Below are 71755 nucleotides of genomic sequence, written 5' to 3'. Positions count from 1 at the left end.
TGTTGAAAATAGTCTTGTGTAGGCCCGACATCCCAGTTTGGTTTCGCAGTTCCACGGGTCAAATCGCTGTACTATCCAGTTTTGGGTCTTTGGTATCTAAACAAAAAGCAGTTTGAGTGTGTCGCTCACTGTTCAGCCGCAAATTTCTCTATTTAAAAAAGTGTGGTATACCCCAGTAAACAATAACTGTGGTTTTGCCATCCCACGGTAAAAAATCTCTATTATTCAGCTTTTGGTAGTTTTTTCCGTAAAGAAAAACAGTAGTGTCTCCTGACTGTTGTGACACCAAAATATATCTGTTGAAAATAGTCTTGTGTAGCCCCGACATCCTAGTGTGGTTTCGCAGTTCCACCAGTCAAATCGCTGTACTTTCCAGATTTGGGCCTTTGGTATCTAAGAAAAAAGCAGTTTGAGTGTGTCGCTCACTGTTCAGCTGCAAATATCTCTATTTAAAAAAGTGTGGTATACCCCAGTAAACAATAACTGTGGTTTTGCCACCCCACGGTAAAAAATCTCTATTATTCAGGTTTTGGTATATTTTCCGTAAAGAAAAACAGTAGTGTCTCCTGACTGTTGTGACACAAAAATATATCTGTTGAAAATAGTCTTGTGTAGGCCCGACATCCCAGTTTGGTTTCGCAGTACCACGGGTCAAATCGCTGTACTATCCAGTTTTGGGCCTTTGGTATCTAAAAAAAAAGCAGTTTGAGTGTGTCACTCACTGTTCAGCCACAAATATCTCTATTTAAAAAAGTGTGGTATACCCCAGTAAACAATAACTGTGGTTTTGCCATCCCACAGTAAAAAATCTCTATTATTCAGCTTTTGGTAGTTTTTTCCGTAAAGAAAAACAGTAGTGTCTCCTGACTGTTGTGACACAAAAATATATCTGTTGAAAATAGTCTTGTGTAGCCCCGACATCCCAGTGTGGTTTCGCAGCTCCACCGGTCAAATCGCTGTACTATCCAGTTTTGGGCCTTTGGTATCTAAAAAAAAAGCAGTTTGAGTGTGTCGCTCACTGTTCAGCCGCAAATATCTCTATTTAAAAAAGTGTGGTATACCCCAGTAAACAATAACTGTGGTTTTGCCATCCCACGGTAAAAAATCTCTATTATACAGGTTTTCGTATATTTTCCGTAAAGAAAAACAGTAGTGTCTCCTGACTGTTGTGACACAAAAATATATCTGTTGAAAATAGTCTTGTGTAGGCCCGACATCCCAGTGTGGTTTCGCAGTTCCATGGGTCAAATCACTGTACTATCCAGATTTGGGCCTTTGGTATCTAAGAAAAAAGCAGTTTGAGTGTGTCGCTCACTGTTCAGCCGCAAATATCTCTATTTAAAAAAGTGTGGTATACCCCAGTAAACAATAACTGTGGTTTTGCCATCCCACGGTAAAAAATCTCTATTATTCAGGTTTTGGTGTATTTTCCGTAAAGAAAAACAGTAGTGTCTCCTGACTGTTGTGACACAAAAATATATCTGTTGAAAATAGTCTTGTGTAGGCTCGACATCCCAGTTTGGTTTCGCAGTACCATGGGTCAAATCACTGTACTATCCAGTTTTGGGCCTTTGGTATCTAAAAAAAAAGCAGTTTGAGTGTGTCGCTCACTGTTCAGCCACAAATATCTCTATTTAAAAAAGTGTGGTATACCCCAGTAAACAATAACTGTGGTTTTGCCATCCCACGGTAAAAAATCTCTATTATTCAGCTTTTGGTAGTTTTTTCCGTAAAGAAAAACAGTAGTGTCTCCTGACTGTTGTGACACCAAAATATATCTGTTGAAAATAGTCTTGTGTAGCCCCGACATCCCAGTGTGGTTTCGCAGTTCCACCGGTCAAATCGCTGTACTATCCAGTTTTGGGCCTTTGGTATCTAAAAAAAAAGCAGTTTGAGTGTGTCGCTCACTGTTCAGCCGCAAATATCTCTATTTAAAAAAGTGTGGTATACCCCAGTAAACAATAACTGTGGTTTTCCAATCCCACGTTAAAAAATCTCTATTCTTCAGCTTTTGGTAGTTTTTTCCGTAAAGAAAAACAGTAGTGTCTCCTGACTGTTGTGACACAAAAATATATCTGTTGAAAATAGTCTTGTGTATGCCCGACATCCCAGTGTGGTTTCGCAGTTCCATGGGTCAAATCGCTGTACTATCCAGTTTTGGGCCTTTGGTATCTAAAAAAAATGCAGTTTGAGTGTGTCATTCACTGTTCAGCCGCAAATATCTCTATTTAAAAAAGTGTGGTATACCCCAGTAAACAATAACTGTGGTTTTGCCATCCCACAGTAAAAAATCTCTATTATTCAGCTTTTGGTAGTTTTTTCCGTAAAGAAAAACAGTAGTGTCTCCTGACTGTTGTGACACAAAAATATATCTGTTGAAAATAGTCTTGTGTAGCCCCGACATCCCAGTGTGGTTTCGCAGCTCCACCGGTCAAATCGCTGTACTATCCAGTTTTGGGCCTTTGGTATCTAAAAAAAAAGCAGTTTGAGTGTGTCGCTCACTGTTCAGCCGCAAATATCTCTATTTAAAAAAGTGTGGTATACCCCAGTAAACAATAACTGTGGTTTTGCCATCCCACGGTAAAAAATCTCTATTATACAGGTTTTCGTATATTTTCCGTAAAGAAAAACAGTAGTGTCTCCTGACTGTTGTGACACAAAAATATATCTGTTGAAAATAGTCTTGTGTAGGCCCGACATCCCAGTGTGGTTTCGCAGTTCCATGGGTCAAATCACTGTACTATCCAGATTTGGGCCTTTGGTATCTAAGAAAAAAGCAGTTTGAGTGTGTCGCTCACTGTTCAGCCGCAAATATCTCTATTTAAAAAAGTGTGGTATACCCCAGTAAACAATAACTGTGGTTTTGCCATCCCACGGTAAAAAATCTCTATTATTCAGGTTTTGGTGTATTTTCCGTAAAGAAAAACAGTAGTGTCTCCTGACTGTTGTGACACAAAAATATATCTGTTGAAAATAGTCTTGTGTAGGCTCGACATCCCAGTTTGGTTTCGCAGTACCATGGGTCAAATCACTGTACTATCCAGTTTTGGGCCTTTGGTATCTAAAAAAAAAGCAGTTTGAGTGTGTCGCTCACTGTTCAGCCACAAATATCTCTATTTAAAAAAGTGTGGTATACCCCAGTAAACAATAACTGTGGTTTTGCCATCCCACGGTAAAAAATCTCTATTATTCAGCTTTTGGTAGTTTTTTCCGTAAAGAAAAACAGTAGTGTCTCCTGACTGTTGTGACACCAAAATATATCTGTTGAAAATAGTCTTGTGTAGCCCCGACATCCCAGTGTGGTTTCGCAGTTCCACCGGTCAAATCGCTGTACTATCCAGTTTTGGGCCTTTGGTATCTAAAAAAAAAGCAGTTTGAGTGTGTCGCTCACTGTTCAGCCGCAAATATCTCTATTTAAAAAAGTGTGGTATACCCCAGTAAACAATAACTGTGGTTTTCCAATCCCACGTTAAAAAATCTCTATTCTTCAGCTTTTGGTAGTTTTTTCCGTAAAGAAAAACAGTAGTGTCTCCTGACTGTTGTGACACAAAAATATATCTGTTGAAAATAGTCTTGTGTATGCCCGACATCCCAGTGTGGTTTCGCAGTTCCATGGGTCAAATCGCTGTACTATCCAGTTTTGGGCCTTTGGTATCTAAAAAAAATGCAGTTTGAGTGTGTCATTCACTGTTCAGCCGCAAATATCTCTATTTAAAAAAGTGTGGTATACCCCAGTAAAAAATAACTGTGGTTTTGCCATCCCATGGTAAAAAATCTCTATTCTTCAGCTTTTGGTAGTTTTTTCCGTAAAGAAAAACAGTAGTGTCTCCTGACTGTTGTGACACAAAAATATATCTGTTGAAAACAGTCTTGTGTAGCCCCAACATCCCAGTGTGGTTTCGCAGTTCCACCGGTCAAATCGCTGTACTATCCAGTTTTGGGCCTTTGGTATCTAAGAAAAAAGCAGTTTGAGTGTGTCGCTCACTGTTCAGCCGCAAATATCTCTATTTAAAAAAGTGTGGTATACCCCAGTAAACAATATCTGTGGTTGTGCCATCCCACGGTAAAAAATCTCTATTATTCAGGTTTTGGTATATTTTCTGTAAAGAAAAACAGTAGTGTCTCCTGACTGTTGTGACACAAAAATATATCTGTCGAAAATAGTCTTGTGTAGGCCCGACATCCCAGTGTGGTTTCGCAGTTCCATGGGTCAAATCACTGTACTATCCAGATTTGGGCCTTTGGTATCTAAGAAAAAAGCAGTTTGAGTGTGTCGCTCACTGTTCAGCCGCAAATATCTCTATTTAAAAAAGTGTGGTATACCCCAGTAAACAATAACTGTGGTTTTGCCATCCCACGGTAAAAAATCTCTATTATTCAGGTTTTGGTATATTTTCCGTAAAGAAAAACTGTAGTGTCTCCTGACTGTTGTGACATAAAAATATATCTGTTGAAAATAGTCTTGTGTAGGCCCGACATCCCAGTTTGGTTTCGCAGTTCCACGGGTCAAATCGCTGTACTATCCAGTTTTGGGTCTTTGGTATCTAAACAAAAAGCAGTTTGAGTGTGTCGCTCACTGTTCAGCCGCAAATTTCTCTATTTAAAAAAGTGTGGTATACCCCAGTAAACAATAACTGTGGTTTTGCCATCCCACGGTAAAAAATCTCTATTATTCAGCTTTTGGTAGTTTTTTCCGTAAAGAAAAACAGTAGTGTCTCCTGACTGTTGTGACACCAAAATATATCTGTTGAAAATAGTCTTGTGTAGCCCCGACATCCTAGTGTGGTTTCGCAGTTCCACCAGTCAAATCGCTGTACTTTCCAGATTTGGGCCTTTGGTATCTAAGAAAAAAGCAGTTTGAGTGTGTCGCTCACTGTTCAGCCGCAAATATCTCTATTTAAAAAAGTGTGGTATACCCCAGTAAACAATAACTGTGGTTTTGCCACCCCACGGTAAAAAATCTCTATTATTCAGGTTTTGATATATTTTCCGTAAAGAAAAACAGTAGTGTCTCCTGACTGTTGTGACACAAAAATATATCTGTTGAAAATAGTCTTGTGTAGGCCCGACATCCCAGTTTGGTTTCGCAGTACCACGGGTCAAATCGCTGTACTATCCAGTTTTGGGCCTTTGGTATCTAAAAAAAAAGCAGTTTGAGTGTGTCACTCACTGTTCAGCCACAAATATCTCTATTTAAAAAAGTGTGGTATACCCCAGTAAACAATAACTGTGGTTTTGCCATCCCACAGTAAAAAATCTCTATTATTCAGCTTTTGGTAGTTTTTTCCGTAAAGAAAAACAGTAGTGTCTCCTGACTGTTGTGACACAAAAATATATCTGTTGAAAATAGTCTTGTGTAGCCCCGACATCCCAGTGTGGTTTCGCAGCTCCACCGGTCAAATCGCTGTACTATCCAGTTTTGGGCCTTTGGTATCTAAAAAAAAAGCAGTTTGAGTGTGTCGCTCACTGTTCAGCCGCAAATATCTCTATTTAAAAAAGTGTGGTATACCCCAGTAAACAATAACTGTGGTTTTGCCATCCCACGGTAAAAAATCTCTATTATACAGGTTTTCGTATATTTTCCGTAAAGAAAAACAGTAGTGTCTCCTGACTGTTGTGACACAAAAATATATCTGTTGAAAATAGTCTTGTGTAGGCCCCACATCCCAGTGTGGTTTCGCAGTTCCATGGGTCAAATCACTGTACTATCCAGATTTGGGCCTTTGGTATCTAAGAAAAAAGCAGTTTGAGTGTGTCGCTCACTGTTCAGCCGCAAATATCTCTATTTAAAAAAGTGTGGTATACCCCAGTAAACAATAACTGTGGTTTTGCCATCCCACGGTAAAAAATCTCTATTATTCAGGTTTTGGTGTATTTTCCGTAAAGAAAAACAGTAGTGTCTCCTGACTGTTGTGACACAAAAATATATCTGTTGAAAATAGTCTTGTGTAGGCTCGACATCCCAGTTTGGTTTCGCAGTACCATGGGTCAAATCACTGTACTATCCAGTTTTGGGCCTTTGGTATCTAAAAAAAAAGCAGTTTGAGTGTGTCGCTCACTGTTCAGCCACAAATATCTCTATTTAAAAAAGTGTGGTATACCCCAGTAAACAATAACTGTGGTTTTGCCATCCCACGGTAAAAAATCTCTATTATTCAGCTTTTGGTAGTTTTTTCCGTAAAGAAAAACAGTAGTGTCTCCTGACTGTTGTGACACCAAAATATATCTGTTGAAAATAGTCTTGTGTAGCCCCGACATCCCAGTGTGGTTTCGCAGTTCCACCGGTCAAATCGCTGTACTATCCAGTTTTGGGCCTTTGGTATCTAAAAAAAAAGCAGTTTGAGTGTGTCGCTCACTGTTCAGCCGCAAATATCTCTATTTAAAAAAGTGTGGTATACCCCAGTAAACAATAACTGTGGTTTTCCAATCCCACGTTAAAAAATCTCTATTCTTCAGCTTTTGGTAGTTTTTTCCGTAAAGAAAAACAGTAGTGTCTCCTGACTGTTGTGACACAAAAATATATCTGTTGAAAATAGTCTTGTGTATGCCCGACATCCCAGTGTGGTTTCGCAGTTCCATGGGTCAAATCGCTGTACTATCCAGTTTTGGGCCTTTGGTATCTAAAAAAAATGCAGTTTGAGTGTGTCATTCACTGTTCAGCCGCAAATATCTCTATTTAAAAAAGTGTGGTATACCCCAGTAAAAAATAACTGTGGTTTTGCCATCCCATGGTAAAAAATCTCTATTCTTCAGCTTTTGGTAGTTTTTTCCGTAAAGAAAAACAGTAGTGTCTCCTGACTGTTGTGACACAAAAATATATCTGTTGAAAATAGTCTTGTGTAGCCCCAACATCCCAGTGTGGTTTCGCAGTTCCACCGGTCAAATCGCTGTACTATCCAGTTTTGGGCCTTTGGTATCTAAGAAAAAAGCAGTTTGAGTGTGTCGCTCACTGTTCAGCCGCAAATATCTCTATTTAAAAAAGTGTGGTATACCCCAGTAAACAATATCTGTGGTTGTGCCATCCCACGGTAAAAAATCTCTATTATTCAGGTTTTGGTATATTTTCTGTAAAGAAAAACAGTAGTGTCTCCTGACTGTTGTGACACAAAAATATATCTGTTGAAAATAGTCTTGTGTAGGCCCGACATCCCAGTGTGGTTTCGCAGTTCCACGGGTCAAATCGCTGTACTATCCAGTTTTGGGCCTTTGGTATCTAAAAAAAAAGCAGTTTGAGTGTGTCGCTCACTGTTCAGCCGCAAATATCTCTATTTAAAAAAGTGTGGTATACCCCAGTAAACAATAACTGTGGTTTTGCCATCCCACGGTAAAAAATCTCTATTATTCAGCTTTTGGTAGTTTTTTCTGTAAAGAAAAACCGTAGTGTCTCCAGACTGTTGTGACACAAAAATATACCTGTTGAAAATAGTCTTGTGTAGGCCCCACATCCCAGTGTGGTTTCGCAGTTCCATGGGTCAAATCACTGTACTATCCAGATTTGGGCCTTTGGTATCTAAGAAAAAAGCAGTTTGAGTGTGTCGCTCACTGTTCAGCCGCAAATATCTCTATTTAAAAAAGTGTGGTATACCCCAGTAAACAATAACTGTGGTTTTGCCATCCCACGGTAAAAAATCTCTATTATTCAGGTTTTGGTATATTTTCCGTAAAGAAAAACTGTAGTGTCTCCTGACTGTTGTGACATAAAAATATATCTGTTGAAAATAGTCTTGTGTAGGCCCGACATCCCAGTTTGGTTTCGCAGTTCCACGGGTCAAATCGCTGTACTATCCAGTTTTGGGTCTTTGGTATCTAAACAAAAAGCAGTTTGAGTGTGTCGCTCACTGTTCAGCCGCAAATTTCTCTATTTAAAAAAGTGTGGTATACCCCAGTAAACAATAACTGTGGTTTTGCCATCCCACGGTAAAAAATCTCTATTATTCAGCTTTTGGTAGTTTTTTCCGTAAAGAAAAACAGTAGTGTCTCCTGACTGTTGTGACACCAAAATATATCTGTTGAAAATAGTCTTGTGTAGCCCCGACATCCTAGTGTGGTTTCGCAGTTCCACCAGTCAAATCGCTGTACTTTCCAGATTTGGGCCTTTGGTATCTAAGAAAAAAGCAGTTTGAGTGTGTCGCTCACTGTTCAGCCGCAAATATCTCTATTTAAAAAAGTGTGGTATACCCCAGTAAACAATAACTGTGGTTTTGCCACCCCACGGTAAAAAATCTCAATTATTCAGGTTTTGATATATTTTCCGTAAAGAAAAACAGTAGTGTCTCCTGACTGTTGTGACACAAAAATATATCTGTTGAACATAGTCTTGTGTAGGCCCGACATCCCAGTTTGGTTTCGCAGTACCACGGGTCAAATCGCTGTACTATCCAGTTTTGGGCCTTTGGTATCTAAAAAAAAAGCAGTTTGAGTGTGTCACTCACTGTTCAGCCACAAATATCTCTATTTAAAAAAGTGTGGTATACCCCAGTAAACAATAACTGTGGTTTTGCCATCCCACAGTAAAAAATCTCTATTATTCAGCTTTTGGTAGTTTTTTCCGTAAAGAAAAACAGTAGTGTCTCCTGACTGTTGTGACACAAAAATATATCTGTTGAAAATAGTCTTGTGTAGCCCCGACATCCCAGTGTGGTTTCGCAGCTCCACCGGTCAAATCGCTGTACTATCCAGTTTTGGGCCTTTGGTATCTAAAAAAAAAGCAGTTTGAGTGTGTCGCTCACTGTTCAGCCGCAAATATCTCTATTTAAAAAAGTGTGGTATACCCCAGTAAACAATAACTGTGGTTTTGCCATCCCACGGTAAAAAATCTCTATTATACAGGTTTTCGTATATTTTCCGTAAAGAAAAACAGTAGTGTCTCCTGACTGTTGTGACACAAAAATATATCTGTTGAAAATAGTCTTGTGTAGGCCCCACATCCCAGTGTGGTTTCGCAGTTCCATGGGTCAAATCACTGTACTATCCAGATTTGGGCCTTTGGTATCTAAGAAAAAAGCAGTTTGAGTGTGTCGCTCACTGTTCAGCCGCAAATATCTCTATTTAAAAAAGTGTGGTATACCCCAGTAAACAATAACTGTGGTTTTGCCATCCCACGGTAAAAAATCTCTATTATTCAGGTTTTGGTGTATTTTCCGTAAAGAAAAACAGTAGTGTCTCCTGACTGTTGTGACACAAAAATATATCTGTTGAAAATAGTCTTGTGTAGGCTCGACATCCCAGTTTGGTTTCGCAGTACCATGGGTCAAATCACTGTACTATCCAGTTTTGGGCCTTTGGTATCTAAAAAAAAAGCAGTTTGAGTGTGTCGCTCACTGTTCAGCCACAAATATCTCTATTTAAAAAAGTGTGGTATACCCCAGTAAACAATAACTGTGGTTTTGCCATCCCACGGTAAAAAATCTCTATTATTCAGGTTTTGGTATATTTTCCGTAAAGAAAAACTGTAGTGTCTCCTGACTGTTGTGACATAAAAATATATCTGTTGAAAATAGTCTTGTGTAGGCCCGACATCCCAGTTTGGTTTCGCAGTTCCACGGGTCAAATCGCTGTACTATCCAGTTTTGGGTCTTTGGTATCTAAACAAAAAGCAGTTTGAGTGTGTCGCTCACTGTTCAGCCGCAAATTTCTCTATTTAAAAAAGTGTGGTATACCCCAGTAAACAATAACTGTGGTTTTGCCATCCCACGGTAAAAAATCTCTATTATTCAGCTTTTGGTAGTTTTTTCCGTAAAGAAAAACAGTAGTGTCTCCTGACTGTTGTGACACCAAAATATATCTGTTGAAAATAGTCTTGTGTAGCCCCGACATCCTAGTGTGGTTTCGCAGTTCCACCAGTCAAATCGCTGTACTTTCCAGATTTGGGCCTTTGGTATCTAAGAAAAAAGCAGTTTGAGTGTGTCGCTCACTGTTCAGCCGCAAATATCTCTATTTAAAAAAGTGTGGTATACCCCAGTAAACAATAACTGTGGTTTTGCCACCCCACGGTAAAAAATCTCTATTATTCAGGTTTTGATATATTTTCCGTAAAGAAAAACAGTAGTGTCTCCTGACTGTTGTGACACAAAAATATATCTGTTGAAAATAGTCTTGTGTAGGCCCGACATCCCAGTTTGGTTTCGCAGTACCACGGGTCAAATCGCTGTACTATCCAGTTTTGGGCCTTTGGTATCTAAAAAAAAAGCAGTTTGAGTGTGTCACTCACTGTTCAGCCACAAATATCTCTATTTAAAAAAGTGTGGTATACCCCAGTAAACAATAACTGTGGTTTTGCCATCCCACAGTAAAAAATCTCTATTATTCAGCTTTTGGTAGTTTTTTCCGTAAAGAAAAACAGTAGTGTCTCCTGACTGTTGTGACACAAAAATATATCTGTTGAAAATAGTCTTGTGTAGCCCCGACATCCCAGTGTGGTTTCGCAGCTCCACCGGTCAAATCGCTGTACTATCCAGTTTTGGGCCTTTGGTATCTAAAAAAAAAGCAGTTTGAGTGTGTCGCTCACTGTTCAGCCGCAAATATCTCTATTTAAAAAAGTGTGGTATACCCCAGTAAACAATAACTGTGGTTTTGCCATCCCACGGTAAAAAATCTCTATTATACAGGTTTTCGTATATTTTCCGTAAAGAAAAACAGTAGTGTCTCCTGACTGTTGTGACACAAAAATATATCTGTTGAAAATAGTCTTGTGTAGGCCCCACATCCCAGTGTGGTTTCGCAGTTCCATGGGTCAAATCACTGTACTATCCAGATTTGGGCCTTTGGTATCTAAGAAAAAAGCAGTTTGAGTGTGTCGCTCACTGTTCAGCCGCAAATATCTCTATTTAAAAAAGTGTGGTATACCCCAGTAAACAATAACTGTGGTTTTGCCATCCCACGGTAAAAAATCTCTATTATTCAGGTTTTGGTGTATTTTCCGTAAAGAAAAACAGTAGTGTCTCCTGACTGTTGTGACACAAAAATATATCTGTTGAAAATAGTCTTGTGTAGGCTCGACATCCCAGTTTGGTTTCGCAGTACCATGGGTCAAATCACTGTACTATCCAGTTTTGGGCCTTTGGTATCTAAAAAAAAAGCAGTTTGAGTGTGTCGCTCACTGTTCAGCCACAAATATCTCTATTTAAAAAAGTGTGGTATACCCCAGTAAACAATAACTGTGGTTTTGCCATCCCACGGTAAAAAATCTCTATTATTCAGCTTTTGGTAGTTTTTTCCGTAAAGAAAAACAGTAGTGTCTCCTGACTGTTGTGACACCAAAATATATCTGTTGAAAATAGTCTTGTGTAGCCCCGACATCCCAGTGTGGTTTCGCAGTTCCACCGGTCAAATCGCTGTACTATCCAGTTTTGGGCCTTTGGTATCTAAAAAAAAAGCAGTTTGAGTGTGTCGCTCACTGTTCAGCCGCAAATATCTCTATTTAAAAAAGTGTGGTATACCCCAGTAAACAATAACTGTGGTTTTCCAATCCCACGTTAAAAAATCTCTATTCTTCAGCTTTTGGTAGTTTTTTCCGTAAAGAAAAACAGTAGTGTCTCCTGACTGTTGTGACACAAAAATATATCTGTTGAAAATAGTCTTGTGCATGCCCGACATCCCAGTGTGGTTTCGCAGTTCCATGGGTAAAATCGCTGTACTATCCAGTTTTGGGCCTTTGGTATCTAAAAAAAATGCAGTTTGAGTGTGTCATTCACTGTTCAGCCGCAAATATCTCTATTTAAAAAAGTGTGGTATACCCCAGTAAAAAATAACTGTGGTTTTGCCATCCCATGGTAAAAAATCTCTATTCTTCAGCTTTTGGTAGTTTTTTCCGTAAAGAAAAACAGTAGTGTCTCCTGACTGTTGTGACACAAAAATATATCTGTTGAAAATAGTCTTGTGTAGCCCCAACATCCCAGTGTGGTTTCGCAGTTCCACCGGTCAAATCGCTGTACTATCCAGTTTTGGGCCTTTGGTATCTAAGAAAAAAGCAGTTTGAGTGTGTCGCTCACTGTTCAGCCGCAAATATCTCTATTTAAAAAAGTGTGGTATACCCCAGTAAACAATATCTGTGGTTGTGCCATCCCACGGTAAAAAATCTCTATTATTCAGGTTTTGGTATATTTTCTGTAAAGAAAAACAGTAGTGTCTCCTGACTGTTGTGACACAAAAATATATCTGTTGAAAATAGTCTTGTGTAGGCCCGACATCCCAGTGTGGTTTCGCAGTTCCACGGGTCAAATCGCTGTACTATCCAGTTTTGGGCCTTTGGTATCTAAAAAAAAAGCAGTTTGAGTGTGTCGCTCACTGTTCAGCCGCAAATATCTCTATTTAAAAAAGTGTGGTATACCCCAGTAAACAATAACTGTGGTTTTGCCATCCCACGGTAAAAAATCTCTATTATTCAGCTTTTGGTAGTTTTTTCTGTAAAGAAAAACCGTAGTGTCTCCAGACTGTTGTGACACAAAAATATACCTGTTGAAAATAGTCTTGTGTAGGCCCCACATCCCAGTGTGGTTTCGCAGTTCCATGGGTCAAATCACTGTACTATCCAGATTTGGGCCTTTGGTATCTAAGAAAAAAGCAGTTTGAGTGTGTCGCTCACTGTTCAGCCGCAAATATCTCTATTTAAAAAAGTGTGGTATACCCCAGTAAACAATAACTGTGGTTTTGCCATCCCACGGTAAAAAATCTCTATTATTCAGGTTTTGGTATATTTTCCGTAAAGAAAAACTGTAGTGTCTCCTGACTGTTGTGACATAAAAATATATCTGTTGAAAATAGTCTTGTGTAGGCCCGACATCCCAGTTTGGTTTCGCAGTTCCACGGGTCAAATCGCTGTACTATCCAGTTTTGGGTCTTTGGTATCTAAACAAAAAGCAGTTTGAGTGTGTCGCTCACTGTTCAGCCGCAAATTTCTCTATTTAAAAAAGTGTGGTATACCCCAGTAAACAATAACTGTGGTTTTGCCATCCCACGGTAAAAAATCTCTATTATTCAGCTTTTGGTAGTTTTTTCCGTAAAGAAAAACAGTAGTGTCTCCTGACTGTTGTGACACCAAAATATATCTGTTGAAAATAGTCCTGTGTAGCCCCGACATCCTAGTGTGGTTTCGCAGTTCCACCAGTCAAATCGCTGTACTTTCCAGATTTGGGCCTTTGGTATCTAAGAAAAAAGCAGTTTGAGTGTGTCGCTCACTGTTCAGCCGCAAATATCTCTATTTAAAAAAGTGTGGTATACCCCAGTAAACAATAACTGTGGTTTTGCCACCCCACGGTAAAAAATCTCTATTATTCAGGTTTTGATATATTTTCCGTAAAGAAAAACAGTAGTGTCTCCTGACTGTTGTGACACAAAAATATATCTGTTGAAAATAGTCTTGTGTAGGCCCGACATCCCAGTTTGGTTTCGCAGTACCACGGGTCAAATCGCTGTACTATCCAGTTTTGGGCCTTTGGTATCTAAAAAAAAAGCAGTTTGAGTGTGTCACTCACTGTTCAGCCACAAATATCTCTATTTAAAAAAGTGTGGTATACCCCAGTAAACAATAACTGTGGTTTTGCCATCCCACAGTAAAAAATCTCTATTATTCAGCTTTTGGTAGTTTTTTCCGTAAAGAAAAACAGTAGTGTCTCCTGACTGTTGTGACACAAAAATATATCTGTTGAAAATAGTCTTGTGTAGCCCCGACATCCCAGTGTGGTTTCGCAGCTCCACCGGTCAAATCGCTGTACTATCCAGTTTTGGGCCTTTGGTATCTAAAAAAAAAGCAGTTTGAGTGTGTCGCTCACTGTTCAGCCGCAAATATCTCTATTTAAAAAAGTGTGGTATACCCCAGTAAACAATAACTGTGGTTTTGCCATCCCACGGTAAAAAATCTCTAATATACAGGTTTTCGTATATTTTCCGTAAAGAAAAACAGTAGTGTCTCCTGACTGTTGTGACACAAAAATATATCTGTTGAAAATAGTCTTGTGTAGGCCCCACATCCCAGTGTGGTTTCGCAGTTCCATGGGTCAAATCACTGTACTATCCAGATTTGGGCCTTTGGTATCTAAGAAAAAAGCAGTTTGAGTGTGTCGCTCACTGTTCAGCCGCAAATATCTCTATTTAAAAAAGTGTGGTATACCCCAGTAAACAATAACTGTGGTTTTGCCATCCCACGGTAAAAAATCTCTATTATTCAGGTTTTGGTGTATTTTCCGTAAAGAAAAACAGTAGTGTCTCCTGACTGTTGTGACACAAAAATATATCTGTTGAAAATAGTCTTGTGTAGGCTCGACATCCCAGTTTGGTTTCGCAGTACCATGGGTCAAATCACTGTACTATCCAGTTTTGGGCCTTTGGTATCTAAAAAAAAAGCAGTTTGAGTGTGTCGCTCACTGTTCAGCCACAAATATCTCTATTTAAAAAAGTGTGGTATACCCCAGTAAACAATAACTGTGGTTTTGCCATCCCACGGTAAAAAATCTCTATTATTCAGCTTTTGGTAGTTTTTTCCGTAAAGAAAAACAGTAGTGTCTCCTGACTGTTGTGACACCAAAATATATCTGTTGAAAATAGTCTTGTGTAGCCCCGACATCCCAGTGTGGTTTCGCAGTTCCACCGGTCAAATCGCTGTACTATCCAGTTTTGGGCCTTTGGTATCTAAAAAAAAAGCAGTTTGAGTGTGTCGCTCACTGTTCAGCCGCAAATATCTCTATTTAAAAAAGTGTGGTATACCCCAGTAAACAATAACTGTGGTTTTCCAATCCCACGTTAAAAAATCTCTATTCTTCAGCTTTTGGTAGTTTTTTCCGTAAAGAAAAACAGTAGTGTCTCCTGACTGTTGTGACACAAAAATATATCTGTTGAAAATAGTCTTGTGTATGCCCGACATCCCAGTGTGGTTTCGCAGTTCCATGGGTCAAATCGCTGTACTATCCAGTTTTGGGCCTTTGGTATCTAAAAAAAATGCAGTTTGAGTGTGTCATTCACTGTTCAGCCGCAAATATCTCTATTTAAAAAAGTGTGGTATACCCCAGTAAAAAATAACTGTGATTTTGCCATCCCATGGTAAAAAATCTCTATTCTTCAGCTTTTGGTAGTTTTTTCCGTAAAGAAAAACAGTAGTGTCTCCTGACTGTTGTGACACAAAAATATATCTGTTGAAAATAGTCTTGTGTAGCCCCAACATCCCAGTGTGGTTTCGCAGTTCCACCGGTCAAATCGCTGTACTATCCAGTTTTGGGCCTTTGGTATCTAAGAAAAAAGCAGTTTGAGTGTGTCGCTCACTGTTCAGCCGCAAATATCTCTATTTAAAAAAGTGTGGTATACCCCAGTAAACAATATCTGTGGTTGTGCCATCCCACGGTAAAAAATCTCTATTATTCAGGTTTTGGTATATTTTCTGTAAAGAAAAACAGTAGTGTCTCCTGACTGTTGTGACACAAAAATATATCTGTTGAAAATAGTCTTGTGTAGGCCCGACATCCCAGTGTGGTTTCGCAGTTCCACGGGTCAAATCGCTGTACTATCCAGTTTTGGGCCTTTGGTATCTAAAAAAAAAGCAGTTTGAGTGTGTCGCTCACTGTTCAGCCGCAAATATCTCTATTTAAAAAAGTGTGGTATACCCCAGTAAACAATAACTGTGGTTTTGCCATCCCACGGTAAAAAATCTCTATTATTCAGCTTTTGGTAGTTTTTTCTGTAAAGAAAAACCGTAGTGTCTCCAGACTGTTGTGACACAAAAATATACCTGTTGAAAATAGTCTTGTGTAGGCCCCACATCCCAGTGTGGTTTCGCAGTTCCATGGGTCAAATCACTGTACTATCCAGATTTGGGCCTTTGGTATCTAAGAAAAAAGCAGTTTGAGTGTGTCGCTCACTGTTCAGCCGCAAATATCTCTATTTAAAAAAGTGTGGTATACCCCAGTAAACAATAACTGTGGTTTTGCCATCCCACGGTAAAAAATCTCTATTATTCAGGTTTTGGTGTATTTTCCGTAAAGAAAAACAGTAGTGTCTCCTGACTGTTGTGACACAAAAATATATCTGTTGAAAATAGTCTTGTGTAGGCTCGACATCCCAGTTTGGTTTCGCAGTACCATGGGTCAAATCACTGTACTATCCAGTTTTGGGCCTTTGGTATCTAAAAAAAAAGCAGTTTGAGTGTGTCGCTCACTGTTCAGCCACAAATATCTCTATTTAAAAAAGTGTGGTATACCCCAGTAAACAATAACTGTGGTTTTGCCATCCCACGGTAAAAAATCTCTATTATTCAGCTTTTGGTAGTTTTTTCCGTAAAGAAAAACAGTAGTGTCTCCTGACTGTTGTGACACCAAAATATATCTGTTGAAAATAGTCTTGTGTAGCCCCGACATCCCAGTGTGGTTTCGCAGTTCCACCGGTCAAATCGCTGTACTATCCAGTTTTGGGCCTTTGGTATCTAAAAAAAAAGCAGTTTGAGTGTGTCGCTCACTGTTCAGCCGCAAATATCTCTATTTAAAAAAGTGTGGTATACCCCAGTAAACAATAACTGTGGTTTTCCAATCCCACGTTAAAAAATCTCTATTCTTCAGCTTTTGGTAGTTTTTTCCGTAAAGAAAAACAGTAGTGTCTCCTGACTGTTGTGACACAAAAATATATCTGTTGAAAATAGTCTTGTGTATGCCCGACATCCCAGTGTGGTTTCGCAGTTCCATGGGTCAAATCGCTGTACTATCCAGTTTTGGGCCTTTGGTATCTAAAAAAAATGCAGTTTGAGTGTGTCATTCACTGTTCAGCCGCAAATATCTCTATTTAAAAAAGTGTGGTATACCCCAGTAAAAAATAACTGTGGTTTTGCCATCCCATGGTAAAAAATCTCTATTCTTCAGCTTTTGGTAGTTTTTTCCGTAAAGAAAAACAGTAGTGTCTCCTGACTGTTGTGACACAAAAATATATCTGTTGAAAATAGTCTTGTGTAGCCCCAACATCCCAGTGTGGTTTCGCAGTTCCACCGGTCAAATCGCTGTACTATCCAGTTTTGGGCCTTTGGTATCTAAGAAAAAAGCAGTTTGAGTGTGTCGCTCACTGTTCAGCCGCAAATATCTCTATTTAAAAAAGTGTGGTATACCCCAGTAAACAATATCTGTGGTTGTGCCATCCCACGGTAAAAAATCTCTATTATTCAGGTTTTGGTATATTTTCTGTAAAGAAAAACAGTAGTGTCTCCTGACTGTTGTGACACAAAAATATATCTGTTGAAAATAGTCTTGTGTAGGCCCGACATCCCAGTGTGGTTTCGCAGTTCCACGGGTCAAATCGCTGTACTATCCAGTTTTGGGCCTTTGGTATCTAAAAAAAAAGCAGTTTGAGTGTGTCGCTCACTGTTCAGCCGCAAATATCTCTATTTAAAAAAGTGTGGTATACCCCAGTAAACAATAACTGTGGTTTTGCCATCCCACGGTAAAAAATCTCTATTATTCAGCTTTTGGTAGTTTTTTCTGTAAAGAAAAACCGTAGTGTCTCCAGACTGTTGTGACACAAAAATATACCTGTTGAAAATAGTCTTGTGTAGGCCCGACTTCCCAGTGTGGTTTCGCAGTTCCACGGGTCAAATCGCTGTACTATCCAGTTTTGGGCCTTTGGTATCTAAAAAAAAGCAGTTTGAGTGTGTCGCTCACTGTTCAGCCGCAAATATCTCTATTTAAAAAAGTGTGGTATACCCCAGTAAACAATAACTGTGGTTTCGCCATCCCACGGTAAAAAATCTCTATTATTCAGGTTTTGGTATATTTTCCGTAAAGAAAAACAGGAGTGTCTCCTGACTGTTGTGACACAAAAATATATCTGTGGAAAATAGTCTTGTGTAGGCCCGACATCCCAGTGTGGTTTCGCAGTACCACGGGTCAAATCGCTGTACTATCCAGTTTTGGGCCTTTGGTATCTAAAAAAAAAGCAGTTTGAGTGTGTCGCTTACTGTTCAGCCGCAAATATCTCTATTTAAAAAAGTGTGGTATACCCCAGTAAGCAATAACTGTGGTTTTGCCATCCCACGGTAAAAAATCTCTATTATTCAGGTTTTGGTATATTTTCCGTAAAGAAAAACAGTAGTGTCTCCTGACTGTTGTGACACAAAAATATATCTGTGGAAAATAGTCTTGTGTAGGCCCGACATCCCAGTGTGGTTTCGCAGTACCACGGGTCAAATCGCTGTACTATCCAATTTTGGGCCTTTGGTATCTAAAAAAAAAGCAGTTTGAGTGTGTCGCTCACTGTTCAGCCGCAAATATCTCTATTTAAAAAAGTGTGGTATACCCCAGTAAACAATAACTGTGGTTTTGCCATCCCACGTTAAAAAATCTCTATTCTTCAGCTTTTGGTAGTTTTTTTCCGTAAAGAAAAACAGTAGTGTCTCCGGACTGTTGTGACACAAAAATATATCTGTTGAAAATAGTCTTGTGTAGGCCCGACATCCCAGTGTGGTTTCGCAGTTCCATGGGTCAAATCGCTGTACTATCCAGTTTTGGGCCTCTGGTATCTAAAAAAAAAGCAGTTTGAGTGTGTCGCTCACTGTTCAGCCGCAAATTTCTCTATTTAAACAAGTGTGGTATACCCCAGTAAACAATAACTGTGGTTTTGCCATCCCACGGTAAAAAATCTCTATTATTCAGCTTTTAGTAGTTTTTTCTGTAAAGAAAAACCGTAGTGTCTCCTGACTGTTGTGACACAAAAATATATCTGTTGAAAATAGTCTTGTGTAGGCCCGACATCCCAGTGTGGTTTCGCAGTTCCACGGGTCAAATCGCTGTACTATCCAGTTTTGGGCCTTTGGTGTCTAAACAAAAAGCAGTTTGAGTGTGTCGCTCACTGTTCAGCCGCAAATATCTCTATTTAAAAAAGTGTGGTATACCCCAGTAAACAATAACTGTGGTTTTGCCATCCCACGTTAAAAAATCTCTATTCTTCAGCTTTTGGTAGTTTTTTCCGTAAAGAAAAACAGTAGTGTCTCCGGACTGTTGTGACACAAAAATATATCTGTTGAAAATAGTCTTGTGTAGGCCCGACATCCCAGTGTGGTTTCGCAGTTCCATGGGTCAAATCGCTGTACTATCCAGTTTTGGGCCTCTGGTATCTAAAAAAAAAGCAGTTTGAGTGTGTCGCTCACTGTTCAGCCGCAAATTTCTCTATTTAAAAAAGTGTGGTATACCCCAGTAAACAATAACTGTGGTTTTGCCATCCCACGGTAAAAAATCTCTATTATTCAGCTTTTAGTAGTTTTTTCTGTAAAGAAAAACCGTAGTGTCTCCTGACTGTTGTGACACAAAAATATATCTGTTGAAAATAGTCTTGTGTAGGCCCGACATCCCAGTGTGTTTTCGCAGTTCCATGGGTCAAATCGCTGTACTATCCAGTTTTGGGCCTCTGGTATCTAAAAAAAAAGCAGTTTGAGTGTGTCGCTCACTGTTCAGCCGCAAATATCTCTATTTAAAAAAGTGTGGTATACCCCAGTAAACAATAACTGTGGTTTTGCCATCCCACGGTAAAAAATCTCTATTATTCAGGTTTTCGTATATTTTCCGTAAAGAAAAACAGTAGTGTCTCCTGACTGTTGTGACACAAAAATATACCTGTTGAAAATAGTCTTGTGTAGGCTCGACATCCCAGTGTGGTTTCGCAGTTCCACGTGTCAAATCGCTGTACTATCCAGTTTTGGGCCTTTGGTATCTAAAAAAAAAGCAGTTTTAGTGTGTCGCTCACTGTTCAGCCGCAAGTATCTCTATTTAAAAAAGTGTGGTATACCCCAGTAAACAATAACTGTGGTTTTGCCATCCCACGGTAAAAAATCTCTATTATTCAGCTTTTGGTAGTTTTTTCCGTAAAGAAAAACCGTAGTGTCTCCTGACTGTTGTGACTCAAAAATATATCTGTTGAAAGTAGTCTTGTGTAGGCCCAAGTTCCCAGTGTGGTTTCGCAGTTCCACGGGTCAAATAGCTGTACTATCCAGTTTTGGGCCTTTGGTATCTAAAAAAAAAGCAGTTTGAGTGTGTCGTTCACTGTTCAGCCGCAAATATTTCTATTTAAAAAAGTGTGGTATACCCCAGTAAACAATAACTGTGGTTTTGCCATCCCACGGTAAAAAATCTCTATTATTCAGGTTTTCGTATATTTTCCGTAAAGAAAAACAGTAGTGTCTCCTGACTGTTGTGACACAAAAATATATCTGTTGAAAATAGTCTTGTGTAGGCCCGACATCCCAGTGTGGTTTCGCAGTTCCACGGGTCAAATCGCTGTACTATCCAGTTTTGGGCCTTTGGTGTCTAAACAAAAAGCAGTTTGAGTGTGTCGCTCACTGTTCAGCCGCAAATATCTCTATTTAAAAAAGTGTGGTATACCCCAGTAAACAATAACTGTGGTTTTGCCATCCCACGGTAAAAAATCTCTATTCTTCAGCTTTTGGTAGTTTTTTCCGTAAACAAAAACAGTAGTGTCTTCGGACTGTTGTGACACAAAAATATATCTGTTGAAAATAGTCTTGTGTAGGCCCGACATCCCAGTGTGGTTTCGCAGTTCCATGGGTCAAATCGCTGTACTATCCAGTTTTGGGTCTTTGGTATCTAAAAAAAAAGCAGTTTGAGTGTGTCGCTCACTGTTCAGCCGCAAATATCTCTATTTAAAAAAGTGTGGTATACCCCAGTAAACAATAACTGTGGTTTTGCCATCCCACGGTAAAAAATCTCTATTATTCAGGTTTTCGTATATTTTCCATAAAGAAAAACAGTAGTGTCTCCTGACTGTTGTGACACAAAAATATATCTGTTGAAAATAGTCTTGTGTAGGCTCGACATCCCAGTGTGGTTTCGCAGTTCCACGCGTCAAATCGCTGTACTATCCAGTTTTGGGCCTTTGGTATCTAAAAAAAAAGCAGTTTGAATGTGTCGCTCACTGTTCAGCCGCAAATATCTCTATTTAAAAAAGTGTGGTATACCCCAGTAAACAATAACTGTGGTTTTGCCATCCCATGGTAAAAAATCTCTATTATTCAGCTTTTGGTAGTTTTTTCCGTAAAGAAAAACCGTAGTGTCTCCTGACTGTTGTGACACCAAAATATATCTGTTGAAAATAGTCTTGTGTAGGCACGACTTACCAGTGTGGTTTCGCAGTTCCACGGGTCAAATCGCTGTACTATCCAGTTTTGGGCCTTTGGTATCTAAAAAAAAAGCAGTTTGAGTGTGTCGCTCACTGTTCAGCCACAAATATCTCTATTTAAAAAAGAGTGGTACACCCCAGTAAACAATAACTGTGGTTTTGCCATCCCACGGTAAAAAATCTCTATTATTCAGGTTTTGGTATATTTTCCGTAAAGAAAAACAGTAGTGTCTCCTGACTGTTGTGACACAAAAATATATCTGTTGAAAATAGTCTTGTGTAGGCCCGACATCCCAGTGTGGTTTCGCAGTGCCACGGGTCAAATCGCTGCACTATCCAGTTTTGGGCCTTTGGTATCTAAAAAAAAAGCAGTTTGAGTGTGTCGCTCACTGTTCAGCTGCAAATATCTCTATTTAAAAAAGTGTGGTATACCCCAGTAAACAATAACTGTGGTTTTGCCATCCCACGGTAAAAAATCTCTATTATTCAGCTTTTGGTAGTTTTTTCCGTAAAGAAAAACCGTAGTGTCTCGTGACTATTGTGACACAAAAATATATCTGTTGAAAATAGTCTTGTGTAGGCCCAACTTCCCAGTGTGGTTTCGCAGTGCCACGGGTCAAATCGCTGTACTATCCAGTTTTGGGCCTTTGGTATCTAAAGAAAAAGCAGTTTGAGTGTGTCGCTCACTGTTCAGCTGCAAATATCTCTATTTAAAAAAGTGTGGTATACCCCAGTAAACAATAACTGTGGTTTTGCCATCCACGGTAAAAAATCTCTATTATTCAGCTTTTGGTAGTTTTTTCCGTAAAGAAAGATAGTAGTGTCTCCTGACTGTTGTGACACCAAAATATATCTGTTGAAAATAGTCTTGTGTAGGCCCAAGTTCCCAGTGTGGTTTCGCAGTTCCACGGGTCAAATCGCTGTACTATCCAGTTTTGGGCCTTTGGTATCTAAAAAAAAGCAGTTTGAGTGTGTCGTTCACTGTTCAGCCGCAAATATTTCTATTTAAAAACGTGTGGTATACCCCAGTAAACAATAACTGTGGTTTTGCCATCCCACGGTAAAAAATCTCTATTATTCAGGTTTTCGTATATTTTCTGTAAAGAAAAACAGTAGTGTCTCCTGACTGTTGTGACACAAAAATATATCTGTTGAAAATAGTCTTGTGTAGGCCCGACATCCCAGTGTGGTTTCGCAGTTCCACGGGTCAAATCGCTGTACTATCCAGTTTTGGGCCTTTGGTGTCTAAACAAAAAGCAGTTTGAGTGTGTCGCTCACTGTTCAGCCGCAAATATCTCTATTTAAAAAAGTGTGGTATACCCCAGTAAACAATAACTGTGGTTTTGCCATCCCACGGTAAAAAATCTCTATTCTTCAGCTTTTGGTAGTTTTTTCCGTAAAGAAAAACAGTAGTGTCTCCTGACTGTTGTGACACCAAAATATATCTGTTGAAAATAGTCTTGTGTAGGCCCGACATCCCAGTGTGGTTTCGCAGTTCCATTGGTCAAATCACTGTACTATCCAGATTTGGGCCTTTGGTATCTAAGAAAAAAAGCAGTTTGAGTGTGTCGCTCACTGTTCAGCCGCAAATATCTCTATTTACAGTTATATGAAAAAGTTTGGGCACCCCTATTAATCTTAAGCTTATTGTTTTATAAAAATTGGTGTTTTTGCAGCAGCTATTTCAGTTTGATATATGTAATAACTGTTGGACCCAGTAATGTTTCTGCCTTGAAATGAGGTTTATTGTACTAACAGAAAATGTGCAATCTGCATTCAAACAAAATTTGACAGGTGCATAAGTATGGGCACCTCACCAGAAAAGTGACATTAATATTTAGTAGATCCTCCTTTTGCAAAAATAACACCTTCTAGTCGCTTCCTGTAGCTTTTAATGAGTTCCTGGATCCTGGATGAAGGTGTTTTTGACCATTCCTCTTTACAAAACAATTCCAGTTCAGTTAAGTTTGATGGTCGCCGAGCATGGACAGCCCTCTTCAAATGATCCCACAGATGTTCAATGATATTCAGGTCTGGGGACTGGGATGGCCATTCCAGAACATTGTAATTGTTCCTCTGCATGAATGCCTGAGTAGATTTGGAGCGGTGTTTTGGATCATTGTCTTGCTGAAAGATCCATCCCCTGCGTAACTTCAACTTTGTCACTGATTCTTGAACATTATTGTCAAGAATCTGCTGATACTGAGTGGAATCCATGCGTCCCTCAACTTTAACAAGATTCCCGGTGCCGGCATTGGCCACACAGCCCCAAAGCATGATGGAACCTCCACCAAATTTTACTGTGGGTAGCAAGTGTTTTTCTTGGAATGTTGTGTTTTTTTGCCGCCATGCATAACGCCTTTTTGTGTGACCAAACAACTCAATCTAGGTTTCATCAGTCCACAGGACCTTCTTCCAAAAGGAAATTGGCTTCTCCAAATGTGCTTTTGCATACCTCAGCCGACTCTGTTTGTGGCGTGCTTGCAGAAACGGCTTCTTTCGCATCACTCTCCCATACAGCTTTTCCTTGTGCAAAGTGCGTTGTATAGTTGCCCGATGCACAGTGACACCATCTGCAGCAAGTTGATGCTGCAGCTCTCTGGAGTTGGTCTGAGGATTGTCCTTGACTGATCTCACCATTCTTCTTCTCTGCCTTTCTGAAGTTTTTCTTGGCCTGCCACTTCTGGCCTTAACAAGAACTGTCCCTGTGTTCTTCCATTTCCTTACTATGTTCCTCACAGTGGAAACTGACAGGTTAAATCTCTGAGACAGCTTTTTGTATCCTTCCCCTGAACAACTATGTTGAATAATCTTTGTTTTCAGATCATTTGACAGTTGTTTTGAGGAGCCCATGATGCCACTCTTCAGAGGAGATTCAAACAGGAGAACAACTTGCAAGTGGCCACTTTAAGTAGCTTTTCTCATGATTGCATACACCTGGCTATGAAGTTCAAAGCTCAATGAGGTTACAAAGCCAAAAAAAGTGCTTTAGTAAGTCAGTAAAAAGTAGGTAGGAGTATTTAAAACAAGAAAATGATAAGGGTGCCCAAACTTATGCACCTGTCAAATTTTGTTTGAATGCAGATTGCACATTTTCTGTTAGTACAATAAACCTCATTTCAAGGCAGAAACATTACTGTGTCCAACAGTTATTACATATATCAAACTGAAATAGCTGTTTAAAAACACCAATTTTTATAAAACATGAAGCTTAAGATTAATAGGGGTGCCCAAACTTTTTCATATGACTGTAAAAAAGTGTGGTATACCCCAGTAAACAATAACTGTGGTATTGCAATCCCACGGTAAAAAATCTCTATTATTCAGGTTTTGGTATATTTTCCGTAAAGAAAAACAGTGTTGTCTCCTGACTGTTGTGACACAAAAATATATCTGTTGAAAATAGTCTTGTGTAGGCCCGACATCCCAGTGTGGTTTCGCAGTTCCACGGGTAAAATCGCTGTACTATTCAGTTTTGGGCCTTTGGTATCTAAACAAAAAGCAGTTTGAGTGTGTCGCTCACTGTTCAGCCGCAAATATCTCTATTTAAAAAAGTGTGGTATACCCCAGTAAACAATAACTGTGGTTTTGCCATCCCACGGTAAAAAATCTCTATTATTCAGCTTTTGGTAGTTTTGTCCGTAAAGACCGTAGTGTCTCCTGACTGTTGTGACACAAAAATATATCTGTTGTAAATAGTCTTGTGTAGACCCAACTTCCCAGTGTGGTTTCGCAGTTCCACGGGTCAAATCGCTGTACTATCCAGTTTTGGGCCTTTGGTATCTAAAAAAAAAGCAGTTTGAGTGTGTCGCTCACTGTTCAGCCGCAAATATCTCTATTTAAAAAAGTGTGGTATACCCCAGTAAACAATAACTGTGGTTTTGCCATCCCACGGTAAAAAATCTCTATTATTCAGGTTTTCGTATATTTTCCGTAAAGAAAAACAGTAGTGTCTCCTGACTGTTGTGACACAAAAATATATCTGTTGAAAATAGTCTTGTGTAGGCCCAAGTTCGCAGTGTGGTTTCGCAGTTCCACGGGTCAAATCACTGTACTATCCAGTTTTGGGCCTTTGGTATCTAAAAAAAAAGCAGTTTGAGTGTGTCGCTCACTGTTCAGCCGCAAATATCTCTTTTTAAAAAAGTGTGGTATACCCCAATAAACAATAACTGTGGTTTTGCCATCCCACGGTAAAAAAAATCTCTATTATTCAGGTTTTCGTATATTTTCCGTAAAGAAAAACAGTAGTGTCTCCTGACTGTTGTGACACAAAAATATATCTGTTGAAAATAGTCTTGTGTAAGTAACGAGCCCCCTGGGCCTGTGCTGTGCAGGGGGATACCCGGAGCCGGATCGCTGGGGGTTGTAGTCTCAATGTGGCAGTGACCCGGTCCGTGCCCAGGGCGGTCAAACCAGTGGCAGTCTATAGGTAAGAACAATGTCCGACTACGCCACCTGTGGATTGCGGTCAGTGGGGACCGCCGCTGCGCTGCCGACCGCTGAGGCTGATGTTGTTTGCGCAGCCGAGTATGGGATAACTCCCCACGGGAGATGTATTGCCTCAGGGCAGCTAAGGTGGATGATGGGAGTGATGGTGTGAGCGTCCCAGTAGTAATGGTGCTGGTGCGGCAAGGAATCACAGAGACGTGTGGTGCAGTTCAGGGTCTTTACTGATGGTATAAAGCAGACCCTCCCGGGAGTACTGGTTAGCAGTAGGGGCCTGGTCAGTCTGTGAGCAAGCAGGATCTCCCCTGGCCAGGTGGAGTTGTAGGCCTCCCCGACTATCTGCACTCTTTCCTGGCTACCTTGCCCTATGCGGGTAGAAGTAGCCCACGTCCCTGATTATACCGTGTGGTGCTCACCCATATGGCCGGTGACTTGGGGACTTCCGTCAGCCTTCGCTTCACGATGGCGGTGCTGGTCCCTTGCTTGTGAACGTGCCTTCGGGTTTCTATGGCCAGAGGACATGGAATCCCCTGCCGGTTGGATTCTGCTGCTGGACCTTGATGTCCCCACAGCCTCGGACTCCGTGTCCGGTATTAGTGTCTTCAGCCAAGGCGAGCTCTCTAGCTTCCAGCCTCTGGCACTCGTTCCTACTCCTACAGAGCTCCAGTTGTCACTTTCCCTCTCCAGGCTCTGACTACCCTAATCCCGCCCCAGACCCAGTTTATAAGGCAGATTCCTCCCCTCCCAAGTCTGGGCGGGCAGTGTTGCATACTTAGGGCTCCTGACCAGAGAAACCTCCCACTTGCTCTCAGACATAATATCTCTATTACTGTGGCAACCAGACCCCTGGGGTGTCACATAAGCCTTACATCCCAGTGTGGTTTCGCAGTTCCACGGGTCAAATCGCTGTATTATCCAGTTTTAGGCCTTTGGTATCTAAAAAAAAAGGAGTTTGAGTGTGCCGCTCACTGTTCAGCCGCAAATATCTCTATTTAAAAAAGTGTGGTATACCCCAGTAAACAATAACTGTGGTTTTGCCATCCCATGTTAAAAAATCTATATTATTCAGCTTTTGGTAGTTTTTTCCGTAAAGAAAAACAGTAGTGTCTCCTGACTGTTGTGACACAAAAATATATCTGTTGAAAATAGTCTTGTGTAGGCCCGACATCCCAGTGTGGTTTCGCAGGTCCACGGGTCAAATCGCTGTACTATCCAGTTTTGGGCCTTTCGTATCTAAAAAAAAGCAGTTTGAGTGTGTCGCTCACTGTTCAGCCGCAAATATCTCTATTTAAAAAAGTGTGGTATACCCCAGTAAACAATAACTGTGGTTTTGCCATCCCACGGTAAAAAATCTCTATTATTCAGCTTTTGGTAGTTTTTTCCGTAAAGAAAAATATTAGTGTCTCCTGACTGTTGTGACACAAAAATATATCTGTTGAAAATAGTCTTGTGTAGGCCCGACATCCCAGTGTGGTTTCGCAGTTCCACGGGTCAAATCGCTGTACTATCCAGTTTTGGGCCTTTGGTATCTAAAAAAAAAGGAGTTTGAGTGTGTCGCTCACTGTTCAGCCGCAAATATCTCTATTTAAAAAAGTGTGGTATACCCCAGTAAACAATAACTGTGGTTTTGCCATCCCACGGTAAAAAATCTCTATTATTCAGCTTTTGGTATATTTTCCATAAAGAAAAACAGTAGTGTCTCCTGACTGTTGTGACACAAAAATATATCTGTTGAAAATAGTCTTGTGTAGGCCCGACATCCCAGTGTGGTTTCGCAGTTCCACGGGTCAAATCGCTGTACTATCCAGTTTTGGGCCTTTGGTATCTTAAAAAAAAGCAGTTTGAGTGTGTCGCTCACTGTTCAGCCGCAAATATCTCTATTTTAAAAAGTGTGGTATACCCCAGTAAACAATAACTGTGGTTTTGCCATCCCACGGTAAAAAATCTCTATTATTCAGCTTTTGGTAGTTTTTTCCGTAAAGAAAAACAGTAGTGTCTCCTGACTGTTGTGACACAAAAATATATCTGTTGAAAATAGTCTTGTGTAGGCCCGACATACCAGTGTGGTTTCGCAGTTCCACGGGTCAAATCGCTGTACTATCCAGTTTTTGGCCTTTGGCATCTAAAAAAAAGCAGTTTGAGTGTGTCGCTCACTGTTCAGCCGCAAATATCTCTATTTAAAAAAGTGTGGTATACCCCAGTAAACAATAACTGTGGTTTTGCCATCCCACGGTAAAAAATCTGTATTTTTCAGGTTTTGGTATATTTTCCGTAAAGAAAAACAGTAGTGTCTCCTGACTGTTGTGACACAAAAATATATCTGTTGAAAATAGTCTTGTGTAGGCCCGACATCCCAGTGTGGTTTCGCAGTTCCACGGGTCAAATTGCTGTACTATCCAGTTTTGGGCCTTTGGTATCTAAAAAAAAAGCAGTTTGAGTGTGTCGCTCACTGTTAAGCCGCAAATATCTCTATTTAAAAAAGTGTGGTATACCCCAGTAAAAAATAACTGTGGTTTTGCCATCCCACGGTAAAAAATCTCTATTATTCAGCTTTTGGTATTTTTTTCCGTAAAGAAAAACAGTAGTGTCTCCTGACTGTTGTGATACAGAAATATATCTGTTGAAAATAGTCGTGTGTAGGTCCGACATCCCAGTGTGGTTTCACTGTTCCATGGGTCAAATCGCTGTACTATCCAGTTTTGGGCCTTTGGTATCTAAAAAAAAAGCAGCTTGAGTGTGTCGCTCACTGTTCAGCCGCAAATATCTCTATTTAAAAAAGTGTGGTATACCCCAGTAAACAATAACTGTGGTTTTGCCATCCCACGGTAAAAAATCTCTATTATTCAGCTTTTGGTAGTTTTTTCCGTAAAGAAAAATATTAGTGTCTCCTGACTGTTGTGACACAAAAATATATCTGTTGAAAATAGTCTTGTGTAGGCCCGACATCCCAGTGTGGTTTCGCAGTTCCACGGGTCAAATCGCTGTACTATCCAGTTTTGGGCCTTTGGTATCTAAAAAAAAAGGAGTTTGAGTGTGTCGCTCACTGTTCAGCCGCAAATATCTCTATTTAAAAAAGTGTGGTATACCCCAGTAAACAATAACTGTGGTTTTGCCATCCCACGGTAAAAAATCTCTATTATTCAGCTTTTGGTATATTTTCCATAAAGAAAAACAGTAGTGTCTCCTGACTGTTGTGACACAAAAATATATCTGTTGAAAATAGTCTTGTGTAGGCCCGACATCCCAGTGTGGTTTCGCAGTTCCACGGGTCAAATCGCTGTACTATCCAGTTTTGGGCCTTTGGTATCTTAAAAAAAAGCAGTTTGAGTGTGTCGCTCACTGTTCAGCCGCAAATATCTCTATTTTAAAAAGTGTGGTATACCCCAGTAAACAATAACTGTGGTTTTGCCATCCCACGGTAAAAAATCTCTATTATTCAGCTTTTGGTAGTTTTTTCCGTAAAGAAAAACAGTAGTGTCTCCTGACTGTTGTGACACAAAAATATATCTGTTGAAAATAGTCTTGTGTAGGCCCGACATACCAGTGTGGTTTCGCAGTTCCACGGGTCAAATCGCTGTACTATCCAGTTTTTGGCCTTTGGCATCTAAAAAAAAGCAGTTTGAGTGTGTCGCTCACTGTTCAGCCGCAAATATCTCTATTTAAAAAAGTGTGGTATACCCCAGTAAACAATAACTGTGGTTTTGCCATCCCACGGTAAAAAATCTGTATTTTTCAGGTTTTGGTATATTTTCCGTAAAGAAAAACAGTAGTGTCTCCTGACTGTTGTGACACAAAAATATATCTGTTGAAAATAGTCTTGTGTAGGCCCGACATCCCAGTGTGGTTTCGCAGTTCCACGGGTCAAATTGCTGTACTATCCAGTTTTGGGCCTTTGGTATCTAAAAAAAAAGCAGTTTGAGTGTGTCGCTCACTGTTAAGCCGCAAATATCTCTATTTAAAAAAGTGTGGTATACCCCAGTAAAAAATAACTGTGGTTTTGCCATCCCACGGTAAAAAATCTCTATTATTCAGCTTTTGGTATTTTTTTCCGTAAAGAAAAACAGTAGTGTCTCCTGACTGTTGTGATACAGAAATATATCTGTTGAAAATAGTCGTGTGTAGGTCCGACATCCCAGTGTGGTTTCACTGTTCCATGGGTCAAATCGCTGTACTATCCAGTTTTGGGCCTTTGGTATCTAAAAAAAAAGCAGCTTGAGTGTGTCGCTCACTGTTCAGCCGCAAATATCTCTATTTTAAAAAGTGTGGTATACCCCAGTAAACAATAACTGTGGTTTTGCCATCCCACTTTAAAAAATCTCTATAATTCAGGTTTTGTTATATTTTCCGTAAAGAAAAACAGTAGTGTCTCCTGACTGTTGTGACACAAAAATAAATCTGTTGAAAATAGTCTTGTGTAAGTAACGCGCCCCCTGGGCCTGTGCTGTGCAGGGGGATACCCGGAGCCGGATCGCTGGGGGTTGTAGTCTCAATGTGGCAGTGACCCGGTCCGTGCCCAGGGCGGTCAAACCAGTGGCAGTCTATAGGTAAGAACAATGTCCGACTACGCCACCCGTGGATTGCGGTCAGTGGGGACCGCCGCTGCGCTGCCGACCGCTGAGGCTGATGTTGTTTGCGCAGCCGAGTATGGGATAACTCCCCACGGGAGAAGTATTGCCTCAGGGCAGCTAAGGTGGATGATGGGAGTGATGGTGTGAGCGTCCCAGTAGTAATGGTGCTGGTGCGGCAAGGAATCACAGAGACGTGTGGTGCAGTTCAGGGTCTTTACTGATGGTATAAAGCAGACCCTCCTGGGAGTACTGGATAGCAGTAGGGGCCTGGTCAGTCTGTGATCAAGCAGGATCTCCCCTGGCCAGGTGGAGTTGTAGGCCTCCCCGACTATCTGCACTCTTTCCTGGCTACCTTGCCCTATGCGGGTAGAAGTAGCCCACGTCCCTGAGTATACCGTGTGGTGCTCACCCATATGGCCGGTGACTTGGGGACTTCCGTCAGCCTTCGCTTCACGATGGCGCTGCTGGTCCCTTGCTTGTGAACGTGCCTTCGGGTTTCTATGGCCAGAGGACATGGAATCCCCTGCCGGTTGGATTCTGCTGCTGGACCTTGATGTCCCCACAGCCTCGGACTCCGTGTCCGGTATTAGTGTCTTCAGCCAAGGCGAGCTCTCTAGCTTCCAGCCTCTGGCACTCGTTCCTACTCCTACAGAGCTCCAGTTGTCACTTTCCCTCTCCAGGCTCTGACTACCCTAATCCCGCCCCAGACCCAGTTTATAAGGCAGATTCCTCCCCTCCCAAGTCTGGGCGGGCAGTGTTGCATACTTAGGGCTCCTGACCAGAGAAACCTCCCACTTGCTCTCAGACATAATATCTCTATTACTGTGGCAACCAGACCCCTGGGGTGTCACATAAGCCCGACATCCCAGTGTCTTCGCAGTTCCACGGGTCAAATCGCTGTATTATCCAGTTTTAGGCCTTTGGTATCTAAAAAAAAAAGGAGTTTGAGTGTGTCGCTCACTGTTCAGCCGCAAATATCTCTATTTAAAAAAGTGTGGTATACCCCAGTAAACAATAACTGTGGTTTTGCCATCATACGGTAAAAAATCTCTATTATTCAGCTTTTGGTATATTTTCCATAAAGTAAAACAGTAGTGTCTCCTGACTGTTGTGACACAAAAATATATCTGTTGAAAATAGTCTTGTGTAGGCCCGACATACCAGTGTGGTTTCGCAGTTCCATGGGTCAAATCGCTGTACTATCCAGTTTTTGGCCTTTGGCATCTAAAAAAAAGCAGTTTGAGTGTGTCGCTCACTGTTTAGCCGCAAATATCTCTATTTAAAAAAGTGTGGTATACCCCAGTAAACAATAACTGTGGTTTTGCCATCCCACGGTAAAAAATCTGTATTTTTCAGCTTTTGGTATATTTTCCGTAAAGAAAAACAGTAGTGTCTCCTGACTGTTGTGACACAAAAATATATCTGTTGAAAATAGTCTTGTGTAGGCCCGACATCCCAGTGTGGTTTCGCAGTTCCACGGGTCAAATTGCTGTACTATCCAGTTTTGGGCCTTTGGTATCTAAAAAAAAAGCAGTTTGAGTGTGTCGCTCACTGTTAAGCCGCAAATATCTCTATTTAAAAAAGTGTGGTATACCCCAGTAAACAATAACTGTGGTTTTGCCATCCCACCGTAAAAAATCTCTATTATTCAGCTTTTGGTATTTTTTTCCGTAAAGAAAAACAGTAGTGTCTCCTGACTGTTGTGATACAGAAATATATCTGTTGAAAATAGTCGTGTGTAGGTCCGACATTCCAGTGTGGTTTCACTGTTCCATGGGTCAAATCGCTGTACTATCCAGTTTTGGGCCTTTGGTATCTAAAAAAAAAGCAGCTTGAGTGTGTCGCTCACTGTTCAGCCGCAAATATCTCTATTTTAAAAAGTGTGGTATACCCCAGTAAACAATAACTGTGGTTTTGCCATCCCACTTTAAAAAATCTCTATAATTCAGGTTTTGTTATATTTTCCGTAAAGAAAAACAGTAGTGTCTCCTGACTGTTGTGACACAAAAATATATCTGTTGAAAATAGTCTTGTGTAAGTAACGCGCCACCTGGGCCTGTGCTGTGCAGGGGGATACCCGGAGCCGGATCGCTGGGGGTTGTAGTCTCAATGTGGCAGTGACCCGGTCCGTGCCCAGGGCGGTCAAACCAGTGGCAGTCTATAGGTAAGAACAATGTCCGACTACGCCACCCGTGGATTGCGGTCAGTGGGGACCGCCGCTGCGCTGCCGACCGCTGAGGCTGATGTTGTTTGCGCAGCCGAGTATGGGATAACTCCCCACGGGAGAAGTATTGCCTCAGGGCAGCTAAGATGGATGATGGGAGTGATGGTGTGAGCGTCCCAGTAGTAATGGTGCTGGTGCGGCAAGGAATCACAGAGACGTGTGGTGCAGTTCAGGGTCTTTACTGATGGTATAAAGCAGACCCTCCCGGGAGTACTGGTTAGCAGTAGGGGCCTGGTCAGTCTGTGAGCAAGCAGGATCTCCCCTGGCCAGGTGGAGTTGTAGGCCTCCCCGACTATCTGCACTCTTTCCTGGCTACCTTGCTCTATGCGGGTAGAAGTAGCCCACGTCCCTGAGTATACCGTGTGGTGCTCACCCATATGGCCGGTGACTTGGGGACTTCCGTCAGCCTTCGCTTCACGATGGCGGTGCTGGTCCCTTGCTTGTGAACGTGCCTTCGGGTTTCTATGGCCAGAGGACATGGAATCCCCTGCCGGTTGGATTCTGCTGCTGGACCTTGATGTCCCCACAGCCTCGGACTCCGTGTCCGGTATTAGTGTCTTCAGCCAAGGCGAGCTCTCTAGCTTCCAGCCTCTGGCACTCGCTCCTACTCCTACAGAGCTCCAGTTGTCACTTTCCCTCTCCAGGCTCTGACTACCCTAATCCCGCCCCAGACCCAGTTTATAAGGCAGATTCCTCCCCTCCCAAGTCTGGGCGGGCAGTGTTGCATACTTAGGGCTCCTGACCAGAGAAACCTCCCACTTGCTCTCAGACATAATATCTCTATTACTGTGGCAACCAGACCCCTGGGGTGTCACATAAGCCCGACATCCCAGTGTCTTCGCAGTTCCACGGGTCAAATCGCTGTATTATCCAGTTTTAGGCCTTTGGTATCTAAAAAAAAAAGGAGTTTGAGTGTGTCGCTCACTGTTCAGCCGCAAATATCTCTATTTAAAAAAGTGTGGTATACCCCAGTAAACAATAACTGTGGTTTTGCCATCATTCGGTAAAAAATCTCTATTATTCAGCTTTTGGTATATTTTCCATAAAGTAAAACAGTAGTGTCTCCTGACTGTTGTGACACAAAAATATATCTGTTGAAAATAGTCTTGTGTAGGCCCGACATACCAGTGTGGTTTCGCAGTTCCATGGGTCAAATCGCTGTACTATCCAGTTTTTGGCCTTTGGCATCTAAAAAAAAGCAGTTTGAGTGTGTCGCTCACTGTTTAGCCGCAAATATCTCTATTTAAAAAAGTGTGGTATACCCCAGTAAACAATAACTGTGGTTTTGCCATCCCACGGTAAAAAATCTGTATTTTTCAGCTTTTGGTATATTTTCCGTAAAGAAAAACAGTAGTGTCTCCTGACTGTTGTGACACAAAAATATATCTGTTGAAAATAGTCTTGTGTAGGCCCGACATCCCAGTGTGGTTTCGCAGTTCCACGGGTCAAATTGCTGTACTATCCAGTTTTGGGCCTTTGGTATCTAAAAAAAAAGCAGTTTGAGTGTGTCGCTCACTGTTAAGCCGCAAATATCTCTATTTAAAAAAGTGTGGTATACCCCAGTAAACAATAACTGTGGTTTTGCCATCCCACCGTAAAAAATCTCTATTATTCAGCTTTTGGTATTTTTTTCCGTAAAGAAAAACAGTAGTGTCTCCTGACTGTTGTGATACAGAAATATATCTGTTGAAAATAGTCGTGTGTAGGTCCGACATTCCAGTGTGGTTTCACTGTTCCATGGGTCAAATCGCTGTACTATCCAGTTTTGGGCCTTTGGTATCTAAAAAAAAAGCAGCTTGAGTGTGTCGCTCACTGTTCAGCCGCAAATATCTCTATTTTAAAAAGTGTGGTATACCCCAGTAAACAATAACTGTGGTTTTGCCATCCCACTTTAAAAAATCTCTATAATTCAGGTTTTGTTATATTTTCCGTAAAGAAAAACAGTAGTGTCTCCTGACTGTTGTGACACAAAAATATATCTGTTGAAAATAGTCTTGTGTAAGTAACGCGCCACCTGGGCCTGTGCTGTGCAGGGGGATACCCGGAGCCGGATCGCTGGGGGTTGTAGTCTCAATGTGGCAGTGACCCGGTCCGTGCCCAGGGCGGTCAAACCAGTGGCAGTCTATAGGTAAGAACAATGTCCGACTACGCCACCCGTGGATTGCGGTCAGTGGGGACCGCCGCTGCGCTGCCGACCGCTGAGGCTGATGTTGTTTGCGCAGCCGAGTATGGGATAACTCCCCACGGGAGAAGTATTGCCTCAGGGCAGCTAAGATGGATGATGGGAGTGATGGTGTGAGCGTCCCAGTAGTAATGGTGCTGGTGCGGCAAGGAATCACAGAGACGTGTGGTGCAGTTCAGGGTCTTTACTGATGGTATAAAGCAGACCCTCCCGGGAGTACTGGTTAGCAGTAGGGGCCTGGTCAGTCTGTGAGCAAGCAGGATCTCCCCTGGCCAGGTGGAGTTGTAGGCCTCCCCGACTATCTGCACTCTTTCCTGGCTACCTTGCTCTATGCGGGTAGAAGTAGCCCACGTCCCTGAGTATACCGTGTGGTGCTCACCCATATGGCCGGTGACTTGGGGACTTCCGTCAGCCTTCGCTTCACGATGGCGGTGCTGGTCCCTTGCTTGTGAACGTGCCTTCGGGTTTCTATGGCCAGAGGACATGGAATCCCCTGCCGGTTGGATTCTGCTGCTGGACCTTGATGTCCCCACAGCCTCGGACTCCGTGTCCGGTATTAGTGTCTTCAGCCAAGGCGAGCTCTCTAGCTTCCAGCCTCTGGCACTCGCTCCTACTCCTACAGAGCTCCAGTTGTCACTTTCCCTCTCCAGGCTCTGACTACCCTAATCCCGCCCCAGACCCAGTTTATAAGGCAGATTCCTCCCCTCCCAAGTCTGGGCGGGCAGTGTTGCATACTTAGGGCTCCTGACCAGAGAAACCTCCCACTTGCTCTCAGACATAATATCTCTATTACTGTGGCAACCAGACCCCTGGGGTGTCACATAAGCCCGACATCCCAGTGTGGTTTCGCAGTTCCACGGGTCAAATCGCTGTATTATCCAGTTTTAGGCCTTTGGTATCTAAAAAAAAAGGAGTTTGAGTGTGTCGCTCACTGTTCAGCCGCAAATATCTCTATTTAAAAAAGTGTGGTATACCCCAGTAAACAATAACTGTGGTTTTGCCATCCCATGTTAAAAAATCTATATTATTCAGCTTTTGGTAGTTTTTTCCGTAAAGAAAAACAGTAGTGTCTCCTGACTGTTGTGACACAAAAATATATCTGTTGAAAATAGTCTTGTGTAGGCCCGACATCCCAGTGTGGTTTCGCAGGTCCACGGGTCAAATCGCTGTACTATCCAGTTTTGGGCCTTTGGTATCTAAAAAAAAGCAGTTTGAGTGTGTCGCTCACTGTTCAGCCGCAAATATCTCTATTTAAAAAAGTGTGGTATACCCCAGTAAACAATAACTGTGGTTTTGCCATCCCACGGTAAAAAATCTCTATTATTCAGCTTTTGGTAGTTTTTTCCGTAAAGAAAAATATTAGTGTCTCCTGACTGTTGTGACACAAAAATATATCTGTTGAAAATAGTCTTGTGTAGGCCCGACATCCCAGTGTGGTTTCGCAGTTCCACGGGTCAAATCGCTGTACTATCCAGTTTTGGGCCTTTGGTATCTAAAAAAAAAGGAGTTTGAGTGTGTCGCTCACTGTTCAGCCGCAAATATCTCTATTTAAAAAAGTGTGGTATACCCCAGTAAACAATAACTGTGGTTTTGCCATCCCACGGTAAAAAATCTCTATTATTCAGCTTTTGGTATATTTTCCATAAAGAAAAACAGTAGTGTCTCCTGACTGTTGTGACACAAAAATATATCTGTTGAAAATAGTCTTGTGTAGGCCCGACATCCCAGTGTGGTTTCGCAGTTCCACGGGTCAAATCGCTGTACTATCCAGTTTTGGGCCTTTGGTATCTTAAAAAAAGCAGTTTGAGTGTGTCGCTCACTGTTCAGCCGCAAATATCTCTATTTTAAAAAGTGTGGTATACCCCAGTAAACAATAACTGTGGTTTTGCCATCCCACGGTAAAAAATCTCTATTATTCAGCTTTTGGTAGTTTTTTCCGTAAAGAAAAACAGTAGTGTCTCCTGACTGTTGTGACACAAAAATATATCTGTTGAAAATAGTCTTGTGTAGGCCCGACATACCAGTGTGGTTTCGCAGTTCCACGGGTCAAATCGCTGTACTATCCAGTTTTTGGCCTTTGGCATCTAAAAAAAAGCAGTTTGAGTGTGTCGCTCACTGTTCAGCCGCAAATATCTCTATTTAAAAAAGTGTGGTATACCCCAGTAAACAATAACTGTGGTTTTGCCATCCCACGGTAAAAAATCTGTATTTTTCAGGTTTTGGTATATTTTCCGTAAAGAAAAACAGTAGTGTCTCCTGACTGTTGTGACACAAAAATATATCTGTTGAAAATAGTCTTGTGTAGGCCCGACATCCCAGTGTGGTTTCGCAGTTCCACGGGTCAAATTGCTGTACTATCCAGTTTTGGGCCTTTGGTATCTAAAAAAAAAGCAGTTTGAGTGTGTCGCTCACTGTTAAGCCGCAAATATCTCTATTTAAAAAAGTGTGGTATACCCCAGTAAAAAATAACTGTGGTTTTGCCATCCCACGGTAAAAAATCTCTATTATTCAGCTTTTGGTATTTTTTTCCGTAAAGAAAAACAGTAGTGTCTCCTGACTGTTGTGATACAGAAATATATCTGTTGAAAATAGTCGTGTGTAGGTCCGACATCCCAGTGTGGTTTCACTGTTCCATGGGTCAAATCGCTGTACTATCCAGTTTTGGGCCTTTGGTATCTAAAAAAAAAGCAGCTTGAGTGTGTCGCTCACTGTTCAGCCGCAAATATCTCTATTTTAAAAAGTGTGGTATACCCCAGTAAACAATAACTGTGGTTTTGCCATCCCACTTTAAAAAATCTCTATAATTCAGGTTTTGTTATATTTTCCGTAAAGAAAAACAGTAGTGTCTCCTGACTGTTGTGACACAAAAATAAATCTGTTGAAAATAGTCTTGTGTAAGTAACGCGCCCCCTGGGCCTGTGCTGTGCAGGGGGATACCCGGAGCCGGATCGCTGGGGGTTGTAGTCTCAATGTGGCAGTGACCCGGTCCGTGCCCAGGGCGGTCAAACCAGTGGCAGTCTATAGGTAAGAACAATGTCCGACTACGCCACCCGTGGATTGCGGTCAGTGGGGACCGCCGCTGCGCTGCCGACCGCTGAGGCTGATGTTGTTTGCGCAGCCGAGTATGGGATAACTCCCCACGGGAGAAGTATTGCCTCAGGGCAGCTAAGGTGGATGATGGGAGTGATGGTGTGAGCGTCCCAGTAGTAATGGTGCTGGTGCGGCAAGGAATCACAGAGACGTGTGGTGCAGTTCAGGGTCTTTACTGATGGTATAAAGCAGACCCTCCTGGGAGTACTGGATAGCAGTAGGGGCCTGGTCAGTCTGTGATCAAGCAGGATCTCCCCTGGCCAGGTGGAGTTGTAGGCCTCCCCGACTATCTGCACTCTTTCCTGGCTACCTTGCCCTATGCGGGTAGAAGTAGCCCACGTCCCTGAGTATACCGTGTGGTGCTCACCCATATGGCCGGTGACTTGGGGACTTCCGTCAGCCTTCGCTTCACGATGGCGCTGCTGGTCCCTTGCTTGTGAACGTGCCTTCGGGTTTCTATGGCCAGAGGACATGGAATCCCCTGCCGGTTGGATTCTGCTGCTGGACCTTGATGTCCCCACAGCCTCGGACTCCGTGTCCGGTATTAGTGTCTTCAGCCAAGGCGAGCTCTCTAGCTTCCAGCCTCTGGCACTCGTTCCTACTCCTACAGAGCTCCAGTTGTCACTTTCCCTCTCCAGGCTCTGACTACCCTAATCCCGCCCCAGACCCAGTTTATAAGGCAGATTCCTCCCCTCCCAAGTCTGGGCGGGCAGTGTTGCATACTTAGGGCTCCTGACCAGAGAAACCTCCCACTTGCTCTCAGACATAATATCTCTATTACTGTGGCAACCAGACCCCTGGGGTGTCACATAAGCCCGACATCCCAGTGTCTTCGCAGTTCCACGGGTCAAATCGCTGTATTATCCAGTTTTAGGCCTTTGGTATCTAAAAAAAAAAGGAGTTTGAGTGTGTCGCTCACTGTTCAGCCGCAAATATCTCTATTTAAAAAAGTGTGGTATACCCCAGTAAACAATAACTGTGGTTTTGCCATCATACGGTAAAAAATCTCTATTATTCAGCTTTTGGTATATTTTCCATAAAGTAAAACAGTAGTGTCTCCTGACTGTTGTGACACAAAAATATATCTGTTGAAAATAGTCTTGTGTAGGCCCGACATACCAGTGTGGTTTCGCAGTTCCATGGGTCAAATCGCTGTACTATCCAGTTTTTGGCCTTTGGCATCTAAAAAAAAGCAGTTTGAGTGTGTCGCTCACTGTTTAGCCGCAAATATCTCTATTTAAAAAAGTGTGGTATACCCCAGTAAACAATAACTGTGGTTTTGCCATCCCACGGTAAAAAATCTGTATTTTTCAGCTTTTGGTATATTTTCCGTAAAGAAAAACAGTAGTGTCTCCTGACTGTTGTGACACAAAAATATATCTGTTGAAAATAGTCTTGTGTAGGCCCGACATCCCAGTGTGGTTTCGCAGTTCCACGGGTCAAATTGCTGTACTATCCAGTTTTGGGCCTTTGGTATCTAAAAAAAAAGCAGTTTGAGTGTGTCGCTCACTGTTAAGCCGCAAATATCTCTATTTAAAAAAGTGTGGTATACCCCAGTAAACAATAACTGTGGTTTTGCCATCCCACCGTAAAAAATCTCTATTATTCAGCTTTTGGTATTTTTTTCCGTAAAGAAAAACAGTAGTGTCTCCTGACTGTTGTGATACAGAAATATATCTGTTGAAAATAGTCGTGTGTAGGTCCGACATTCCAGTGTGGTTTCACTGTTCCATGGGTCAAATCGCTGTACTATCCAGTTTTGGGCCTTTGGTATCTAAAAAAAAAGCAGCTTGAGTGTGTCGCTCACTGTTCAGCCGCAAATATCTCTATTTTAAAAAGTGTGGTATACCCCAGTAAACAATAACTGTGGTTTTGCCATCCCACTTTAAAAAATCTCTATAATTCAGGTTTTGTTATATTTTCCGTAAAGAAAAACAGTAGTGTCTCCTGACTGTTGTGACACAAAAATATATCTGTTGAAAATAGTCTTGTGTAAGTAACGCGCCACCTGGGCCTGTGCTGTGCAGGGGGATACCCGGAGCCGGATCGCTGGGGGTTGTAGTCTCAATGTGGCAGTGACCCGGTCCGTGCCCAGGGCGGTCAAACCAGTGGCAGTCTATAGGTAAGAACAATGTCCGACTACGCCACCCGTGGATTGCGGTCAGTGGGGACCGCCGCTGCGCTGCCGACCGCTGAGGCTGATGTTGTTTGCGCAGCCGAGTATGGGATAACTCCCCACGGGAGAAGTATTGCCTCAGGGCAGCTAAGATGGATGATGGGAGTGATGGTGTGAGCGTCCCAGTAGTAATGGTGCTGGTGCGGCAAGGAATCACAGAGACGTGTGGTGCAGTTCAGGGTCTTTACTGATGGTATAAAGCAGACCCTCCCGGGAGTACTGGTTAGCAGTAGGGGCCTGGTCAGTCTGTGAGCAAGCAGGATCTCCCCTGGCCAGGTGGAGTTGTAGGCCTCCCCGACTATCTGCACTCTTTCCTGGCTACCTTGCTCTATGCGGGTAGAAGTAGCCCACGTCCCTGAGTATACCGTGTGGTGCTCACCCATATGGCCGGTGACTTGGGGACTTCCGTCAGCCTTCGCTTCACGATGGCGGTGCTGGTCCCTTGCTTGTGAACGTGCCTTCGGGTTTCTATGGCCAGAGGACATGGAATCCCCTGCCGGTTGGATTCTGCTGCTGGACCTTGATGTCCCCACAGCCTCGGACTCCGTGTCCGGTATTAGTGTCTTCAGCCAAGGCGAGCTCTCTAGCTTCCAGCCTCTGGCACTCGCTCCTACTCCTACAGAGCTCCAGTTGTCACTTTCCCTCTCCAGGCTCTGACTACCCTAATCCCGCCCCAGACCCAGTTTATAAGGCAGATTCCTCCCCTCCCAAGTCTGGGCGGGCAGTGTTGCATACTTAGGGCTCCTGACCAGAGAAACCTCCCACTTGCTCTCAGACATAATATCTCTATTACTGTGGCAACCAGACCCCTGGGGTGTCACATAAGCCCGACATCCCAGTGTGGTTTCGCAGTTCCACGGGTCAAATCGCTGTATTATCCAGTTTTAGGCCTTTGGTATCTAAAAAAAAAGGAGTTTGAGTGTGTCGCTCACTGTTCAGCCGCAAATATCTCTATTTAAAAAAGTGTGGTATACCCCAGTAAACAATAACTGTGGTTTTGCCATCCCATGGTAAAAAATCTATATTATTCAGCTTTTGGTAGTTTTTTCCGTAAAGGAAAACAGTAGTGTCTCCTGACTGTTGTGACACAAAAATATAACTGTTGAAAATAGTCTTGTGTAGGCCCGACATCCCAGTGTGGTTTCGCAGTTCCACGGGTCAAATCCCTGTACTATCCAGTTTTGGGCCTTTGGTATCTAAAAAAAAGCAGTTTGAGTGTGTCGCTCACTGTTCAGCCGCAAATATCTCTATTTAAAAAAGTGTGGTATACCCCAGTAAACAATAACTGTGGTTTTGCCATCCCACGGTAAAAAATCTCTATTATTCAGCTTTTGCTAGTTTTTCCGTAAAGAAAAACATTAGTGTCTCCTGACTGTTGTGACACAAAAATATATCAGTTGAAAATAGTCTTGTGTAGGCCCGACATCCCAGTGTGGTTTCGCAGTTCCACGGGTCAAATCGCTGTACTATCCAGTTTTGGGCCTTTGGTATCTAAAAAAAAAGCAGTTTGAGTGTGTCGCTCACTGTTCAGCCGCAAATATCTCTATTTAAAAAAGTGTGGTATACCCCAGTAAACAATAACTGTGGTTTTGCCATCCCACGGTAAAAAATCTCTATTATTCAGCTTTTGGTATATTTTCCATAAAGAAAAACAGTAGTGTCTCCTGACTGTTGTGACACAAAAATATATCTGTTGAAAATAGTCTTGTGTAGGCCCGACATCCCAGTGTGGTTTCGCAGTTCCACGGGTCAAATCGCTGTACTATCCAGTTTTGGGCCTTTGGTATCTTAAAAAAAGCAGTTTGAGTGTGTCGCTCACTGTTCAGCCGCAAATATCTTCATTTAAAAAAGTGTGGTATACCCCAGTAAACAATAACTGTGGTTTTGCCATCCCACGGTAAAAAATCTCTATTATTCAGCTTTTGGTAGTTTTTTCCGTAAAGAAAAACAGTAGTGTCTCCTGACTGTTGTGACACAAAAATATATCTGTTGAAAATAGTCTTGTGTAGGCCCGACATCCCAGTGTGGTTTTGCAGTTCCATGGGTCAAATCGCTGTACTATCCAGTTTTGGGCCTTTGGTATCTAAAAAAAAAGCAGTTTGAGTGTGTCGCTCACTGTTCAGCCGCAAATATCTCTATTTTAAAAAGTGTGGTATACCCCAGTAAACAATAACTGTGGTTTTGCCATCCCACGGTAAAAAATCTCTATTATTCAGCTTTTGGTAGTTTTTTCCGTAAAGAAAAACAGTAGTGTCTCCTGACTGTTGTGACACAAAAATATATCTGTTGAAAATAGTCTTGTGTAGGCCCGACATACCAGTGTGGTTTCGCAGTTCCACGGGTCAAATCGCTGTACTATCCAGTTTTGGGCCTTTGGTATCTAAAAAAAAGCAGTTTGAGTGTGTCGCTCACTGTTCAGCCGCAAATATCTCTATTTAAAAAAGTGTGGTATACCCCAGTAAACAATAACTGTGGTTTTGCCATCCCACGGTAAAAAATCTGTATTTTTCAGGTTTTGGTATATTTTCCGTAAAGAAAAACAGTAGTGTCTCCTGACTGTTGTGACACAAAAATATATCTGTTGAAAATAGTCTTGTGTAGGCCCGACATCCCAGTGTGGTTTCGCAGTTCCACGGGTCAAATTGCTGTACTATCCAGTTTTGGGCCTTTGGTATCTAAAAAAAAAGCAGTGTGAGTGTGTCGCTCACTGTTAAGCCGCAAATATCTCTATTTAAAAAAGTGTGGTATACCCCAGTAAACAATAACTGTGGTTTTGCCATCCCACAGTAAAAAATCTCTATTATTCAGCTTTAGGTATTTTTTTCCGTAAAGAAAAACAGTAGTGTCTCCTGACTGTTTTGACACAAAAATATATCTGTTGAAAATAGTCGTGTGTAGGTCCGACATCCCAGTGTGGTTTCGCTGTTCCATGGGTCAAATCGCTGTACTATCCAGTTTTGGGCCTTTGGTATCTAAAAAAAAAGCAGCTTGAGTGTGTCGCTCACTGTTCAGCCGCAAATATCTCTATTTTAAAAAGTGTGGTATACCCCAGTAAACAATAACTGTGGTTTTGCCATCCCACTTTAAAAAATCTCTATAATTCAGGTTTTGTTATATTTTCCGTAAAGAAAAACAGTAGTGTCTCCTGACTGTTGTGACACAAAAATATATCTGTTGAAAATAGTCTTGTGTAAGTAACGCGCCCCCTGGGCCTGTGCTGTGCAGGGGGATACCCGGAGCCGGATCGCTGGGGGTTGTAGTCTCAATGTGGCAGTGACCCAGTCCGTGCCCAGGGCGGTCAAACCAGTGGCAGTCTATAGGTAAGAACAATGTCCGACTACGCCACCCGTGGATTGCGGTCAGTGGGGACCGCCGCTGCGCTGCCGACCGCTGAGGCTGATGTTGTTTGCGCAGCAGAGTATGGGATAACTTCCCACGGGAGAAGTATTGCCTCAGGGCAGCTAAGGTGGATGATGGGAGTGATGGTGTGAGCGTCCCAGTAGTAATGGTGCTGGTGCAGCAAGGAATCACAGAGACGTGTGGTGCAGTTCAGGGTCTTCACTGATGGTATAAAGCAGACCCTCCCGGGAGTACTGGTTAGCAGTAGGGGCCTGGTCAGTCTGTGAGCAAGCAGGATCTCCCCTGGCCAGGTGGAGTTGTAGGCCTCCCCGACTATCTGCACTCTTTCCTGGCTACCTTGCTCTATGCGGGTAGAAGTAGCCCACGTCCCTGAGTATACCGTGTGGTGCTCACCCATATGGCCGGTGACTTGGGGACTTCCGTCAGCCTTCGCTTCACGATGGCGGTGCTGGTCCCTTGCTTGTGAACGTGCCTTCGGGTTTCTATGGCCAGAAGACATGGAATCCCCTGCCGGTTGGATTCTGCTGCTGGACCTTGATGTCCCCAAAGCCTCGGACTCCGTGTCCGGTATTAGTGTCTTCAGCCAAGGCGAGCTCTCTAGCTTCCAGCCTCTGGCACTCGCTCCTACTCCTACAGAGCTCCAGCTGTCACTTTCCCTCTCCAGGCTCTGACTACCCTAATCCCGCCCCAGACCCAGTTTATAAGGCAGATTCCTCCCCTCCAAAGTCTGGGCGGGCAGTGTTGCATACTTAGGGGTCCTGACGAGAGAAACCTCCCACTTGCTCTCAGACATAATATCACTATTACTGTGGCAACCAGACCCCTGGGGTGTCACATAAGCCCGACATCCCGGTGTGATTTCGCAGTTCCACGGGTCAAATTGCTGTATTATCTAGTTTTAGGCCTTTGGTGTCTAAAAAAAAAGGAGTTTGAGTGTGTCGCTCACTGTTCAGCCGCAAATATCTCTATTTAAAAAAGTGTGGTATACCCCAGTAAACAATAACTGTGGTTTTGCCATCCCACGGTAAAAAATCTATATTATTCAGCTTTTGGTAGTTTTTTCCATAAAGAAAAACAGTAGTGTCTCCTGACTGTTGTGACACAAAAATATATCTGTTGAAAATAGTCTTGTGTAGGCCCGACATCCCAGTGTGGTTTCGCAGTTCCACGGGTCAAATCGCTGTACTATCCAGTTTTGGGCCTTTGGTATCTAAAAAAAAGTAGTTTGAGTGTGTCGCTCACTGTTCAGCCGCAAATATCTCTATTTAAAAAAGTGTGGTATACCCCAGTAAACAATAACTGTGGTTTTGCCATCCCACGGTAAAAAATCTCTATTATTCAGCTTTTGGTATATTTTCCGTGAAGAAAAACAGTAGTGTCTCCTGACTGTTGTGACACAAAAATATATCTGTTGAAAATAGTCTTGTGTAGGCCCGACATCCCAGTGTGGTTTCGCAGTTCCACGGGTCAAATCGCTGTACTGTCCAGTTTTGGGCCTTTGGTATCTTAAAAAAAAGCAGTTTGAGTGTGTCGCTCATTGTTCAGCCGTAAATATCTTTATTTAAAAATGTGTGGTATACCCCAGTAAACAATAACTGTGGTTTTGCCATCCCACGGTAAAAAATCTCTATTATTCAGCTTTTGGTATTTTTTTCCGTAAAGAAAAACAGTAGTGTCTCCTGACTGTTGTGACACAAAAATATATCTGTTGAACATAGTCTTGTGTAAGCCCGACATCCCAGTGTGGTTTCGCAGTTTCACGGGTCAAATCACTGTACTATCCAGTTTTGGGCCTTTGGTATCTAAAAAAAAGGAGTTTGAGTGTGTCTCTCACTGTTCAGCCGCAAATATCTCTATTTAAAAAAGTGTGGTATACCCCAGTAAACAATAACTGTGGTTTTGCCATCCCACGGTAAAAAATCTCTATTATTCAGCTTTTGGTAGTTTTTTCCGTAAAGAAAAACAGTAGTGTCTCCTGACTGTTGTGACACAAAAATATATTTGTTGAAAATAGTCTTGTGTAGGCCCGACATCCCAGTGTGGTTTCGCATTTCCACGGGTCAAATCGCTGTAGTATCCAGTTTTGGGCCTTTGGTATCTTAAAAAAAAGCAGTTTGAGTGTGTCGCTCACTGTTCAGCCGCAAATATCTCTATTTTAAAAAGTGTGGTATACCCCAGTAAACAATAACTGTGGTTTTCCAATCCCACGGTAAAAAATCTCTATTATTCAGCTTTTGGTAGTTTTTTCCGTAAAGAAAAACAGTAGTGTCTCCTGACTGTTGTGACACAAAAATATATCTGTTGAAAATAGTCTTGTGTAGGCCCGACATACCAGTGTGGTTTCGCAGTTCCACGGGTCAAATCGCTGTACTATCCAGTTTTTGGCCTTTGGCATCTAAAAAAATGCAGTTTGAGTGTGTCGCTCACTGTTAAGCCGCAAATATCTCTATTTAAAAAAGTGTGGTATACCCCAGTAAACAATAACTGTGGTTTTGCCATCCCACAGTAAAAAATCTCTATTATTCAGCTTTAGGTATTTTTTTCCGTAAAGAAAAACAGTAGTGTCTCCTGACTGTTTTGACACAAAAATATATCTGTTGAAAATAGTCTTGTGTAGGCCCGACATCCCAGTGTGGTTTCGCTGTTCCATGGGTCAAATTGCTGTACTATCCAGTTTTGGGCCTTTGGTATCTAAAAAAAAAGCAGTGTGAGTGTGTCGCTCACTGTTCAGCCGCAAATATCTCTATTTAAAAAAGTGTGGTATACCCCAGTAAACAATAACTGTGGTTTTGCCATCCCACAGTAAAAAATCTCTATTATTCAGCTTTAGGTATTTTTTTCCGTAAAGAAAAACAGTAGTGTCTCCTGACTGTTTTGACACAAAAATATATCTGTTGAAAATAGTCGTGTGTAGGTCCGACATCCCAGTGTGGTTTCGCTGTTCCATGGGTCAAATCGCTGTACTATCCAGTTTTGGGCCTTTGGTATCTAAAAAAAAAGCAGCTTGAGTGTGTCGCTCACTGTTCAGCCGCAAATATCTCTATTTTAAAAAGTGTGGTATACCCCAGTAAACAATAACTGTGGTTTTGCCATCCCACTTTAAAAAATCTCTATAATTCAGGTTTTGTTATATTTTCCGTAAAGAAAAACAGTAGTGTCTCCTGACTGTTGTGACACAAAAATATATCTGTTGAAAATAGTCTTGTGTAAGTAACGCGCCCCCTGGGCCTGTGCTGTGCAGGGGGATACCCGGAGCCGGATCGCTGGGGGTTGTAGTCTCAATGTGGCAGTGACCCAGTCCGTGCCCAGGGCGGTCAAACCAGTGGCAGTCTATAGGTAAGAACAATGTCCGACTACGCCACCCGTGGATTGCGGTCAGTGGGGACCGCCGCTGCGCTGCCGACCGCTGAGGCTGATGTTGTTTGCGCAGCCGAGTATGGGATAACTTCCCACGGGAGAAGTATTGCCTCAGGGCAGCTAAGGTGGATGATGGGAGTGATGGTGTGAGCGTCCCAGTAGTAATGGTGCTGGTGCAGCAAGGAATCACAGAGACGTGTGGTGCAGTTCAGGGTCTTCACTGATGGTATAAAGCAGACCCTCCCGGGAGTACTGGTTAGCAGTAGGGGCCTGGTCAGTCTGTGAGCAAGCAGGATCTCCCCTGGCCAGGTGGAGTTGTAGGCCTCCCCGACTATCTGCACTCTTTCCTGGCTACCTTGCTCTATGCGGGTAGAAGTAGCCCACGTCCCTGAGTATACCGTGTGGTGCTCACCCATATGGCCGGTGACTTGGGGACTTCCGTCAGCCTTCGCTTCACGATGGCGGTGCTGGTCCCTTGCTTGTGAACGTGCCTTCGGGTTTCTATGGCCAGAAGACATGGAATCCCCTGCCGGTTGGATTCTGCTGCTGGACCTTGATGTCCCCAAAGCCTCGGACTCCGTGTCCGGTATTAGTGTCTTCAGCCAAGGCGAGCTCTCTAGCTTCCAGCCTCTGGCACTCGCTCCTACTCCTACAGAGCTCCAGCTGTCACTTTCCCTCTCCAGGCTCTGACTACCCTAATCCCGCCCCAGACCCAGTTTATAAGGCAGATTCCTCCCCTCCAAAGTCTGGGCGGGCAGTGTTGCATACTTAGGGGTCCTGACGAGAGAAACCTCCCACTTGCTCTCAGACATAATATCACTATTACTGTGGCAACCAGACCCCTGGGGTGTCACATAAGCCCGACATCCCGGTGTGATTTCGCAGTTCCACGGGTCAAATTGCTGTATTATCTAGTTTTAGGCCTTTGGTGTCTAAAAAAAAAGGAGTTTGAGTGTGTCGCTCACTGTTCAGCCGCAAATATCTCTATTTAAAAAAGTGTGGTATACCCCAGTAAACAATAACTGTGGTTTTGCCATCCCACGGTAAAAAATCTATATTATTCAGCTTTTGGTAGTTTTTTCCATAAAGAAAAACAGTAGTGTCTCCTGACTGTTGTGACACAAAAATATATCTGTTGAAAATAGTCTTGTGTAGGCCCGACATCCCAGTGTGGTTTCGCAGTTCCACGGGTCAAATCGCTGTACTATCCAGTTTTGGGCCTTTGGTATCTAAAAAAAAGTAGTTTGAGTGTGTCGCTCACTGTTCAGCCGCAAATATCTCTATTTAAAAAAGTGTGGTATACCCCAGTAAACAATAACTGTGGTTTTGCCATCCCACGGTAAAAAATCTCTATTATTCAGCTTTTGGTATATTTTCCGTGAAGAAAAACAGTAGTGTCTCCTGACTGTTGTGACACAAAAATATATCTGTTGAAAATAGTCTTGTGTAGGCCCGACATCCCAGTGTGGTTTCGCAGTTCCACGGGTCAAATCGCTGTACTGTCCAGTTTTGGGCCTTTGGTATCTTAAAAAAAAGCAGTTTGAGTGTGTCGCTCATTGTTCAGCCGTAAATATCTTTATTTAAAAATGTGTGGTATACCCCAGTAAACAATAACTGTGGTTTTGCCATCCCACGGTAAAAAATCTCTATTATTCAGCTTTTGGTATTTTTTTCCGTAAAGAAAAACAGTAGTGTCTCCTGACTGTTGTGACACAAAAATATATCTGTTGAACATAGTCTTGTGTAAGCCCGACATCCCAGTGTGGTTTCGCAGTTTCACGGGTCAAATCACTGTACTATCCAGTTTTGGGCCTTTGGTATCTAAAAAAAAGGAGTTTGAGTGTGTCTCTCACTGTTCAGCCGCAAATATCTCTATTTAAAAAAGTGTGGTATACCCCAGTAAACAATAACTGTGGTTTTGCCATCCCACGGTAAAAAATCTCTATTATTCAGCTTTTGGTAGTTTTTTCCGTAAAGAAAAACAGTAGTGTCTCCTGACTGTTGTGACACAAAAATATATTTGTTGAAAATAGTCTTGTGTAGGCCCGACATCCCAGTGTGGTTTCGCATTTCCACGGGTCAAATCGCTGTAGTATCCAGTTTTGGGCCTTTGGTATCTTAAAAAAAAGCAGTTTGAGTGTGTCGCTCACTGTTCAGCCGCAAATATCTCTATTTTAAAAAGTGTGGTATACCCCAGTAAACAATAACTGTGGTTTTCCAATCCCACGGTAAAAAATCTCTATTATTCAGCTTTTGGTAGTTTTTTCCGTAAAGAAAAACAGTAGTGTCTCCTGACTGTTGTGACACAAAAATATATCTGTTGAAAATAGTCTTGTGTAGGCCCGACATACCAGTGTGGTTTCGCAGTTCCACGGGTCAAATCGCTGTACTATCCAGTTTTTGGCCTTTGGCATCTAAAAAAAAGCAGTTTGAGTGTGTCGCTCACTGTTCAGCCGCAAATATCTCTATTTAAAAAAGTGTGGTATACCCCAGTAAACAATAACTGTGGTTTTGCCATCCTACCGTAAAAAATCTCTATTATTCAGCTTTTGGTATTTTTTTCCGTAAAGAAAAACAGTAGTGTCTCTTGACTGTTGTGACACAAAAATATATCTGTTGAAAATAGTCGTGTGTAGGTCCGACATCCCAGTGTGGTTTCACTGTTCCATGGGTCAAATCGCTGTACTATCCAGTTTTGGGCCTTTGGTATCTAAAAAAAAAGCAGCTTGAGTGTGTCGCTCACTGTTCAGCCGCAAATATCTCTATTTTAAAAAGTGTGGTATACCCCAGTAAACAATAACTGTGGTTTTGCCATCCCACTTTAAAAAATCTCTATAATTCAGGTTTTGTTATATTTTCCGTAAAGAAAAACAGTAGTGTCTCCTGACTGTTGTGACACAAAAATATATCTGTTGAAAATAGTCTTGTGTAAGTAACGCGCCCCCTGGGCCTGTGCTGTGCAGGGGGATACCCGGAGCCGGATCGCTGGGGGTTGTAGTCTCAATGTGGCAGTGACCCGGTCCGTGCCCAGGGCGGTCAAACCAGTGGCAGTCTATAGGTAAGAACAATGTCCGACTACGCCACCCGTGGATTGCGGTCAGTGGGGACCGCCGCTGCGCTGCCGACCGCTGAGGCTGATGTTGTTTGCGCAGCCGAGTATGGGATAACTTCCCACGGGAGAAGTATTGCCTCAGGGCAGCTAAGGTGGATGATGGGAGTGATGGTGTGAGCGTCCCAGTAGTAATGGTGCTGGGGCAGCAAGGAATCACAGAGACGTGTGGTGCAGTTCAGGGTCTTCACTGATGGTATAAAGCAGACCCTCCCGGGAGTACTGGTTAGCAGTAGGGGCCTGGTCAGTCTGTGAGCAAGCAGGATCTCCCCTGGCCAGGTGGAGTTGTAGGCCTCCCCGACTATCTGCACTCTTTCCTGGCTACCTTGCTCTATGCGGGTAGAAGTAGCCCACGTCCCTGAGTATACCGTGTGGTGCTCACCCATATGGCCGGTGACTTGGGGACTTCCGTCAGCCTTCGCTTCACGATGGCGGTGCTGGACCCTTGCTTGTGAACGTGCCTTCGGGTTTCTATGGCCAGAGGACATGGAATCCCCTGCCGGTTGGATTCTGCTGCTGGACCTTGATGTCCCCACAGCCTCGGACTCCGTGTCCGGTATTAGTGTCTTCAGCCAAGGCGAGCTCTCTAGCTTCCAGCCTCTGGCAATCGCTCCTACTCCTACAGAGCTCCAGCTGTCACTTTCCCTCTCCAGGCTCTGACTACCCTAATCCCGCCCCAGACCCAGTTTATAAGGCAGATTCCTCCCCTCCAAAGTCTGGGCGGGCAGTGTTGCATACTTAGGGGTCCTGACGAGAGAAAACTCCCACTTGCTCTCAGACATAATATCTCTATTACTGTGGCAACCAGACCCCTGGGGTGTCACATAAGCCCGACATCCCGGTGTGATTTCGCAGTTCCATGGGTCAAATCGCTGTATTATCTAGTTTTAGGCCTTTGGTGTCTAAAAAAAAAAGGAGTTTGAGTGTGTCGCTCACTGTTCAGCCGCAAATATCTCTATTTAAAAAAGTGTGGTATACCCCAGTAAACAATAACTGTGGTTTTGCCATCCCACGGTAAAAAAATCTACATTGTTCAGCTTTTGGTAGTTTTTTCCATAAAGAAAAACAGTAGTGTCTCCTGACTGTTGTGACACAAAAATATATCTGTTGAAAATAGTCTTGTGTAGGCCCGACATCCCAGTGTGGTTTCGCAGTTCCACGGGTCAAATCGCTGTACTATCCAGTTTTGGGCCTTTGGTATCTAAAAAAAAGCAGTTTGAGTGTGTCGCTCACTGTTCAGCCGCAAATATCTCTATTTAAAAAAGTGTGGTATACCCCAGTAAACAATAACTGTGGTTTTGCCATCCCACGGTAAAAAATCTCTGTTATTCGGCTTTTGGTAGTTTTTTCCGTAAAGAAAAACAGTAGTGTCTCCTGACTGTTGTGACACAAAAATATATCTGTTGAAAATAGTCTTGTGTAGGCCCGACATGCCAGTGTGGTTTCGCAGTTCCACGGGTCAAATCGCTGTACTATCCAGTTTTGGGCCTTTGGTATCTAAAAAAAAAGCAGTTTGAGTGTGTCGCTCACTGTTCAGCTGCAAATATCTCTATTTAAAAAAGTGTGGTATACCCCAGTAAACAATAACTGTGGTTTTGCCATCCCACGGTAAAAAATCTCTATTATTCAGCTTTTGGTATATTTTCCGTAAAGAAAAACAGTAGTGTCTCCTGACTGTTGTGACACAAAAATATATCTGTTGAAAATAGTCTTGTGTAGGCCCGACATCCCAGTGTGGTTTCGCAGTTCCACGGGTCAAATCGCTGTACTGTCCAGTTTTGGGCCTTTGGTATCTTAAAAAAAAGCAGTTTGAGTGTGTCGCTCATTGTTCAGCCGTAAATATCTTTATTTAAAAATGTGTGGTATACCCCAGTAAACAATAACTGTGGTTTTGCCATCCCACGGTAAAAAATCTCTATTATTCAGCTTTTGGTATTTTTTTCCGTAAAGAAAAACAGTAGTGTCTCCTGACTGTTGTGACACAAAAATATATCTGTTGAACATAGTCTTGTGTAAGCCCGACATCCCAGTGTGGTTTCGCAGTTCCACGGGTCAAATCACTGTACTATCCAGTTTTGGGCCTTTGGTATCTAAAAAAAAGGAGTTTGAGTGTGTCTCTCACTGTTCAGCCGCAAATATCTCTATTTAAAAAAGTGTGGTATACCCCAGTAAACAATAACTGTGGTTTTGCCATCCCACGGTAAAAAATCTCTATTATTCAGCTTTTGGTAGTTTTTTCCGTAAAGAAAAACAGTAGTGTCTCCTGACTGTTGTGACACAAAAATATATTTGTTGAAAATAGTCTTGTGTAGGCCCGACATCCCAGTGTGGTTTCGCAGTTCCACGGGTCAAATCGCTGTACTATCCAGTTTTGGGCCTTTGGTATCTAAAAAAAAGCAGTTTAAGTGTGTCGCTCACTGTTCAGCCGCAAATATCTCTATTTAAAAAAGTGTGGTATACCCCAGTAAACAATAACTGTGAATTTGCCATCCCTCGGTAAAAAATCTCTATTATTCAGGTTTTGGTAGTTTTTTCCGTAAAGAAAAACAGTAGTGTCTCCTGACTGTTGTGACACAAAAATATATCTATTGAAAATAGTCTTCTGTAGGCCCGACATCCCAGTGTGGTTTCGCAGTTCCACGGGTCAAATCGCTGTACTATCCTGTTTTGGGCCTTTGGTATCTAAAAAAAAAGCAGTTTGAGTGTGTCGCTCACTGTTCAGCCGCAAATATCTCTATTTAAAAAAGTGTGGTATACCCCAGTAAACAATAATTGTGGTTTTGCCATCCCACGGTAAAAAATCTCTATTATTCAGCTTTTGGTAGTTTTTTCCGTAAAGAAAAACAGTAGTGTCTCCTGACTGTTGTGACACAAAAATATATCTGTTGAAAATAGTCTTGTGTAGGCCCGACATCCTAGTGTGGTTTCGCAGTTCCACGGGTCAAATCGCTGTACTATCCAGTTTTGGGCCTTTGGTATCTAAAGAAAAAGCAGTTTGAGTGTGTCGCTCACTGTTCAGCCGCAAATATCTCTATTTAAAAAAGTGTGGTATACCCCAGTGAACAATAACTGTGGTTTTGCCATCCCACGGTAAAAAATCTGTATTTTTCAGGTTTTGGTATATTTTCCGTAAAGAAAAACAGTAGTGTCTCCTGACTGTTGTGACACAAAAATATATCTGTTGAAAATAGTCTTGTGTAGGACCGACATCCCAGGGTGGTTTCGCAGTTCCATGGGTCAAATCGCTCTACTATCCAGTTTTGGGCCTTTGGTATCTAAAAAAAAAGCAGCTTGAGTGTGTCGCTCACTGTTCAGCCGCAAATATCTCTATTTTAAAAAGTGTGGTATACCCCAGTAAACAATAACTGTGGTTTTGCCATCCCACGGTAAAAAATCTCTATTATTCAGCTTTTGGTAGTTTTTTCCGTAAAGAAAAACAGTAGTGTCTCCTGACTGTTGTGACACCAAAATATATCTGTTGAAAATAGTCTTGTGTAGGCCCGACATACCAGTGTGGTTTCGCAGTTCCACGGGTCAAATCACTGTACTATCCAGTTTTTGGCCTTTGGTATCTAAAAAAAAATCAGTTTGAGTGTGTCGCTCACTGTTCAGCCGCAAATATCTATATTTAAAAAAGTGTGGTATACCCCAGTAAACAATAACTGTGGTTTTGCCATCCCACGGTAAAAAATCTCTATTATTCAGCTTTTGGTAGTTTTTTCCGTAAAGGAAAACAGTAGTGTCTCCTGACTGTTGTGACACAAAAATATATCTGTTGAAAATAGTCTTGTGTAGGTCCGACATCCCAGTGTGGTTTCGCTGTTCCATGGGTCAAATCGCTGTACTATCCAGTTTTGGGCCTTTGGTTTCTAAAAAAAAAAGCAGCTTGAGTGTGTCGCTCACTGTTCAGCCGCAAATATCTCTATTTTAAAAAGTGTGGTATACCCCAGTAAACAATAACTGTGGTTTAGCCATCCCACTTTAAAAAATCTCTATAATTCAGGTTTTGTTATATTTTCCGTAAAGAAAAACAGTAGTGTCTCCTGACTGTTGTGACACAAAAATATATCTGTTGAAAATAGTCTTGTGTAAGTAACGCGCCCCCTGGACCTGTGCTGTGCAGGGGGATACCCGGAGCCGGATCGCTGGGGGTTGTAGTCTCAATGTGGCAGTGACCCAGTCCGTGCCCAGGGCGGTCAAACCAGTGGCAGTCTATAGGTAAGAACAATGTCCGACTACGCCACCCGTGGATTGCGGTCAGTGGGGACCGCCGCTGCGCTGCCGACCGCTGAGGCTGATGTTGTTTGCGCAGCCGAGTATGGGATAACTTCCCACGGGAGAAGTATTGCCTCAGGGCAGCTAAGGTGGATGATGGGAGTGATGGTGTGAGCGTCCCAGTAGTAATGGTGCTGGTGCAGCAAGGAATCACAGAGACGTGTGGTGCAGTTCAGGGTCTTCACTGATGGTATAAAGCAGACCCTCCCGGGAGTACTGGTTAGCAGTAGGGGCCTGGTCAGTCTGTGAGCAAGCAGGATCTCCCCTGGCCAGGTGGAGTTGTAGGCCTCCCCGACTATCTGCACTCTTTCCTGGCTACCTTGCTCTATGCGGGTAGAAGTAGCCCACGTCCCTGAGTATACCGTGTGGTGCTCACCCATATGGCCGGTGACTTGGGGACTTCCGTCAGCCTTCGCTTCATGATGGCGGTGCTGGTCCCTTGCTTGTGAACGTGCCTTCGGGTTTCTATGGCCAGAGGACATGGAATCCCCTGCCGGTTGGATTCTGCTGCTGGACCTTGATGTCCCCACAGCCTCGGACTCCGTGTCCGGTATTAGTGTCTTCAGCCAAGGCGAGCTCTCTAGCTTCCAGCCTCTGGCACACGCTCCTACTCCTATAGAGCTCCAGCTGTCACTTTCCCTTTCCAGGCTCTGACTACCCTAATAACGCCCCAGACCCAGTTTATAAGGCAGATTCCTCCCCTCCAAAGTCTGGGCGGGCAGTGTTGCATACTTAGGGGTCCTGACGAGAGAAACCTCTCACTTGCTCTCAGACATAATATCTCTATTACTGTGGCAACCAGACCCCTGGGGTGTCACATAAGCCCGACATCCCGGTGTGATTTCGCAGTTCCACGGGTCAAATCGCTGTATTATCTAGTTTTAGGCCTTTGGTGTCTAAAAAAAAAGGAGTTTGAGTGTGTCGCTCACCGTTCAGCCGCAAATATCTCTATTTAAAAAAGTGTGGTATACCCCAGTAAACAATAACTGTGGTTTTGCCATCCCACGGTAAAAAAATCTATATTATTCAGCTTTTGGTAGTTTTTTCCATAAAGAAAAACAGTAGTGTCTCCTGACTGTTGTGACACAAAAATATATCTGTTGAAAATAGTCTTGTGTAGGCCCGACATCCCAGTGTGGTTTCGCAGTTCCACGGGTCAAATCGCTGTACTATCCAGTTTTGGGCCTTTGGTATCTAAAAAAAAGCAGTTTGAGTGTGTCGCTCACTGTTCAGCCGCAAATATCTCTATTTAAAAAAGTGTGGTATACCCCAGTAAACAATAACTGTGGTTTTGCCATCCCACGGTAAAAAATCTCTGTTATTCGGCTTTTGGTAGTTTTTTCCGTAAAGAAAAACAGTAGTGTCTCCTGACTGTTGTGACACAAAAATATATCTGTTGAAAATAGTCTTGTGTAGGCCCGACATCCCAGTGTAGTTTCGCAGTTCCACGGGTCAAATCGCTGTACTATCCAGTTTTGGGCCTTTGGTATCTAAAAAAAAAGCAGTTTGAGTGTGTCGCTCACTGTTCAGCTGCAAATATCTCTATTTAAAAAAGTGTGGTATACCCCAGTAAACAATAACTGTGGTTTTGCCATCCCACGGTAAAAAATCTCTATTATTCAGCTTTTGGTATATTTTCCGTAAAGAAAAACAGTAGTGTCTCCTGACTGTTGTGACACAAAAATATATCTGTTGAAAATAGTCTTGTGTAGGCCCGACATCCCAGTGTGGTTTCGCAGTTCCACGGGTCAAATCGCTGTACTGTCCAGTTCTGGGCCTTTGGTATCTTAAAAAAAAGCAGTTTGAGTGTGTCGCTCATTGTTCAGCCGTAAATATCTTTATTTAAAAATGTGTGGTATACCCCAGTAAACAATAACTGTGGTTTTGCCATCCCACGGTAAAAAATCTCTATTATTCAGCTTTTGGTATTTTTTTCCGTAAAGAAAAACAGTAGTGTCTCCTGACTGTTGTGACACAAAAATATATCTGTTGAACATAGTCTTGTGTAAGCCCGACATCCCAGTGTGGTTTCGCAGTTCCACGGGTCAAATCACTGTACTATCCAGTTTTGGGCCTTTGGTATCTAAAAAAAAGGAGTTTGAGTGTGTCTCTCACTGTTCAGCCGCAAATATCTCTATTTAAAAAAGTGTGGTATACCCCAGTAAACAATAACTGTGGTTTTGCCATCCCACGGTAAAAAATCTCTATTATTCAGCTTTTGGTAGTTTTTTCCGTAAAGAAAAACAGTAGTGTCTCCTGACTGTTGTGACACAAAAATATATTTGTTGAAAATAGTCTTGTGTAGGCCCGACATCCCAGTGTGGTTTCGCAGTTCCACGGGTCAAATCGCTGTACTATCCAGTTTTGGGCCTTTGGTATCTAAAAAAAAGCAGTTTAAGTGTGTCGCTCACTGTTCAGCCGCAAATATCTCTATTTAAAAAAGTGTGGTATACCCCAGTAAACAATAACTGTGGATTTGCCATCCCTCGGTAAAAAATCTCTATTATTCAGGTTTTGGTAGTTTTTTCCGTAAAGAAAAACAGTAGTGTCTCCTGACTGTTGTGACACAAAAATATATCTATTGAAAATAGTCTTCTGTAGGCCCGACATCCCAGTGTGGTTTCGCAGTTCCACGGGTCAAATCGCTGTACTATCCTGTTTTGGGCCTTTGGTATCTAAAAAAAAAGCAGTTTGAGTGTGTCGCTCACTGTTCAGCCGCAAATATCTCTATTTAAAAAAGTGTGGTATACCCCAGTAAACAATAATTGTGGTTTTGCCATCCCACGGTAAAAAATCTCTATTATTCAGCTTTTGGTAGTTTTTTCCGTAAAGAAAAACAGTAGTGTCTCCTGACTGTTGTGACACAAAAATATATCTGTTGAAAATAGTCTTGTGTAGGCCCGACATCCTAGTGTGGTTTCGCAGTTCCACGGGTCAAATCGCTGTACTATCCAGTTTTGGGCCTTTGGTATCTAAAGAAAAAGCAGTTTGAGTGTGTCGCTCACTGTTCAGCCGCAAATATCTCTATTTAAAAAAGTGTGGTATACCCCAGTGAACAATAACTGTGGTTTTGCCATCCCATGGTAAAAAATCTGTATTTTTCAAGTTTTGGTATATTTTCCGTAAAGAAAAACAGTAGTGTCTCCTGACTGTTGTGACACAAAAATATATCTGTTGAAAATAGTCTTGTGTAGGACCGACATCCCAGTGTGGTTTCGCAGTTCCATGGGTCAAATCGCTCTACTATCCAGTTTTGGGCCTTTGGTATCTAAAAAAAAAGCAGCATGAGTGTGTCGCTCAATGTTCAGCCGCAAATATCTCTATTTTAAAAAGTGTGGTATACCCCAGTAAAAAATAACTGTGGTTTTGCCATCCCACGGTAAAAAATCTCTATTATTCAGCTTTTGGTAGTTTTTTCCGTAAAGAAAAACAGTAGTGTCTCCTGACTGTTGTGACACAAAAATATATCTGTTGAAAATAGTCTTGTGTAGGCCCGACATCCTAGTGTGGTTTCGCAGTTCCACGGGTCAAATCGCTGTACTATCCAGTTTTGGGCCTTTGGTATCTAAAGAAAAAGCAGTTTGAGTGTGTCGCTCACTGTTCAGCCGCAAATATCTCTATTTAAAAAAGTGTGGTATACCCCAGTGAACAATAACTGTGGTTTTGCCATCCCACGGTAAAAAATCTGTATTTTTCAGGTTTTGGTATATTTTCCGTAAAGAAAAACAGTAGTGTCTCCTGACTGTTGTGACACAAAAATATATCTGTTGAAAATAGTCTTGTGTAGGACCGACATCCCAGGGTGGTTTCGCAGTTCCATGGGTCAAATCGCTCTACTATCCAGTTTTGGGCCTTTGGTATCTAAAAAAAAAGCAGCTTGAGTGTGTCGCTCACTGTTCAGCCGCAAATATCTCTATTTTAAAAAGTGTGGTATACCCCAGTAAACAATAACTGTGGTTTTGCCATCCCACGGTAAAAAATCTCTATTATTCAGCTTTTGGTAGTTTTTTCCGTAAAGAAAAACAGTAGTGTCTCCTGACTGTTGTGACACCAAAATATATCTGTTGAAAATAGTCTTGTGTAGGCCCGACATACCAGTGTGGTTTCGCAGTTCCACGGGTCAAATCACTGTACTATCCAGTTTTTGGCCTTTGGTATCTAAAAAAAAATCAGTTTGAGTGTGTCGCTCACTGTTCAGCCGCAAATATCTATATTTAAAAAAGTGTGGTATACCCCAGTAAACAATAACTGTGGTTTTGCCATCCCACGGTAAAAAATCTCTATTATTCAGCTTTTGGTAGTTTTTTCCGTAAAGGAAAACAGTAGTGTCTCCTGACTGTTGTGACACAAAAATATATCTGTTGAAAATAGTCTTGTGTAGGTCCGACATCCCAGTGTGGTTTCGCTGTTCCATGGGTCAAATCGCTGTACTATCCAGTTTTGGGCCTTTGGTTTCTAAAAAAAAAAGCAGCTTGAGTGTGTCGCTCACTGTTCAGCCGCAAATATCTCTATTTTAAAAAGTGTGGTATACCCCAGTAAACAATAACTGTGGTTTAGCCATCCCACTTTAAAAAATCTCTATAATTCAGGTTTTGTTATATTTTCCGTAAAGAAAAACAGTAGTGTCTCCTGACTGTTGTGACACAAAAATATATCTGTTGAAAATAGTCTTGTGTAAGTAACGCGCCCCCTGGACCTGTGCTGTGCAAGGGGATACCCGGAGCCGGATCGCTGGGGGTTGTAGTCTCAATGTGGCAGTGACCCAGTCCGTGCCCAGGGCGGTCAAACCAGTGGCAGTCTATAGGTAAGAACAATGTCCGACTACGCCACCCGTGGATTGCGGTCAGTGGGGACCGCCGCTGCGCTGCCGACCGCTGAGGCTGATGTTGTTTGCGCAGCCGAGTATGGGATAACTTCCCACGGGAGAAGTATTGCCTCAGGGCAGCTAAGGTGGATGATGGGAGTGATGGTGTGAGCGTCCCAGTAGTAATGGTGCTGGTGCAGCAAGGAATCACAGAGACGTGTGGTGCAGTTCAGGGTCTTCACTGATGGTATAAAGCAGACCCTCCCGGGAGTACTGGTTAGCAGTAGGGGCCTGGTCAGTCTGTGAGCAAGCAGGATCTCCCCTGGCCAGGTGGAGTTGTAGGCCTCCCCGACTATCTGCACTCTTTCCTGGCTACCTTGCTCTATGCGGGTAGAAGTATCCCACGTCCCTGAGTATACCGTGTGGTGCTCACCCATATGGCCGGTGACTTGGGGACTTCCGTCAGCCTTCGCTTCATGATGGCGGTGCTGGTCCCTTGCTTGTGAACGTGCCTTCGGGTTTCTATGGCCAGAGGACATGGAATCCCCTGCCGGTTGGATTCTGCTGCTGGACCTTGATGTCCCCACAGCCTCGGACTCCGTGTCCGGTATTAGTGTCTTCAGCCAAGGCGAGCTCTCTAGCTTCCAGCCTCTGGCACACGCTCCTACTCCTATAGAGCTCCAGCTGTCACTTTCCCTTTCCAGGCTCTGACTACCCTAATAACGCCCCAGACCCAGTTTATAAGGCAGATTCCTCCCCTCCAAAGTCTGGGCGGGCAGTGTTGCATACTTAGGGGTCCTGACGAGAGAAACCTCTCACTTGCTCTCAGACATAATATCTCTATTACTGTGGCAACCAGACCCCTGGGGTGTCACATAAGCCCGACATCCCGGTGTGATTTCGCAGTTCCACGGGTCAAATCGCTGTATTATCTAGTTTTAGGCCTTTGGTGTCTAAAAAAAAAGGAGTTTGAGTGTGTCGCTCACCGTTCAGCCGCAAATATCTCTATTTAAAAAAGTGTGGTATACCCCAGTAAACAATAACTGTGGTTTTGCCATCCCACGGTAAAAAAATCTATATTATTCAGCTTTTGGTAGTTTTTTCCATAAAGAAAAACAGTAGTGTCTCCTGACTGTTGTGACACAAAAATATATCTGTTGAAAATAGTCTTGTGTAGGCCCGACATCCCAGTGTGGTTTCGCAGTTCCACGGGTCAAATCGCTGTACTATCCAGTTTTGGGCCTTTGGTATCTAAAAAAAAGCAGTTTGAGTGTGTCGCTCACTGTTCAGCCGCAAATATCTCTATTTAAAAAAGTGTGGTATACCCCAGTAAACAATAACTGTGGTTTTGCCATCCCACGGTAAAAAATCTCTGTTATTCGGCTTTTGGTAGTTTTTTCCGTAAAGAAAAACAGTAGTGTCTCCTGACTGTTGTGACACAAAAATATATCTGTTGAAAATAGTCTTGTGTAGGCCCGACATCCCAGTGTAGTTTCGCAGTTCCACGGGTCAAATCGCTGTACTATCCAGTTTTGGGCCTTTGGTATCTAAAAAAAAAGCAGTTTGAGTGTGTCGCTCACTGTTCAGCTGCAAATATCTCTATTTAAAAAAGTGTGGTATACCCCAGTAAACAATAACTGTGGTTTTGCCATCCCACGGTAAAAAATCTCTATTATTCAGCTTTTGGTATATTTTCCGTAAAGAAAAACAGTAGTGTCTCCTGACTGTTGTGACACAAAAATATATCTGTTGAAAATAGTCTTGTGTAGGCCCGACATCCCAGTGTGGTTTCGCAGTTCCACGGGTCAAATCGCTGTACTGTCCAGTTCTGGGCCTTTGGTATCTTAAAAAAAAGCAGTTTGAGTGTGTCGCTCATTGTTCAGCCGTAAATATCTTTATTTAAAAATGTGTGGTATACCCCAGTAAACAATAACTGTGGTTTTGCCATCCCACGGTAAAAAATCTCTATTATTCAGCTTTTGGTATTTTTTTCCGTAAAGAAAAACAGTAGTGTCTCCTGACTGTTGTGACACAAAAATATATCTGTTGAACATAGTCTTGTGTAAGCCCGACATCCCAGTGTGGTTTCGCAGTTCCACGGGTCAAATCACTGTACTATCCAGTTTTGGGCCTTTGGTATCTAAAAAAAAGGAGTTTGAGTGTGTCTCTCACTGTTCAGCCGCAAATATCTCTATTTAAAAAAGTGTGGTATACCCCAGTAAACAATAACTGTGGTTTTGCCATCCCACGGTAAAAAATCTCTATTATTCAGCTTTTGGTAGTTTTTTCCGTAAAGAAAAACAGTAGTGTCTCCTGACTGTTGTGACACAAAAATATATTTGTTGAAAATAGTCTTGTGTAGGCCCGACATCCCAGTGTGGTTTCGCAGTTCCACGGGTCAAATCGCTGTACTATCCAGTTTTGGGCCTTTGGTATCTAAAAAAAAGCAGTTTAAGTGTGTCGCTCACTGTTCAGCCGCAAATATCTCTATTTAAAAAAGTGTGGTATACCCCAGTAAACAATAACTGTGGATTTGCCATCCCTCGGTAAAAAATCTCTATTATTCAGGTTTTGGTAGTTTTTTCCGTAAAGAAAAACAGTAGTGTCTCCTGACTGTTGTGACACAAAAATATATCTATTGAAAATAGTCTTCTGTAGGCCCGACATCCCAGTGTGGTTTCGCAGTTCCACGGGTCAAATCGCTGTACTATCCTGTTTTGGGCCTTTGGTATCTAAAAAAAAAGCAGTTTGAGTGTGTCGCTCACTGTTCAGCCGCAAATATCTCTATTTAAAAAAGTGTGGTATACCCCAGTAAACAATAATTGTGGTTTTGCCATCCCACGGTAAAAAATCTCTATTATTCAGCTTTTGGTAGTTTTTTCCGTAAAGAAAAACAGTAGTGTCTCCTGACTGTTGTGACACAAAAATATATCTGTTGAAAATAGTCTTGTGTAGGCCCGACATCCTAGTGTGGTTTCGCAGTTCCACGGGTCAAATCGCTGTACTATCCAGTTTTGGGCCTTTGGTATCTAAAGAAAAAGCAGTTTGAGTGTGTCGCTCACTGTTCAGCCGCAAATATCTCTATTTAAAAAAGTGTGGTATACCCCAGTGAACAATAACTGTGGTTTTGCCATCCCATGGTAAAAAATCTGTATTTTTCAAGTTTTGGTATATTTTCCGTAAAGAAAAACAGTAGTGTCTCCTGACTGTTGTGACACAAAAATATATCTGTTGAAAATAGTCTTGTGTAGGACCGACATCCCAGTGTGGTTTCGCAGTTCCATGGGTCAAATCGCTCTACTATCCAGTTTTGGGCCTTTGGTATCTAAAAAAAAAGCAGCATGAGTGTGTCGCTCACTGTTCAGCCGCAAATATCTCTATTTTAAAAAGTGTGGTATACCCCAGTAAAAAATAACTGTGGTTTTGCCATCCCACGGTAAAAAATCTCTATTATTCAGCTTTTGGTAGTTTTTTCCGTAAAGAAAAACAGTAGTGTCTCCTGACTGTTGTGACACCAAAATATATCTGTTGAAAATAGTCTTGTGTAGGCCCGACATACCAGTGTGGTTTCGCAGTTCCACGGGTCAAATCACTGTACTATCCAGTTTTTGGCCTTTGGTATCTAAAAAAAAATCAGTTTGAGTGTGTCGCTCACTGTTCAGCCGCAAATATCTATATTTAAAAAAGTGTGGTATACCCCAGTAAACAATAACTGTGGTTTTGCCATCCCACGGTAAAAAATCTCTATTATTCAGCTTTTGGTAGTTTTTTCCGTAAAGAAAAACAGTAGTGTCTCCTGACTGTTGTGACACAAAAATATATCTGTTGAAAATAGTCTTGTGTAGGCCCGACATCCCAGTGTGGTTTCGCAGTTCCATGGGTCAAATCGCTGTACTATCCAGTTTTGGGCCTTTGGTATCTAAAAAAAAAGCAGCTTGAGTGTGTCGCTCACTGTTCAGCCGCAAATATCTCTATTTAAAAAAGTGTGGTATACCCCAGTAAACAATAACTGTGGTTTTGCCATCCCACGGTAAAAAATCTCTATTATTCAGCTTTTGGTAGTTTTTTCCGTAAAGAAAAACAGTAGCGTCTCCTGACTGTTGTGACACAAAAATATATCTGTTGAAAATAGTCTTGTGTAGGCCCGACATACTAGTGTGGTTTCGCAGTTCCACGGGTCAAATCGCTGTACTATCCAGTTTTTGGCCTTTGGTATCTAAAAAAAAGCAGTTTGAGTGTGTCGCTCACTGTTCAGCCGCAAATATCTCAATTTAAAAAAGTGTGGTATACCCCAGTGAACAATAACTGTGGTTTTGCCATCCCACGGTAAAAAATCTGTATTTTTCAGGTTTTGGTATATTTTCCGTAAAGAAAAACAATAGTGTCTCCTGACTGTTGTGACATAAAAATATATCTGTTGAAAATAGTCTTGTGTAGGCCCGACATCCCAGTGTGGTTCCGCAATTCCATGGGTCAAATCGCTGTACTATCCAGTTTTGGGCCTTTGGTATCTAAAAAAAAAGCAGTTTGAGTGTGTCGCTCACTGTTCAGCCGCAAATATCTCTATTTTAAAAAGTGTGGTATACCCCAGTAAGCAATAACTGTGGTTTTGCCATCCCACGATAAAAAATCTCTATTATTCAGCTTTTGTTTTTTTTTTTCCGTAAAGAAAAACACTAGTATCTCCTGACTGTTGTGACACAAAAATATATCTGTTGAAAATAGTCTTGTGTAGGACTGACATACCAGTGTGGTTTCGCAGTTCCACGGGTCAAATCGCTGTACTATCCAGTTTTTGGCCTTTGGTATCTAAAAAAAAGCAGTTTGAGTGTGTCGCTCACTGTTCAACCGCAAATATCTCTATTTAAAAAAGTGTGGTATACCCCAGTGAACAATAACTGTGGTTTTGCCATCCCTCGGTAAAAAATCTGTATTTTTCAGGTTTTGGTATATTTTCCGTAAAGAAAAACAGTAGTGTCTCCTGACTGTTGTGACACAAAAATATATCTGTTGAAAATAGTCTTGTGTAGGCCCGACATCCCAGTGTGGTTTCGCAGTTCCATGGGTCAAATCGCTCTACTATCCAGTTTTGGGCCTTTGGTATCTAAAAAAAAAGCAGCTTGAGTGTGTCGCTCACTGTTCAGCCGCAAATATCTCTATTTTAAAAAGTGTGGTATACCCCAGTAAACAATAACTGTGGTTTTGCCATCCCACGGTAAAAAATCTCTATTATTCAGCTTTTGGTAGTTTTTTCCGTAAAGAAAAACAGTAGTGTCTCCTGACTGTTGTGACACCAAAATATATCTGTTGAAAATAGTCTTGTGTAGGCCCGACATACCAGTGTGGTTTCTCAGTTCCACGGGTCAAATCACTGTACTATCCAGTTTTTGGCCTTTGGTATCTAAAAAAAAATCAGTTTGAGTGTGTCGCTCACTGTTCAGCCGCAAATATCTATATTTAAAAAAGTGTGGTATACCCCAGTAAACAATAACTGTGGTTTTGCCATCCCACGGTAAAAAATCTCTATTATTCAGCTTTTGGTAGTTTTTTCCGTAAAGAAAAACAGTAGCGTCTCCTGACTGTTGTGACACAAAAATATATCTGTTGAAAATAGTCTTGTGTAGGCCCGACATACCAGTGTGGCTTCGCAGTTCCACGGGTCAAATCGCTGTACTATCCAGTTTTTGGCCTTTGGTATCTAAAAAAAAATCAGTTTGAGTGTGTCGCTCACTGTTCAGCCGCAAATATCTCTATTTAAAAAAGTGTGGTATACCCCAGTAAACAATAACTGTGGTTTTGCCATCCCGCTTTAAAACATCTCTATAATTCAGGTTTTGGTATATTTTCCATAAAGAAAAACAGTAGTGTCTCCTGACTGTTGTGACACAAATATATATCTGTTGAAAATAGTCTTGTGTAGGCCCGACATCCCAGTGTGGTTTCGCAGTTCCATGGGTCAAATCGCTGTACTATCCAGTTTTGGGCCTTTGGTATCTAAAAAAAAAGCAGTTTGAGTGTGTCGCTCACTGTTCAGCCGCAAATATCTCTATTTAAAAATTGTGGTATACCCCAGTAAACAATAACTGTGGTTTTGCCATCCCACGGTAAAAAATCTCTATTATTCAGGTTTTGGTATATTTTCCGTAAAGAAAAACAGTAGTGTCTCCTGACTGTTATGACACAAAAATATATCTGTTGAAAATAGTCTTGTGTAGGCCCGACATCCCAGTGTGGTTTCGCAGTACCACGGGTCAAATCGCTGTACTATCCAGTTTTGGGCCTTTGGTATCTAAAAAAAAAGCAGTTTGAGTGTGTCGCTCACTGTTCAGCCGCAAATATCTATATTTAAAAAAGTGTGGTATACCCCAGTAAACAATAACTGTGGTTTTGCCATCCCACGGTAAAAAATCTCTATTATTCAGCTTTTGGTAGTTTTTTCCGTAAAGAAAAACAGTAGTGTCTCCTGACTGTTGTGACACAAAAATATATCTGGTGAAAATAGTCTTGTGTAGGCCCGACATCCCAGTGTGGTTTCGCAGTTCCATGGGTCAAATCGCTGTACTATCCAGTTTTGGGCCTTTGGTATCTAAAAAAAAAGCAGCTTGAGTGTGTCGCTCACTGTTCAGCCGCAAATATCTCTATTTTAAATAGTGTGGTATACCCCAGTAAACAATAACTGTGGTTTTGCCATCCCACGTTAAAAAATCTCTATTTTTCAGCTTTTGGTAGTTTTTTCCGTAAAGAAAAACAGTAGCGTCTCCTGACTGTTGTGACACAAAAATATATCTGTTGAAAATAGTCTTGTGTAGGCCCGACATACCAGTGTGGTTTCGCAGTTCCACGGGTCAAATCGCTGTACTATCCAGTTTTTGGCCTTTGGTATCTAAAAAAAAGCAGTTTGAGTGTGTCGCTCACTGTTCAGCCGCAAATATCTCTATTTAAAAAAGTGTGGTATACCCCAGTGAACAATAACTGTGGTTTTGCCATCCCACGGTAAAAAATCTGTATTTTTCAGGTTTTGGTATATTTTCCGTAAAGAAAAACAATAGTGTCTCCTGACTGTTGTGACATAAAAATATATCTGTTGAAAATAGTCTTGTGTAGGCCCGACATCCCAGTGTGGTTCCGCAGTTCCATGGGTCAAATCGCTGTACTATCCAGTTTTGGGCCTTTGGTATCTAAAAAAAAAGCAGTTTGAGTGTGTTGCTCACTGTTCAGCCGCAAATATCTCTATTTTAAAAAGTGTGGTATACCCCAGTAAGCAATAACTGTGGTTTTCCATCCCACGATAAAAAATCTCTATTATTCAGCTTTTGTTTTGTTTTTTCCGTAAAGAAAAACACTAGTATCTCCTGACTGTTGTGACACAAAAATATATCTGTTGAAAATAGTCTTGTGTAGGACTGACATACCAGTGTGGTTTCGCAGTTCCACGGGTCAAATCGCTGTACTATCCAGTTTTTGGCCTTTGGTATCTAAAAAAAAGCAGTTTGAGTGTGTCGCTCACTGTTCAGCCGCAAATATCTCTATTTAAAAAAGTGTGGTATACCCCAGTGAACAATAACTGTGGTTTTGCCATCCCACGGTAAAAAATCTGTATTTTTCAGGTTTTGGTATATTTTCCGTAAAGAAAAACAGTAGTGTCTCCTGATTGTTGTGACACAAAAATATATCTGTTGAAAATAGTCTTGTGTAGGCCCGACATCCCAGTGTGGTTTCGCAGTTCCATGGGTCAAATCGCTCTACTATCCAGTTTTGGGCCTTTGGTATCTAAAAAAAAAGCAGCTTGAGTGTGTCGCTCACTGTTCAGCCGCAAATATCTCTATTTTAAAAAGTGTGGTATACCCCAGTAAACAATAACTGTGGTTTTGCCATCCCACGGTAAAAAATCTCTATTATTCAGCTTTTGGTAGTTTTTTCCGTAAAGAAAAACAGTAGTGTATCCTGACTGTTGTGACACCAAAATATATCTGTTGAAAATAGTCTTGTGTAGGCCCGACATACCAGTGTGGTTTCTCAGTTCCACGGGTCAAATCACTGTACTATCCAGTTTTTGGCCTTTGGTATCTAAAAAAAAATCAGTTTGAGTGTGTCGCTCACTGTTCAGCCGCAAATATCTATATTTAAAAAAGTGTGGTATACCCCAGTAAACAATAACTGTGGTTTTGCCATCCCACGGTAAAAAATCTCTATTATTCAGCTTTTGGTAGTTTTTTCCGTAAAGAAAAACAGTAGTGTCTCCTGACTGTTGTGACACAAAAATATATCTCTTGAAAATAGTCTTGTGTAGGCCCGACATCCCAGTGTGGTTTCGCAGTTCCATGGGTCAAATCGCTGTACTATCCAGTTTTGGGCCTTTGGTATCTAAAAAAAAGCAGCTTGAGTGTGTCGCTCACTGTTCAGCCGCAAATATCTCTATTTTAAAAAATGTGGTATACCCCAGTAAACAATAACTGTGGTTTTGCCATCCCACGGTAAAAAATCTCTATTATTCAGCTTTTGGTAGTTTTTTCCGTAAAGAAAAACAGTAGCGTCTCCTGACTGTTGTGACACAAAAATATATCTGTTGAAAATAGTCTTGTGTAAGCCCGACATCCCAGTGTGGTTTCGCAGTTCCACGGGTCAAATCACTGTACTATCCAGTTTTGGGCCTTTGGTATCTAAAAAAAAGGAGTTTGAGTGTGTCTCTCACTGTTCAGCCGCAAATATCTCTATTTAAAAAAGTGTGGTATACCCCAGTAAACAATAACTGTGGTTTTGCCATCCCACGGTAAAAAATCTCTATTATTCAGCTTTTGGTAGTTTTTTCCGTAAAGAAAAACAGTAGTGTCTCCTGACTGTTGTGACACAAAAATATATTTGTTGAAAATAGTCTTGTGTAGGCCCGACATCCCAGTGTGGTTTCGCAGTTCCACGGGTCAAATCGCTGTAGTATCCAGTTTTGGGCCTTTGGTATCTAAAAAAAAGCAGTTTAAGTGTGTCGCTCACTGATCAGCCGCAAATATCTCTATTTAAAAAAGTGTGGTATACCCCAGTAAACAATAACTGTGGATTTGCCATCCCTCGGTAAAAAATCTCTATTATTCAGGTTTTGGTAGTTTTTTCCGTAAAGAAAAACAGTAGTGTCTCCTGACTGTTGTGACACAAAAATATATCTATTGAAAATAGTCTTCTGTAGGCCCGACATCCCAGTGTGGTTTCGCAGTTCCACGGGTCAAATCGCTGTACTATCCTGTTTTGGGCCTTTGGTATCTAAAAAAAAAGCAGTTTGAGTGTGTCGCTCACTGTTCAGCCGCAAATATCTCTATTTAAAAAAGTGTGGTATACCCCAGTAAACAATAATTGTGGTTTTGCCATCCCACGGTAAAAAATCTCTATTATTCAGCTTTTGGTAGTTTTTTCCGTAAAGAAAAACAGTAGTGTCTCCTGACTGTTGTGACACAAAAATATATCTGTTGAAAATAGTCTTGTGTAGGCCCGACATCCTAGTGTGGTTTCGCAGTTCCACGGGTCAAATCGCTGTACTATCCAGTTTTGGGCCTTTGGTATCTAAAGAAAAAGCAGTTTGAGTGTGTCGCTCACTGTTCAGCCGCAAATATCTCTATTTAAAAAAGTGTGGTATACCCCAGTGAACAATAACTGTGGTTTTGCCATCCCATGGTAAAAAATCTGTATTTTTCAAGTTTTGGTATATTTTCCGTAAAGAAAAACAGTAGTGTCTCCTGACTGTTGTGACACAAAAATATATCTGTTGAAAATAGTCTTGTGTAGGACCGACATCCCAGTTTGGTTTCGCAGTTCCATGGGTCAAATCGCTCTACTATCCAGTTTTGGGCCTTTGGTATCTAAAAAAAAAGCAGCATGAGTGTGTCGCTCACTGTTCAGCCGCAAATATCTCTATTTTAAAAAGTGTGGTATACCCCAGTAAACAATAACTGTGGTTTTGCCATCCCACGGTAAAAAATCTCTATTATTCAGCTTTTGGTAGTTTTTTCCGTAAAGAAAAACAGTAGTTTCTCCTGACTGTTGTGACACCAAAATATATCTGTTGAAAATAGTCTTGTGTAGGCCCGACATACCAGTGTGGTTTCGCAGTTCCACGGGTCAAATCACTGTACTATCCAGTTTTTGGCCTTTGGTATCTAAAAAAAAATCAGTTTGAGTGTGTCGCTCACTGTTCAGCCGCAAATATCTATATTTAAAAAAGTGTGGTATACCCCAGTAAACAATAACTGTGGTTTTGCCATCCCACTTTAAAACATCTCTATAATTCAGGTTTTGGTATATTTTCCATAAAGAAAAACAGTAGTGTCTCCTGACTGTTGTGACACAAATATATATCTGTTGAAAATAGTCTTGTGTAGGCCCGACATCCCAGTGTGGTTTCGCAGTTCCATGGGTCAAATCGCTGTACTATCCAGTTTTGGGCCTTTGGTATCTAAAAAAAAAGCAGTTTGAGTGTGTCGCTCACTGTTCAGCCGCAAATATCTATATTTAAAAAAGTGTGGTATACCCCAGTAAACAATAACTGTGGTTTTGCCATCCCACGGTAAAAAATCTCTATTTTTCAGCTTTTGGTAGTTTTTTCCGTAAAGAAAAACAGTAGCGTCTCCTGACTGTTGTGACACAAAAATATATCTGTTGAAAATAGTCTTGTGTAGGCCCGACATACCAGTGTGGTTTCGCAGTTCCACGGGTCAAATCGCTGTACTATCCAGTTTTTGGCCTTTGGTATCTAAAAAAAAGCAGTTTGAGTGTGTCGCTCACTGTTCAGCCGCAAATATCTCTATTTAAAAAAGTGTGGTATACCCCAGTGAACAATAACTGTGGTTTTGCCATCCCACGGTAAAAAATCTGTATTTTTCAGGTTTTGGTATATTTTCCGTAAAGAAAAACAATAGTGTCTCCTGACTGTTGTGACATAAAAATATATCTATTGAAAATAGTCTTGTGTAGGCCCGACATCCCAGTGTGGTTCCGCAGTTCCATGGGTCAAATCGCTGTACTATCCAGTTTTTGGCCTTTGGTATCTAAAAAAAAAGCAGTTTGAGTGTGTTGCTCACTGTTCAGCCGCAAATATCTCTATTTTAAAAAGTGTGGTATACCCCAGTAAGCAATAACTGTGGTTTTCCATCCCACGATAAAAAATCTCTATTATTCAGCTTTTGTTTTGTTTTTTCCGTAAAGAAAAACACTAGTATCTCCTGACTGTTGTGACACAAAAATATATCTGTTGAAAATAGTCTTGTGTAGGACTGACATACCAGTGTGGTTTCGCAGTTCCACGGGTCAAATCGCTGTACTATCCAGTTTTTGGCCTTTGGTATCTAAAAAAAAGCAGTTTGAGTGTGTCGCTCACTGTTCAGCCGCAAATATCTCTATTTAAAAAAGTGTGGTATACCCCAGTGAACAATAACTGTGGTTTTGCCATCCCACGGTAAAAAATCTGTATTTTTCAGGTTTTGGTATATTTTCCGTAAAGAAAAACAGTAGTGTCTCCTGACTGTTGTGACACAAAAATATATCTGTTGAAAATAGTCTTGTGTAGGCCCGACATCCCAGTGTGGTTTCGCAGTTCCATGGGTCAAATCGCTCTACTATCCAGTTTTGGGCCTTTTGTATCTAAAAAAAAAGCAGCTTGAGTGTGTCGCTCACTGTTCAGCCGCAAATATCTCTATTTTAAAAAGTGTGGTATACCCCAGTAAACAATAACTGTGGTTTTGCCATCCCACGGTAAAAAATCTCTATTATTCAGCTTTTGATAGTTTTTTCCGTAAAGAAAAACATTAGTGTATCCTGACTGTTGTGACACCAAAATATATCTGTTGAAAATAGTCTTGTGTAGGCCCGACATACCTGTGTGGTTTCTCAGTTCCACGGGTCAAATCACTGTACTATCCAGTTTTTGGCCTTTGGTATCTAAAAAAAAATCAGTTTGAGTGTGTCGCTCACTGTTCAGCCGCAAATATCTATATTTAAAAAAGTGTGGTATACCCCAGTAAACAATAACTGTGGTTTTGCCATCCCGCTTTAAAACATCTCTATAATTCAGGTTTTGGTATATTTTCCATAAAGAAAAACAGTAGTGTCTCCTGACTGTTGTGACACAAATATATATCTGTTGAAAATAGTCTTGTGTAGGCCCGACATCCCAGTGTGGTTTCGCAGTTCCATGGGTCAAATCGCTGTACTATCCAGTTTTGGGCCTTTGGTATCTAAAAAAAAAGCAGTTTGAGTGTGTCGCTCACTGTTCAGCCGCAAATATCTCTATTTAAAAAAGTGTGGTATACCCCAGTAAACAATAATTGAGGTTTTGCCATCCCATGGTAAAAAATCTCTATTATTCAGCTTTTGGTAGTTTTTTCCGTAAAGAAAATCCGTAGTGTCTCCTGACTGTTGTGACACAAAAATATATCTGTTTAAAATAGTTTTGTGTAGGCCCAACTTCCCAGTGTGGTTTCGCAGTTCCACAGGTCAAATCGCTGTACTATCCAGTTTTGGGCCTTTGGTGTCTAAACAAAAAGCAGTTTGAGTGTGTCGCTCACTGTTCAGCCGCAAATATCTCTATTTAAAAAAGGGTGGTATACCCCAGTAAACAATAACTGTGGTTTTGCCATCCCACGTTAAAAAATCTCTATTCTTCAGCTTTTGGTAGTTTTTTCCGTAAAGAAAAACAGTAGTGTCTCCTGACTGTTGTGACACAAAAATATATCTGTTGAAAATAGTCCTGTGTAGGCCCGACATCCCAGTGTGGTTTCGCAGTTCCATGGGTCAAATCGCTGTACTATCCAGTTTTGGGCCTCTGGTATCTAAAAAAAAAGCAGTTTGAGTGTGTCGCTCACTGTTCAGCCGCAAATATCTCTATTTAAAAAAGTGTGGTATACCCCAGTAAACAATAACTGTGGTTTTGCCATCCCACGGTAAAAAATCTCTATTATTCAGGTTTTGGTATATTTTCCGTAAAGAAAATCCGTAGTGTCTCCTGACTGTTGTGACACAAAAATATATCTGTTTAAAATAGTTTTGTGTAGGCCCAACTTCCCAGTGTGGTTTCGCAGTTCCACAGGTCAAATC

This window comes from Phyllobates terribilis, unplaced genomic scaffold (genome assembly GCF_046119375.1).
Source record: "Phyllobates terribilis strain yellow unplaced genomic scaffold, ASM4611937v1 Scaffold_4__5_contigs__length_816908805, whole genome shotgun sequence".
In the NCBI taxonomy this organism is placed as follows: domain Eukaryota; kingdom Metazoa; phylum Chordata; class Amphibia; order Anura; family Dendrobatidae; genus Phyllobates; species Phyllobates terribilis.
This window is presented reverse-complemented; position numbering follows the sequence as displayed.